This window comes from Rhinopithecus roxellana, chromosome 4, assembly GCF_007565055.1.
Source record: "Rhinopithecus roxellana isolate Shanxi Qingling chromosome 4, ASM756505v1, whole genome shotgun sequence".
NCBI classification, from domain to species: domain Eukaryota; kingdom Metazoa; phylum Chordata; class Mammalia; order Primates; family Cercopithecidae; genus Rhinopithecus; species Rhinopithecus roxellana.
In genome coordinates, this window is record NC_044552.1 from 51363992 (window position 1) to 51436080 (window position 72089).

Consider the following 72089-nt stretch of genomic DNA (forward strand, 5'->3'; position numbering starts at 1 on the left):
GGTCTTGCTCCATGGCCCAGGCTGGAGGGCAGTGGCACAATCACGGCTCGCTGCAATCACAACCTCCTGGGCTCAATCCGTCCTCCCAGCTCAGTCTACTGGGTAGCTGGGACCACAGGTGCGCGCCATTACACCTGACTAATTTGTTATTTTTGTAGAGACATGGTCTCTCTATGTTGCTCATGCTGCACTCAAGCTCCTGGCTCAAGTGATCCTCCCACCGCTGTCTCCCAAAGTGCTGGGATTACAGGTGTGAGGGACTATACCCAGCCTTTATAACTAGTTTTTAAAATGCACCTAAAAGAATCCAGCTAATGTGTATGGTGCCATTAGAATATAAGTCAACAATGTCCTGGAATAAATGTTTAATATTGGGGAAAAATATAAAAGAAAGATTAGGAGCTTCAGTGATATCCTCCTTTTGGATCTGGATGTGAGACCTGTCCAGGCTATAAAATAAGACACAGGAAAAAAAATATGACACTTGATATAGTTTGGCTCTGTGTCCCCACCCAAATCTCATGTTGAATTGTCATCCCCAGTGTTGGAGGTGGGACCTGGTGGGAGGTGATTTGACCATGCGGTATTATCTAAGGATTTAGTAGCATCCCCTTCGTCTTATCTCCTGATAGAGTACTCATGAGATCTGGTTGTTTGAAAGTGAATCTTGCCGTTCACTCTCTCTCTCCTGCCAGCCATGTGCTTGCTTCTTCTTCACTTTCCACCATGATTGTAAGTTTCCTAAGGCCTCCCCAGAAGCAGAAGCCTGTACAGCCTGCACAACTGTGAGCTGATTAAACCTCTTTGCTTTATCAATTACACAATTTCAGGTATGTCTTTATAGCAGTGTGAGAATGGACTGATACAAGAAATTGCTACCAGAAAATTGGGACATTGCTATGAAGATACCTGAAAATGTGGAAGCAGCTTTAAAATTGGGTAAGGGGCAGAGGCTGGAACACTTTGGAGGGCTCAGAAGAAGGCAGGAAAATGAGGGTAAGTTTGGAACTTCCTAGAAACTTGTTGAATGGTTGTGACCAAAATGCTGATAGTGAGATCGACAGTGAAGTCCAGGCTGAGGGCTCAGATGGAGATGAGAAACTTTTTGGGAATGGGAGTGAAAGTCTCTCTTGCGATGCTTTAGCAAAGAAACTGGTGGCTTTGTGCCTCTGCTCTAGAGATCTGTGAGACTTTGAACTTGAGAGATGATTTAGGGTATCTGGTAGAAGACATTTCTAAGCTGCAAAGCATTCAACATTTAGCCTGGCTGTTTCTAACAACATATGTTCATATGTGTTCACAAAAACATGATCTGAAATCTGTCATTGAATCTGAATGAATCAATCTGAAATTGAAACATATTTAAAAAGGAAGCAGAGCGTAAAAGTTTGGAAAATTTGCCTCCTGATCATGTGGTAGAAAAGAAAATTCCATTTTCAGGGGATGAAATCAAGCCAGCAGCAGAAATTTGCAAAACTCTTAGTTATTAACATACTGCTCCTTTTGCAAAAGTTTGGAAATTTGCAAAAGTAGCCAAATGTTAACAGCAAAGACAATGGGGAAAATGTCTCCAGGGCATGTCCAGGGCTTTGTGACAGCCCCTCCCATCACAGCCTAGAGGCCTAGGAGAGGAAAATGGTTTTGTGAACCAAACCCAGTGCCCTGCTGCTCTGTGCAGCCTTGAGACATGGCATCCTGTGTCCCAGCTGCTCCAGTTCCAACCATGATTATAAAGGGCCCCAGATACATCTCAGGCCACTGCTTCAGAGGATGCAAGCTGTAAGAAGCCTTGGCAGCTTCCATGTGTGTTAAGCCTGCACGTGCACAGAGAGCAAGAGTTGAGGCTTGGGAGCCTTTGCCTAGATTTCAAGGATTTAAGAAAACACCTGGATGTCCAGGCAGATGCCTGCTGCAGGAGTGGAGCCCTCATGTAGAACTTCTACTAGGACAGTGGGGAAGGGAAAAGTTGGAGCCCCCACACAGAGCCTCCATTGCGGCACTGCCTAGTGGAACTATGAGAAGAAGGCCATTGTACCCCAGACCCCAGAATGGTAGATCCATCAACAGCCTGCGCAATGCATCTGGAAAAGCTGCAGGTGCTCAGCACCAGCCAGGGAAAGCAGCCTGGGAAATGTACCCTGCAGAGCCACTGGTGCAGAGTTGCCCAAGGCCTAGGGAGCCCACCCCTTACATCAGTATGGCCTAGATGTGAGACAGAGTCAAACAAGTTGAAGAGGATTATTGTGAAGCTTTAAGATGTAATGACTTCCCTGCTGGGTTTCGGACTTGTATGAGGCCGGCAGCCCTTTTGTTTTGACTGACTTCTCACTTTTGAAAGGAGAGAGTTTACCCAATGCCTGTATTCCTATAGTATCTTGCGAGTAATTAACTTGTTCTTGATTTTACAGGCTTATAGGCAGGAGGGACTTACCTAGTCTCAGATGAGACTTTGGACTCAGACTTTTGAGTTAATGCTGAAATGAGTTAAGACTTTGGGAGACTACTGGGCACGATTGTGTTTTGAAATGTTAGGGGCCAGGGGTGGAATGATATTGTTTAACTCTATGTCCCTACCCAAATCTCATGTTGATTTAGGATCCCCAGTGTTGGAGGTGAGGCCTGGTGGGAGCTGATTGTATAACGAGGGTGGTTTTCGATGGTTTAGCACCATTCCCCTAGTGTTGTCTTGTGATAGCATTCTCATGAGATCTGGTTGTTTGAAAGCAGGTAGCAGCCACCCCTCATTGTCTCTCTCCTGTCAGCCATGTGAAGATGCGCTTGTTTCCCCTTCACCTTCTGCCATGATAGTCACTTTCCTGAAGCCTCCCCAGAAGCAGAAGCCTGTACAGCCTGCAGAACCATGAGCTGATTAAACCTCTTCTCTTTATTGATTACCAGTCTCAGTTAGGTCCCTATAGCAGCATGAGAACGGACTAATACAACACCCATGTGAGAAGATACTGAAATTACAAGAAATGCATGTTGCAAGGCAATGTTTGTGCAAGAATGAGGATTGATACTAATTTGAAAGGTAGGAAGGCAGACATTTGGGAGGTACATAATCTACTGAACCTGCAGATTGAGATGCTACCCTGGAAAGATGGAGCCCAACTGGGCAGAAGGGCAAGAGTCCTCAGTTTTCTCAGCCTGGCAGCCTTCTCCCCTTTCTCTGATTTGCTTGGTTAACAGAATCATGATCTCTGGGTTGAAAATGCTAGGAATCCTTTAAAGTGAAATCACTGCTAAGCACATTCTGTTCTGTCAGTTGGCCAGAAGCCTGTTATTCTGACTAGATCTAAACCACTTTAGGGCAGAGACCAAATCCAACCCATTTTTTTTTTTTTTTTGCTATAAGGCATCATCATTGCTTGAGACACTGAAACAGCTCAGTGAATGTTAGGCAGTTTGAATGAAACTTTTTAAAAGAAGAAAATATGCTGAAAACAAGTAATAGAAGAAAGATTAGCAAAATGTCTGCATTTTCAGGTAAGGAACAGGATGCTGTAGAGGAGCAAACATTTTCATCTAGTATTGAGAGTGAGACCCTGCCCAAGAGCTATGAATAGCTGGAGAGAGAAGCAGTGGGGCTCGAGTTTATTCAAAGTAGGTCTGGGAGCAGGATAGGTTCACAGTGCTCAGAGCAGGGAGTGGGTGGGAGCTGGGCCTGGCCTGAGGAAAGAGGCCCACCAGGTGCAGGGTACGGGAGCCTTTTTCCGGGTTATAAAACATCTCTTTTTCCAGGTTATAAAAAAACCTGGGAACCAGGGGTCTGCTGCAGTGTAGGAGTTAAGCAAGGCTGTGTTAATGACGGGTCAGGCCTCCCTGAACCTTCACTGAAAACTTTGTTAACCCAGGTTGACTGGATCAGTGCCTATTATTAACCTCTGTACAGGAGCTTTAAAAAAACAGACCTATGATATGCCTTATTCAAAAAGAAATCTAGATATACATAAAATCTTATTTTTATCAGAGCTTGATGGGTTAAGAGATAAAGAGTTAAAAGAGAGAGAGGAGATTCATGCGCTACCCAGTGTGTTCAGAGAGACTCATCCACATCCCAAGAAGTGGGGCAGGAGGTCACTCTCATTATTCAGTTCCTATTATAAATTTTATATACAATATCTCATTTAACTTTCTCAACAGCCCTCAAAAATAGATATAATTCTCCCTATTTTGAAAGGAGAAACTTGAGCTCAGAATTTAAAGAGCCTACTGAGTCTATGAACCTCATAATGGCAGGAGTTGTGGTTTATCTCAGTCTCCCTTCTCTCTGACAAGAAACAGTAATTAGGACCACCCAGGACCACCCAGGGACCAAGAGTAAATTACTACTGGAATTTCACCATTTGTATTCCTTTCAAAACAAGCCCATTTCCTAGTTGAGGAAAATACAGTTATACTAGTCCTCAACTCACTCAAGTTTTTAGGTTGTCAAAGCAGAGAAAGAAACATGTTTATTATTATTATTTTCTCCAATCAGGCTCCTGAAAAGTTGCTAACAGAAAGGAAGTCGAGATTCAGATGTCCCCCTCTCACCCTTCCCTTCCAATCTTTAGTTGGTTAATGGAATCTGAATGGGAAAATATGAAACAATTTCTCAGACAGAAGCAGAGCCAGGTTACAGGGTGGAGTGGAAAAGCTCTGGACCTGCAATCAGAAGGAGTTCAGGCTGACCCAACAGGCACTGGACACTCATATTTGGCTCAGAATAAATCTTCAGATACTTTACAGAGTTTGACTCTTTTCACTAACATTTGTAGTTACTGATTCTATAATAGGAATACAAGGAAGGTAGTGATACTTTTGTGTTATTTTATACGTTAGAAGTTTATATAAGAAGGGGATAAAATGTATATCAGAAAGTCAACGTAAAGTTAAAATGCATACCACACATGAGAGGTGGAAGACAGTGGATTATAACAAATAACCCGTTACAGACTGAGTATATTAATTCAATGATTATTTTATTGTGCACCTACTAAGTGCCAGGTGCTGTGTGAAGTTCTGAGGGTAGACAGTGAACAAGACAGACTCAGTTCCTGCTCTCGAGTAGCCTACACATCTATAAGAATGGAGACAAGTAAACAGGTGATTAATATCAAGAGCTTCCAGGAGAACTACCAAGCATTCCCCAGTGTTACCAAGTCATCCTTCCAGGGTTTGAGCAGGAAATGCTGGGAGGTGTCTGTGGGACTCCACTAAGCGCTGCCCTCTAGATGTGTCACTGAGAAAAACACTTCCCAGTCCAGACCAGAGTCCCTCAGTAACTGCCTGAGGGTTTTCCTCGGAGGCAAGTCATGGACAAACTCAGGATATCTTGTCCCTCAGGTGGCAGCTGAAAAGGAGGGTTTCAGGCAAGGTAACATCCTGTGAAGGGAACTTCTAGCGCGTCGCTTCAGCCTTACAGCGCTGTGTGGACCTGAACCTCAGGGACGGCACTTTCTCCATTGCTTCACGAGGGCCTGGGATTTTAGCCTCACCCTTTCTCAATCCTATGAAGAAATAAGCACCAAGAAATCCAAACACTGCCATTCCAGGTTGTTTTCTTTGTACAAATGAATACCCTGTTTCACTGTCACCCAGACATCAGCTCTGCAGCTCTGGGATGTGTTCAGGAGCCCGGGTAGGAAGAGTTCAGCAGGAGGGAGGGAGGGGCAAGGCTCAGAGGAAGCCAGGCTCCCTGGTCTCCAACCAGCTTGACTGAAGCTGGGGGCAGGGCTGACTGCAGCCCTTGCTCGGGCTTCTGGGGTCTCAGTGCCCTAAGGCTGATGATCACAGCCCAGTCCTCAGCCTCACAAGCACATCCCACTTGCCAATCCCACCCCACCTCGGCCACCCTCCTGGCAGGACCACCCACCGTTCCTTAGATTTTTCCTGAACTGGACGCTTTATTAATTGCTGGCACACACCCCCCATGATCTCTAGATCCTGGTCCTGTGTGATCATAGATCCACAACAAACTCTGTTCCATGGAGCAAGCTAGAAACCCCCACATTCCTGACCTTTCACCATAAAGAACTCCATTAAACTGTAAGTAACCACTGCAAACACCACTACCATTTATTTCTTGATGTATGTGGGTCAGGCCCTGTATCTTGCATTTTGAAAACATTACAATATTCTGTTTAAGGCTTAAAGATGTTAAGTGATGATTCCCAGATCACACAGCTATTTTGAGGCAGAGTCAAGATTGGTACCAGATCATATCAACAGTGAAATACAGGAAATCTTGATAAGTGTCTACTTTGACTTTTATTTTTATAGATTCTGCCCATTAAGTCAACTGTATTGTTATGCAATAACTGGTTTTCATATTTGTATTAAATACCTGCATCCACTCAGAGCTTCTGATCAGATTGAGACAGCCTTATTGCTGGCTGCCATTCCAACCAACGTGACTGCTCTCAGGACAAGGTGTGATTTATTTCAAAGTTTAAATCACTGGATCTAGATCAATAGTACAGTCTATTTTCATCAATATTAGATTGATTTAATTTTTTTAAGGATGATATGAAAGAGCAGCCATCTCTCAGAATCCTAATAGTGTATGTTTAATGAGCACTTATTATACACTTGCTACTCTTCTGAGTGCTTTGCATGACTTTGTAATTTAATCTTCATACCAACCTATAACACAGGTACCATAAGTATACCCACTTCATAGGTTAGGATACTAAGATACAGACAGACTCAACAATGTGTCCAAAGTCAAGAAGCCAGGACATGACAACAGTGATATTAAACCCACACAGCCATGTCACAGGCCAGAGATTTTCATTAAAAATAATGTTACTGCGGGGACTTTAATTCCTTCCTAAAATTAAGAATTCTATTCTTTTGTGTCCCATATACTCCAGGAGGGGAAATTGTAATAGCAAGAGTTATAACTATGCAACAGCTATGACCTATTTCACCCTTAGCAGGGCTCCTACAAACTGAGCTAATGTAAATTACAGCAGAGGGCCCTTGCTGGCAGAATCTGGGTGGCCATTGGCCCATGGCATACCCATGCTGGGGACACAAAGGCTGTGGTCTGATCTCACTCAGAGACACATGCTTTCCTAAGATATGACAACACCATAATTAGAAGAACTGCATGTTCCTTTAACTCCAGTGACATCCCCTCTCAAATCATGACCTAATCAGGGACATGGGAGTGATCAAGGTGGAAGTAAAGTGAACTAGAAGATTGAGCGACTATGTGCTGTGATCCATACCCTTTTCTTGATGATCTAGTGTGGATTTCAAAATGGCCACCACCAGCCTCCTCTGTGTGCTCTACCAAGCTCAGAAATCTTATATTTTCCCAATTATGTACCAGACAGAAGCCATTCAAGGTTAAAAGTCTACAGTGCTATGGAATGAATTGACAAGAGCCCATTTACTGTTTCTGCTTACAGTTTGAAGAGAAATTTCTGGAATCTGCATAAGATTTGGAAAAGTTAAGAAATAGTAAGATCAAGTCTCTAAGTGCCTCTGAGGAGGGTATCTAGTAGAAGGTACACAGGGAGATTTGAAGAGCTGGGAATGCTTACGTGTGTAGGGGTGTAGCTTGGTGATGGTGGAGAGGGAGAAAATCGTAAAATGGAAAGGATGGGCTCCTAGAGCAGGTCTGGCAATGCTTTCCAGGCTAAAAAGGGCCAGACTTCTATTTGTATTTGCTGCAGAGCCATCTCCAGCACCCTGAGGATCCCTTTTCTTGCTTTCCTGCTTTTGGCACCATGAGTGAACTGTGGTCATCATCTCAGGATCACATACAGCCCATCTCATCCAAGGACATGCAAGGACATGTTTTAGACAAAAGGAGTTGAAATAGGTCCACTCTGAATGTGTTTCCCTTATAAGTTTGACAAAGTGATATCTTTGCAATGTTGTATGCTTAGATAACGAAACAGTGTTGAATTGGTTGGAAGTCTGGGTCAGAGGGTGAGGAGGGACATGAGCCAGGGTAGCAGCCATGTGGTAAGAAACACAGAGCCTGCCCTGCACACACTGTCTAATGGGAGTATTGAAGAGCACACAAAGGGCCTACAGTAGAAACTTCTCTCAGAATTGTATTTAATGTCTTCAACAGCATCAGACTTACTCTGAGAAATTTCCGTGTTAAGTGGCATCTGACTGGTGGCCCTGTTTCAGTCTCTCGCAACTTCTTCCTAAGATATCATGAAGATAAATCAACACAGACAATACAAGGGACCTATTCTGTAGCTGAATTGGGAATAAAAACATAAATGAAATAACAGGTTAAAAAGTGAAAGAAAGCTTGATAAGAAAAAGCACTTCCAGAAGCTAAAAACAAATTCCTATTTCATTTAAACAGTTACCAGGCAATAATTATTTTTCATTTTATACATTAGTCATTTCCACAACCACTCTTTCATCCTGAAAGGGTGGGATTCATAGAAATTTCACTCTGCCTTTTTTTTTTCCTATTTAGTAAAGATGGGAATATATTTTTCCAACAAGTGCCAATGGTTGAGATTGACGGGATGAAGCTGGTGCAGACCAGAGCCATTCTCAACTACATTGCCAGCAATACAGCATCTATCAGAAAAACACAAAGGAGAGAGCCCCACATAGTATATTTTCTGTTCTTCCATCAACAGAGAACACAGGAGCGATTTAAGTCCTTCCATGAGTGGGTGGGACCGTGGAAGGAGCATCATGACTACCAGCAGGCTGGGCCTTGGGTGTGTATGCTGGGTCCAGTATTGCAGAGTTCCATGGAGGTGAGGAAACAGTGAACATGGGGAGGGTTCAGGTGAGGGTGATTCTAGAAGAGGACGCAGTTCACGGATCCAGCACCCTTATAGAGGTTTCCACACACTGATGAACCGTGAACTCAGGGAGGATGGGGAATCATGATTTCAGGTGCTCAGGCCTTCAGAGGCTGGACTCCAAAGAACAGCTTAGGACAAGGCATAGAATGTTTGAGAGTCTGTAGATGAAGGACTGGGGAGAGAAGGCTGCAAAAGAGCTGAATCTCAGGTTCCAGTAATTCCAAGAATAATGACCAGGAACCTAAGTTTCCAGTCAGTTATATGAACTGGTCAACTTGACTAAGGTTAGAGAGGCTGGTGCCCAAGATACTAGACTTACCTAAACTGAAGCATTTGATACAGACCTAAGCAGCCAGACTGATTTTGCATCAGCAAAGCTGGGAGGAGGGGTCTCCGCCGTTGTTGGCAGTTCCTTGAAAAGTCCGATGTAGAGTTACCAATGAGCTAGCATTCTACTACCAGGTCTACATCCAGGAGAAAGGAAAACACATCCTCACTAATCCATGCACGGAAATGTTCATAGGAGAATTATTCATCATATGCAAAAGGTGCAAACAACCCAAATGTCCACCCATGGAAGAATGGAGGAACAAGATGTGCTATAGGAGATAATGGAATATTCTTGGGCTATGAAAAGAGATGAAGTACTGATGCATGCTCCAACGTTGGTAAGCCTTGAAAACATGTGCTGTAAAAGAAACCAGACACCAAAGGCCACATGTGACATGAATTCTTCTGTATGAACCATCCCGACCATTTGAGTCCAGAAAGGAAATCAGTTGTTGACAGGGGCTGGAGAAAGGGGACAATGGGGAATGGCTGCCAAAACATGTGCTACTGCCTTCCCAGGTGATAAAAATGTTCTGGAATTAGACAGTGATAGTATTTGCAGAATTCTGTAAATGTACTAAAAATTACTGAATAATAGTCTATAAAGGGGTAGCAATTATGGTATGTGAATACATGTCAATAAAGCTGTTATTTAAAAGTATTCGCCAGGTACAGGGGCACACGTTGTAATCCTAGCACTTTGGGAGGCCGAGGTAGGCAGATCACCTGAGGTCGGGAGTTCAAGACCAGCCTGGTCAACATGGGGAAACAGCATCTCTACTCAAAATACAAAAATTAGCCAGGCGTAGTGGCAGGTGTCTGTAATGCCAGCTACTTGGGAGGCTGAGGCAGGAGAACCGCTTGAATCTGGGAGGCAGAGGTTGCAGTGAGCCAAGATCGTACCACTGCACTCCAGCTTGGGTGACAGAGCAAGACTCTGTCTCAAAGAAAAATAAAATACAAGGCCAGGCACAGTGGCTCATGCCTGTAATCCCAGCACTTTGGGAGGTCGAGGCACATGAATCACGAGGTCAAGAGATCAAGACCATCCTGGCCATCATGGTGAAACCCAGTCTCTACTAAAAATACAAAAATTAGCTGGGCGTGGTGGCGTGCACCTATGGTCCTCACTACTTGGGAGGCTGAGGCAGGAGAATCACTTGAACCCAGGAAGCAGAGGTTGCAGTGAACCGAGATCGTCCCACTGCACTCCGACCTAGTGACTCTGTCTCAAAAAAAAAAAAAAAAAAAAACCAACCAACTAATCAAACAAACAAACAAATAAAAGTTTTGTAGGAAACACAGTTTGAAATGAGAAGAAAGAAGATATCTTATAGTATGCACTGGCTTTATATAAATAATTTTACCATGTTTACCAATTTTACCATGTAAACAATTTTCTCATGTTACCATGGGAATATTAAGTGAGGTCTTGAAACACAGTCATGACTAGGATTGGCCAACATCATGTGGAGAAGGTAATGGAACAATATTTTGTGGAAAATAATTGAGAGAACTTTTTTTAAATTTCCTTGAAATAATATAGTTTTTAGACATATCTTATTTCCTAGTTTTTCATTTATTTATTTTAATTTTTTCTATTTTAAGAACTTCTAATATTGGGCACAAAAACGAGCCTGGGATGTGTAGTATGAGGAGAGGAAAACGGACACGTTTGACATGGCTGTGCTGGGGAGGCTGTCAAATTGCAGGTCTTCAGCCATATGAATCATGCTTAACTTATGTATAGAACAAACCACAGCAGACTGAGCAAACCTTATTTGTAGCATCAGTAGTTACTCGCAGTGATTCCACTAATTTCTCATGACCGTGACGCTGGACAGGTCACCGATGTTTCTTGTACCTGTATTTGGTCACGTGTATTACAAACATTTTAGATATAGATCTACCACAGTAGAGTGTTCTGAGAAATAAATGTAAATATATTTATAAAAATCATAGCCTAATGACTGGCATTTAAAAGGCACCCAGTGGAGCTGAATTACTTTGCTATCACCTAACGCTCCATTGTCTCAAGTGTTTAAACCATAAAATCTAAGGCAGAAGGCACTTAGCAGTTTGGTTATTTTCGTCTTACAGGGTCGATATGTATATAGAAGGTAGGGCAGGTTTCAGTGAAAAGCTTCTTCATTACTCATCGCATACACCTGAGGAAAAAGATACAAAGCTTGACCTGATTAAAGAGGGAACAACAAGCCATTATTTTCCTGTCTTTGAAACTGTACCTGGGAGCTTCTGGATAGCTGAACACATGGAACTTCTTGGAAGGTGGACTGTCCAGGGAAGGCATGGAAAGCTCCATGCAACTTCCCCTGATCTCGCCCTAGGCATTTCTTCAGCTTTTCAGTGGCTACATTATTTGAGCCTCAAAACTACAATAGAGAGTTATTCAGTGAGCAGTATGGATTGCCACCTAACAAGGATAAAGTAAACCTAAAGTCACAGTCACTACTCTGCCCCAAGTGGAAACTGTGATGTTTCTGTCTGGATCACTGCCAAGTTTGCAGAACAACAAGAACCAAAAATCAAGAGAGAAGAACTTCATTCGGTTTTAGGGGTGACCTACAGCAAAGTTTGTACGAATGGAAAGAGGTCCAGTGAGAACCTCAAACTTAATGTACTGTGAGGCTATCTTGAAAAACAGGCTTCTGGGCCTCTGCTCTTACGCAGCTTCTTTTGTGACAACACCTTTAGATTGCATGACAAAAAACAGTAATACGAAAAACTACAAAAGAAATCAAAAGAAAGTCCTGATTCTACAAAGGAGGCTAAGCAGATGAGAACCAATACCAAAACCAAGGGCCAACCTGAGAATAAAAAGTCGAAGAGCTGACTGCAAAGAGAAGAGAGTTCAGTCCAGGTGCTGACTTGCCGCCAGGCATGAGGAGCCTTTGTGGATACTGCACCTGGTTGACGGCTGAGGTCCTTGGCAATGGGCAACATAGACCATGCCTTGTTGGAACCTCCAGAAAAACTGTGGAAGCCAAGACAATCCAAATGAGAATAAGCAAAGGGTGTTTACACAGAGCTTGCTATAGAAAGGAAGTCAGCCACCATCAGTCACATTTGTCAGAGATTCAGAGGTAGGCAGGAAAATCTGAGAGATTTATGGTAGAAAAAGTTATGACCTGATTGCAGGTTGCTGGCCTAGGGATGCTGTAAGCTGGCTAACTAGAAGCATGAATTTCTATGTGATTGGTCGGAGATTCATATTTTGCTTTCTGTGGTTGGTCATAAATTGAAAATAGAGGCAAAAATTAGGGAAGTTGGCAGTTATTGACCAAATGCTGGTGTATTTGACTAACTGTTGTGAAGGTCATGATAGAAGCTGTTTAGTCTATAAGGGCACTAAGAGGTTAGAGGGTTTCTTAGCAATTTGGCTGCTATAACAAAATACCATAGACTGGGTAAAGAACAGATGTTTCTGTCTCACAGCTCTGCAGGCTGGGAAGTACAAGATCAATGTGCCAACTGGGGAGCACCTGTTCCTTGATTCATAGACAACCAATCTCTGGCTGTGTCCTCACATGGCAAACATGCCAAGGGAGTTCTCTAAGGTCCCTTTTATAAGGGGACTAATGTCATTCATGAGCACTCCACCCCCATGACTTGATCATCTCCTGAAAGCCCCACCTACTAATGGCTTGAAAGAATATATATTTTGGGGGATCTCTTCTAAAGACATGGGGGTCAGGATCTCAACGTATGAATTTATGGGAAACATAAACATTCAGTCCATAACATAAGGCAACAGAAAAATAGTGCCTGGGAATTTGTGAGGCACTGACCTTCACGTCCAAAAGCCTTCCCTGATGTTAATGGAGCTCCTGACTCTCAAGGCATGGTGTAAAAATAGACTGTCAATAAGAATTCTACCAGTTCAGCCAGGCGCGGTGGCTCAAGCCTGTAATCCCAGCACTTTGGGAGGCCGAGACGGGCGGATCACGAGGTCAGGAGATCGAGACCATCCTGGCTAACTTGGTGAAACCCCGTCTCTACTAAAAAATACAAAACACTAGCCGGGCGAGGTGGCGGGCGCCTGTAGTCCCAGCTACTTGGGAGGCTGAGGCAGGAGAATGGCGTAAACCCGGGAGGCGGAGCTTGCAGTGAACTGAGATCCGGCCACTGCACTCCAGCCCAAGCGACAGAGCGAGATTCTGTCTCAAAAAAAAAAAAAAAAAAAAAAAAAAAAAAAAAAAGAATTCTACCAGTCTACCAAAGAGCCCATGATATGTGCATTTGAACAATGTATATTACAATGTAGCATTGACGTTGTTTTCTTTGTGTACCAAGTAATTATCCATACTTTTGTATGTATACATAGTCTGAAAATATATTTGCCAAAATATTATCTTAAATCAATCATGCCATATGATTTCTCCTTTTATTATTTATGATGTTAATGTGCTGAGATATTTTAATAAATATCACATATCACTCAAAATTTTATTATTAAAAAATGTATACGTCAAGTGTAGTCCAAAGAAATGTTTTATGAGCTTATATACACCAAAGATCTAAATAGCAAAGTTAACCTTTTGTCTTTGCTTTATCACATGTCAGTCACTACACCCCGTTTGCCTCAATCAAACAAATTTTTTTTTCTTTCTTTGCATTTCAAAGTAAGTTGCAGATATCTTTGCAGTTCACTCCAGGACACGGTGGCATACAGATTATAGCATAGTGAAAGCAGTAAGAACTAACATTGCAAGAAAGAGGATGAATTAAAGTTCACCCAGGCTTATTTCAGATCCCAGAGCAGGAAATGAGGAGAGCAGATAAGGAGAAATGAGGATTCTGAAAGAGTCTACTCCTGGGAGAAGTGTGTTGTCATGAAGGTGGAGTCGCTGCCCAAGAGAGACTGGAGAGAGAGAGAGTGTAAAGCCACCGAACACTAGGGCTGCACGCTGTAGGGCCTGGGGCAGACAGAACATGCTGCAAGAGGGGAAAAGCCCCTGGCCCATGTGGAAGATGCAAGCTGGGTGGGTGCTGTGGATGCCACAGCTGATGTGGAATGAGAAGAGAAAATGGGAACCTGGGCTCCAACCAAGAAGTGAGCAGAGCCACGCTTCTTACTCTCTCACTGAGTCAGGGAACATGGAGAAAGGTCTGGATCTTCGCACCTGCCCAGTAAGGAAGCAGAGGTGGGAGAGGGAGAGTCAGGCTGGACAAACTCAGGGAGAAGCAGAGGCCCTAGCCTCACTGCACATGTGTTCCTGACCTGATTCCTCCAATTCTTCAGGTGTTGAAGAGCCATGGACAAGACTACCTCATTGGCAGCAAGCTGAGCTGGGTTGGTATTCACCTGGTGGCACTTCTCTACCATGTGGAAGAACTCACCTCCAGCTTCCCTCTGCTGAAGGTGACCCATTTCCCAGTTCTTAAGAGGCAGCTCCTCATCTCCCACCTTGGTATCTAGTATGTGGGCCCTTGGACTGGCCACATTTTGATCCCAGCCTTCTCCAGGTCTTCAGGGCCCCCCATGTCTCCAAAATGAGCTTCCAGGTCCTGATTCTGAGGCATGGAAATGCCTTCTTGTTATGCCAAGGAAATTTGATGTGCGTGCAACCCCAAGAAGAACATTTCACTTTATATAATGCCAATGACCCAGTGCCCAGCATCTCTCCTCATCCCTCTATTTCACTGTGGTTTTTGCTCCTGAGTTCTCTGTGATGCCCTTTATCCCAATATGCCCTTGTCTTCCCACACCAAGCGTGTCTGAGCAGGACCCTTCCCTTCTGGTTCCTTCTTTGGGCGCTGGCTCCTGCTGCCAGATCATTGTGTTCCTTGTGCACAGCTCTCCCAACACGCTGCCCGCCAATGCTATATCTCTCTAAGGGAAAAAGCGGCCCCATGGTTTGTCTTTCACATTTTCTATTTTCATTTCTAACTCAATTTTCCCATATCTTCACTTCTTCTGCTTAGAGACTGATCTGTGCTGATATCTCACAGGCACATTGTTCTTTCTCATCTTCTGCAAGAGCCATGAATATACAAGATTCAAGTGTAAGAAAGAGGGTGGGAAAACTGAACTGAATAAAGTCTTAAAGACATTGTTTGGGAAAATGCTAGTGAGCTGCATGTTCTTCCTCTTATCTTCATCTCTCACTTAGTGACTGTTCCTGCCTCCATACTGGTGCTGATGGAGGGAACTCACCTGGTCTTTGTGTAGGAGGGACTCAGATTCCCTGGGCTGTGTTAATGGTGGTGTCAGCCCTTGGCTTCACTCTGAGGCTGTGCTTTGTGCATTGCCGGCCCTGAAAATCAGAATCAGCAAACTCCCCACAGTGAAGAAGTTTTTGCAGCCTGGCAGCCTGAGGAAGTTTCCCATAGATGCAAAAGGCTTAGAAGCAGCAAAGAAGATTTTCAAGGTTTGATAAAGCAGGCATGGATGCCAAGAACATGCAATAAGAATATTCTAAAATTTTGCAACAATAAATTGCTTTATCTAAAGGTTGGTGGTGGCTATTGTGAAGTTAATAAACTTTTTAAAAATTATATGCTATTACATAGTAAAACATCCATGACCAGATATAGTTAAAATCGATTTCTTTTCATTAGTATCTGATATGAAATCAGATTTCCATTCTCCTCATAAATTTTCTTGGAATTAAAAATTTAGTAAAAAAGTAAAATGTAGACTATGTGACTTGTTTGACTTGTTCAAGAATTGTCTTGTAACATTTGTCAAATGACCTATAAAAAAGTCAGGTGCTTCTGACATTCTGCACAAGAAAACAATTACCATTCTGGGGAATGGCAAAATGAAATTTTCTTTTTTTCCTTGACATACATTTTATTTCTCATGAAAACACTTTTTCTTATGCATTTTCAAACAACAATTCTGCCTGCTGTGGATTCCTCAGTTTTCTAGGAGGTGAGGAAATATTGAACAGCAAACAGACCCACCCTCTGCTCTCAGGCCACCCTGTTGTCCCTTACAGGCATGTGTTCCTGGCTCATCCTCACTCTGCTCCTTAAGGCTCTGTGGGGCCCCAGGCATGAGCCTTCCCTCAGTTCCCTCAGTGCCACTCAGGCCTGGGCTGCCAAGATACAGATGGTATATGTGAATTACACATAAGTCAGTATATGCAACATCATTTTTCTTTGGTGTGTCATTGTGCTAACGGACTTGGATTAGAAGTGATTTCCAGGAATCCTTCCCTGCATCTTCTAGCTTCTGGGAGCTCTTGGCCTTTCTAGACTTTCATGGATTGTGACCACATCACTCTAATTTCTGCCTCCCTCTTCCAGCACCTCACCCTCTGTGTCTTGTGTCTTTTCTTCTCTCTGCGGAGAGGACAATTGTCAATGGATTCGGGGCCTTTCCAGATATACCAAGACGATCTCATCTCAAATTCTTTTACTTCATTACATCTGCAAAGAGCGTTTTTCCAAATTAGATCAAGTTCACAGGGTCTAGGGATTTCTATATGGACCTATCTTTCTTGGGGGCCAACAAAACGCCCTGCATGTTATAGATGAAGAAAGATTATTTGCAATTGATGAATCCAGGTGATGGATACTTTCAGATTTGTTATATTATGGGTGATTTGAGTGGCATAAAGAGGAAAGCACATGGAAATAGGGTTCCCGGATTTGGCAGATAAAATACGGGACACCCACCTAAATGTGAATTTCAGATAAACAATAAAGAATATTTCAGTATAATCAGGTTTCATACCACTTTTGGAAATAGCTATAACTAAAAAATTATTGATTGTTTGCCTGAAATTCACATTGACATGGATGTCCTATATTTTATTTGTCAGCCCAGTAAGAAAAGGGTGGCATCAGCTTGCCCTTCACAGACATCCCCCGCAGCTATGCTCACAATAGAGGTTTTTCAGTTGCCATAGTCTTTGCATCCAACTCATGAAAACAAGTGTCTTAAAAAGCCAGTTTCTGCTGACTTGCAAAAAGAGCAAAATCCAGGTGGAATGTATTGTTTAAACTTTAATTGCCAACCTTGAAAAGGAACATATTAACCAGTTTCTTCTGATAAGCAGATCACTTACTCATGTCTTAGAATCCAGTAGGTGGCCCCTTGGCCATGAAATGTGTGGGAGAGGCTTTTCCGTAACTTGACCCTTCTTTCAGTGGGACGGAACTATCGAAAGGAACAACAAGCTTATAAATACATTGGGACCTGGAATTCAGTTGTCGAACCACGACAGTGACAGCGTTTAACAAAGTAAGTACTGATCTTATAAATCTCTCTACATTGCCTCACACTCTCCTCTCTAGCCTCCTAGAAAAATATGCTAATGTGAGTCCTTAGCACAAAGAAAAGTCTATTTTTACTCGTATCGTACCATCTTGGTGTGTTTGGGTGACAGTTCAAGAATTGTTTATTTCTATTCTGTTGGATGCATCTTTAGAGAAATGTAAAAATGAAGAATTTAGAAAACCAGGGCCTCAGCATTGAATGGTATGGGAAACAATGACATGAGGAGAAAAAAGAAATGATAGTAATTTAAACAATCTGAGACTAATCAGTGCTGGAAGAAGTGGCAATGTATGCAAAAATTTCTTTCTCTATATAAGTAATCAACACACAATTGTAAACTGTGACACTATAATACTATATTGGCTGTGAAAATTTAAAACTAAGGTTTATTGTAATTGGAGTAAATTAGTTTGAATGTCAGGGGATCTAGATTCTAGTTGAGCCTTTGCCACTAATTAGCTCCATGACAAGTCATATTCTGTCCCTGGAGTTCTACCGACTCCTGGCCAATCTAGAGGATAGCTAAGAAAGAGACTGACTGTTGCTGTGCTTTGAACTGTGTAATTCTTTGTATGGAGATCTGACCTGCCCACTCTAGGATGTTTCCAGGAATCCCTGCCCTCTACCTATCTGATTTGTAGCCCCCTCTCCCTCCCTGCAGATGTGAGAACCCAAAATATCTCTAGACCTTGCTCAATGTCCTCTGGAGCAGAGGAGCAAAATCCCCCTGGTTGAGAACCACGGGACTACATGACCTCATGGGACTAAGCAAGGCCGTGTTACTGATGCGCCCCACTGCTTGGACGTTCACTGAAAACTTCCTGTTAATCCACGTGGACTGATTAGTGAATATCATTAACCTCTGTACAGGAGCTAAAAAGGAAAGAGAGAGAGAGAAACAGAGAGCCATTATATGACAGATTTCATGTAAGTCTGAATTCATATGAAATCTTATTCCTACTAGAGTTCTATGGACAAAATACAGAGAACTAGAGAAATGGATACAAGATAGATAATAGATGATGAAGAGACAGATTACAGAGAGATAGATACATAGAACAAAACAATACATACATGGATGGGTAGGCAGAGATTATAAATAGATACATACACATAGATTGTTGATAGGTAAAATAACTGATGGATAGATAGATCAAAGAAAGAGGATCCATGGGCTACTCAATGTGTCCAGAGACTCACCCATCTTCCAAGCACTGGGACCAGAGCAAACACCCATTGCTGAGTTCCTACTATGAATTTTTGTACATTATCTCATTTAACTTTCTCAACAACCTACAAAAGTAGAAATAACTAACTCGATTCTAAGGAGAGAAAATTGAGGCTCAGAGATTAAACAACCTACTGAGTTTATGAATCTCATAATGGGAGGAGTCGTGATTTATCTCATTCTCCCTTCTCTCTGATAAGAAACAGTGTCATTGGGACCAACTCAGAGATGGAACTCCTTGAATTTACTCCTGGAATTATGAGAGCTTATATTCCTTTCAAAACAAGCCCATTTTTAATTGATGTAAATCCAGTTATACTAGTCCTCAACTCACTCTGGTTTTTAGGTTGTCAAATCAGAGAAAGGCACACTTTTATTAATTTTTTCTTCCAAGCAAGCCCCTGAAAAGTTGCTCACAGGAGGAACTCAAGAATTAGATGTTCTCCTCTTGCCCTCTCCTTCCAACATTTAGTTGGCTAATATACATTGAATAAGAAAATATAAAACAACTTCTCAGAGAGGAGCTGAGAGCCAGGTTACGGGGTGGAGTGGAAAAGCTCTGGACCTGCAATCAGAAGTTCAGGCTGACCCAACACTCACCAAATGTGCAGCATGGGACAGGTGCTTTAGCTCTCTGAGACTCAGTGTGCCCATCTTTAATTCGGATAATAGGAGCCATTTCCCAGGGTTGTTGCAGAAGGTAGACACACTCCCTAGATATTGACCATGAATGAGCAGCATGTGTGTGTGACCCATGGCAAATGCTTGAACTCTCTGGTTCTCATTTTCTGTTGACCCAACAAAGCTCAATGGTAACCTATGGTCTCAGTCTTAGCCTGACCCTTGGAAACCTCGCATTGAGAAAGTGGTATGTTAGTTATCAGCAGGAGTGTTGTGATAAAATATTATGTAAGATAAAATTTCATTTCCTTTTGAAACATGATCCTCAATCAATGGCTAAGAGAGTTTAGTTTGGGGATTGGAATTACGACACTGTGAACTCTAGTCCATAACAGTTAAACAAGCACACCCCATGCTTTCCTGTGAACTTCACTCTCCCTTTCATTCTGCTGAATTATGCTATTTCCATTTCCCAAGTTACCTGAATTTACTCCTGGAGTTATCATAGAAAGTACAATGTCAAAATATCTAATTACAAAACAGGTGAGTTGATTCAGTATGATTTCAAAGAATTCACACAGGCGTGAGCCACTGCACCCAGCCTCAACTACTGTATTTCTAAAAAAGTAGGTATGACTAAAATTAGGCATCAAAATATTTTAAATGTCTACATTTTAAAATATGGGAGTCAATAGTTTAACCTTTGGAAAGTAAGGAATTTGATGGATCCATCAAATATCAATTGGATATTTGATGACATGGAAGAATTATTGTTAATATTTCATGTGTGATAATGTACTCTGGCAAGTCACTTTAAAAACCTCAGTATCCTCAAATGTAAAATGAGAATAACAACAGCATTCACCTTAGGTGATTTTTGTAGGATAAAATGAAGGGAAGTTTAGAAGAATGACCAGTGTGTGACTGACATTGAACAAATGCTAGCTCCTTCCATATCCTACAAAGTTAATGCAGCAACGTCTCTTCTTCCAGGTTATAAAACAAAATGCCCCCCACAGAATTAGAATACAGAATTCCAAAAGAAACAAGGGATTAGCATTCTTTGTCTGTTTAAATAATTTGGATCTTCTAGTTACAGTCAAACAAGTCTGAGGCCTAATTTCTGGTTTTGATCAAATGTAGTCTCACAGCCAAAGAATTGAACAGTGACTTAGCTCCCTGTCGGTCCTCCCTATCAGTGACATCCTCTGGTTTCACAGCCAGTTCATGGATTCCCAGGGCCTTCACCCAGCTGGCTTCCAGGTGTGCCTTCATTTTAGTCCTTGGTGTAGATATCCATGTCTATCACCAACTGGGGCGTGACTGTGAACATTGTATTTCTCTGATGTTCCATTTCATTAACTAAAAAGTGGAGATAACAACCATTTCATGGGACTATAAGGAGGGTTAAAGATTTAAAATATTGAAAGGGGCCAGGCGTGGTAGCTCAAGTCTGTAATCCCAGCACTTTGGGAGGCTGAGGCAGGTGGATCACAAGGTCAGGAGTTCAAGACCAGCCTGGCCAAGATGGTGAAACCCCATCTCTACCAAAAATACAAAAACAAAAAAAATCAGCTGGGCGTGGTGGCAGCCACCTGTAATCCCAGTTACTCGGGAGGCTGAGGCAGAGAATTGCTTGAACCTGGGAGGCAGAGGTTGCAGTGAGCTGAGATCATGCCACTGCACTCCAGGCTGGGCGACAGAGAGAAACTGTCTCAAAAAAAAAAAATATTGAAAAGTACTAGCATTGAGGAAGGATCATTAGGAAGTTTTCAATGAATATTAGTCCTTTAATTCTTCCTCTTCCCATTAACTCCTATACATGTGTTATTACCACATACTCTCACCTCTTAGGCTGCCAAGAAAAGTCACAGTTAGCCAATGAAGACTTGAGACGGGTTTGCTGGAATCTGAGGGTGGCCACTGATGGGTAGCAATCTGAACCAAGAAAACATTCCAGGAACTCCTCCAACCCAGCCTTGAAGAAGGCAGGTTCTACCTCAGTATTTTAGGTAGTTTTCAACCATATATGCTAAAGTACATTTTTTTATTCTATGGCTTCAATTATTCATTCATTCATTCAGGCTTAGAGAAACCTCCAGAAGACTGCTATCATGGCAGAGAAACCCAAGCTCCACTACTACAATGCACGGGGCAGAATGGAGTCCATCCGGTGGCTCCTGGCTGCAGCTGGAGTAGAGGTAGGTTCTGAGTTAGGTCATCGTAAGTTGGATTTAAAATTGCGTTATCACATACTTTTCCCACAGAAACTATGAGATGATTACTTACCGAAGCATTGTGCCTTAAATACAAATGGGCTGTAATTAAGAAAAAGACGAACAGATTTGACCAAGTAATTCTTAAAATTTCTTCTCATCTAAAAGCATACATATTAAAATACTTTTAAGAAACTAATCACAAAGTGTAGAACTTAAGTGGATTAGAATTTAAACAAAGTGTAAAAAATAATTTATGGCATTTATACAACAATTAGAAACATGAATATTGATTGAATATTTGATGACATGGAAGAATTATTGTTAATATTTCATGTGTGATGATGTACTATGGCTATCTTTAGAATACTTAATGTGTTTTAGGAAAACACATTGAAGTATTTAAGGATTAATCATACGGATCTGGGATTTCTTTGGAATTATTACAAGAGGAGAAGTAGGTGGGCATACAGATGAAGCCATATTGGTTTTGATTGATAATTATTGATTCCAGGTGAGAAGATAAGAAGAATCATTATGTTTTTCTGTTTATACTTATTCATGTTCATAATTTCAACAATAAAAAATAAAAAATGCGTAATATTTTTAAATGGTTGTAATTAGAGGTAAAACGCAAACTACAAATGAAGACGGAAGGGAATGGATTGTAACAGACTACCTATTGAAGATTGACTACATTCACAGCAATTATTTGGTTGAGCACTTACTAATTCCAGGTCCTGTACTAGGTCATGGAGACAGTAAAGAAGACAGACACAGTCCCTGCCCTGGGGCGGCCTACATGTCTATGAGGATGCAGAGAAATAAACACGTGGTTAAAATCGGGGGACAGGCTTCTAGAACACACGAGCATTCCCCAGTGGCACAAAACCACATCAGAAACTAGAAGTTTTCATTAAAAATAATATTAGTGTGGGACTCTCATTCCTTTATTAAATTGAGAATTTTACCCTATTGTGTCGCACATACTTCAGAAGAGAAAATTATAGTTGCAAGTGTTAAAGCTGTGTAACAGCGGTGACCTATTTCACCCTTAGCAGGGTTCCTGAGAAGTGGGGCGATACAAATTACAGCAGAGGCTCCTTGGTGGCAGAATATTTGATGGCCATTAGCCCATGGCACGCCCCATGCTAGCGACACACAAGGTTGTGGTCTGATCTCACTTGGAGACGCAGGCTTTCTTAAGATATGACAACACCATAACTAGGAGAACTGCTCAGTGCCTTTTCTCCAGTGATGTTCCCTCTCAAAACATGACCTAATCATAGACATTCATGAGATCAGGGTGAAGGTGAAGTGAACTAGAAGATTGAGCAGCTATGTGCTGTGACCCATGCACTTTTCTCAATGAATTAGGTCTAAATTTCCAAATGGCCATGACCAGCCCCCTTTGTGTACCCTGCCAAACTCAGAAATCTTATATTCTCCAAACTATGCACCAGATAGGGGCCATTCAAGGTCACAAGTCTATAATAGAATGAACTAACTAGAACCCATTTACTGTGTCTGCTTCCAGTTTGAAGAGAAATTTCTAAAATCTGCAGAAGATTTGGACAAGTTAAGAAATGGTAAGATCAATCTCTAAGTGCCTCTGATGAGTATATCTAGTAGAAAGTACAGAGGGAGGGTTGAGCAGCCAGTAATGCTATGTGTGTGAGGGGTGGTATTTGGACATGGTACAGAGGGAGAAAGTGGTTAAGATGGAAGAGATGTGGCTCCTTGATTAAGTCTGGCAACTCTCTCCAGGCTAAAAGGACCAGACCTCTCAGAGTATTTTTTAGAGGAATGATCTCCTGCACCCTGAGAAAGCCTTTTTTGTTTTCATGCTTGGGGAACCATGAATGAGCTGTGGTCATCAGTTCAGGATCCCATACAGCCTGCCCCATCCAAGCACATGCAAGAAGATGCATTAGACCAAAGGAAGAGAAATAGATGTGGCCAATGTCTTGAGTTTTTTCTCTCATCGTGGGGGATGACCAGGTAACACTGCAGCACTATTGCAGACTTTGAAGACCAGATAAAGGGACCGTTACATAAAAACCTCTCAGAACCTGCCTTAAATGTCACAAACACCATGAGACTTACTCTGGGAAGTTCCTGTTTTAAATGACATCTTGTTGCCAGTCGTATTGTAACTTGTCCCAACCTCTTCCTAAAATATCCATGAAGGTAAATCAACACAAAAAATACAAGAGTCCCACTATGTATCTGGAAGGGCAATAAAAATATACATGAAACAAATGGGTAAAAAGTAAAAGGAAGCTTCTTAAGAAAAAGAAGAACTACACGAAGCTTTTTAAAAATGTTGTTTGGGCTGGGTGCAGTGGCTCACGCCTGTAATCCCCCATTTTGGGAGGCTGAGGCAGGTGGATCATTTCAGTTCCAGAATTCGAGACCAGTTTGGCCAACATGGTGAGACCCCATCTCTTCTGAAAATACAAAAATTAGCCATGTGCAGTGGTGCATGCCTGTAATCCCAGCTATCAGGAGGCTGAGGTAGGAAAATCACTTGAACCTGGGAGGCAGAGGTTACAGTGAGCCAAGATCACGCCACTCCATTCCAGCCTGGGTGACAGAATGATACTCTGCCAAAAAATAAAAATAAAAATAAAAATAAGTTGTTTCAAGTGAAATCTTACCAGGCAATAATTTCTTCTTCATTTTACAAATTTAGTCATTTCCACAGCCGTTATTTTTCATCCGGAAAGGGTGGGTTTCATAGACATTTCACTTTCCTTTTTTTTCTTCCTTCTAAAGATGGATGTTTGATGTTCCAGCAAGTGCCAATGGTTGAGATTGACGGGATGAAGCTGGTGCAGACCAGAGCCATTCTCAACTACCTTGCCAGCAAATACAACCTCTACGGGAAAGACATAAAGGAGAGAGCCCTGTACGGTATATTTTCTGTTCCTCCATCTACAGAGAATACAGAGTGATTTAGGTCCTTCCTTGAGTGGGTGGGACCATGGGACGGCATCGAGACCAGCAGCAGGCTGGGCCTTGGATGTGTACACTGAGGTGCAGTATTGCAGAGTCCCATGGAGATGCGGGAACAGTGAACATGGGGAGGGTTCAGACAAGTGTGATTGTAAAAGACAATGCAGCCTATGGATCCAGCACTGTGACAGAGGTTTCCAAACACTGATGAACCGTGAACTCAGGAGGATGAGGAATCATGATTCTAGGTGCTCAGGCCTTCAGAGGCTGGACTCCGGCCAATAGCTTTGGACAGGCGTAGAATATTTGAGAGTCTGTAGATGAAGGACTAGGGAGGGAAAACTGCAAAGAAGCCAAATCTAAGGTCCCAGTAATTTTAAGAATGATGACCAGGAACCTAAATTAGCAAGCAATTATATCAACTGGAATACTTGAGCAGGGCTAGTAGAGGCTGGCACCAAAGATGCTGTGGTTACCTTGACATATGGATAGAAGGCCAAAACAGCCAGACTGATTCAATACCAGCAAAGCCAAGGGGTCTCCTTGCTGTTGTGATCACACTGCATGATTCCAAATAAATCCTGAATGAAACTGCTGGAAGCTCCTCAAAAACGCCGATGACCCTCTAACAGGTATACCCCCAAACAATCAAAAATACATCCACACTATATCTTTCACATAAATGAATAATGCAAATAACAATGTTCATAGTATTCAAAAAGTAGAAACAACCCAAATATCAACAATCAATAAATGAAGGAGAAAAAATGCGCCTTAGCCATGTAATGGAAAGATATTTGGAAATGAAAAGGAATGAAGTACCAATGCATGCTACAAGACACAGAAGGCCACGAATTATAGGATTCTTTTCGTACGAAATGTCCAGATACTCAAATCCAAAGAGGTAGAAAGTAGATTAGTGGTTGCCCGGGGCTAAAAGAGTGGGACTTGGGGAAAAATGAAGAATACTGCTAATGGTACAGATGTCCTTATCAGGGTGATAAAAATACTTCTGGAATTAGACTGTGATTATTTTTACAGAATTCTATGAATGCACTAGAACCCACTCAATAGTATAATGTAACATGTGACAATTATAGTATGTGAATATGCATTAATAAAGCTCTTGTTTTAAAAAGTATAGAGAATTTCACCAAGGAAGGGGATTCTTAGGTGGGGTCTCAGGAAAGGCACACATGGCTAAAGTTGGGCAACAGCACATGGAGAGGGCTGTGGAAATGTGTTTCATGAATGTAATTGGAAGAACTGCAAATATGGGACATAGAATTAGCCCTTGGAGGTGTAAAATGATGAGAGAGGATGAGGAAATATGGATGAGAGGGCTGTGCCAGGGACTTTCTTAGGATTACTTAGGAAGCAGATCTTTGACCACTCGACACACACTAAGTCCATGCACAGAACAAACCACAATTCAGATGACCGATCCTAGCACAGCACCAGTGGGTACTGGCAGTGATTCCACCAATTTCTCTCATGACTGTGACCACCAATGTTTTTTTTTCCTGTATTAGGTCATGCATGTAACAAAATTTAGAGATCTATCTACCTCGATAGGTTGTTTTAATAAAGAAATGTTAATATACCTGTAAAAATCAGAGCATAATGACTAGACTATAAAAGGCACTCACTGGAGGTGAATTATTTTGCCATCACCTGTTGCTCTACTCTCTTGGGTTTTTATAAACCTATAAAATCTAAGGCAAAAGGTATTTGACCATTTGGTTGTTTTTGTCTTTCAGGATTGATATGTATACAGAAGGTATAGCAGATTTGGGTGAAATGATCCTTCTTCTGCCCTTTTGTCAACCTGAGGGAAAAGATGCCAAAGTTGCCTTGGTCAAAGAGAAAATTAAAAACCGCTATTTCCCTGCCTTTGAAAAAGTAAGCGAAACTGTTCAGTGTCTTGGGGAATTGAGTTTAGAGGCCAGTAGAAAAACAGTGCCTGGGCATTCCTGGGGCACTGACCTTCACTTTCAGTGAGACTTCCTGAACACCAATGCAGCGCTCTGACTCTCAAGGCATTTTATGAAAATAGGCTTGTAGAAACAATTGTATCACTTATACCCAAGCTATAATTTTCCAGCAAAATTTTAATTTACTGAACCTCAACATGGAATTATCTGTTCAACAAAATTTCGTGTTTGTAAGTAGAACGTGGGCTGTGGAAAGCTCTGGACCACACTAGAGGTTGCTGTTGAGTCTATGGAACCCCATGGACTTTGATTGAAGACGAGCATGATGAAAGTGATCCATCAGAAAACATTCTGGTACCATGTGCAGGAAGACAGGAGACCAATTGCCCAACCAGAGAATACTGTAGTGTTTCAGAGATGGGTATTTTTAAAAAGGAGAGTGATTGTGGGATGCAGAGGAAGATTTTGCAAAATGCATTTTATAGTAAGTTGTAGACATCAGTGCAGTTCACCTGTAAATGCTTCAGCTTGCAGATTATAACATAGTGCCAGTCAGGAATGAGAGTCAATGCTGTGAGAAAGATGATGAACTCAGGTTCACCCAGGTTTACTACAAATCCCAGGGAGATAGAGCGGGGAATGAGAAGAGCAGACAAGGAGAAATGAGGACTCTGAAATAGTCTCCTTCTAGGGGAAGAGTGTTGTCATGAAGGTGGAGTCACTGTCCAAGGGAGATTGGAGAGGGAGGGAGCAGAATGTAGAGCCACGTCCTAAATGTGAGGGCTCCACACTGTAGGGCCTGGGGCAGACAGAACATGTGGCGGCGGGTGCTATGCCCCTGGCCCATGTGGAAGAAGCAAGCTGGGTGGGTGGTGTAGATGCCACAGTGATGTAGATGAGAAGAGAAAATGGGAGCCTGAGCTCCAACTGAGGAGTGAGTAGAGTCACACTTCTTACTCTCTCATTCATTCAGATAATGTGGGGAAAGCTCTGGATTTCTGCACCCATGCAGTAAGGCAACAGAGGTGGGGAAAGTCAGGGTGGAGAGGCTCTGAAAGAAGCAGGGGTCCCAGCCTGGGTGGGCATGTGTTCCTGATCTGATTCCTCCAATTCTCCAGGTCTTAAAGAGCCATGGACAAGATTACCTTGTTGGCAACAAGCTGAGCCGGGCTGACATTCACCTGGTGGAACTTCTCTACTACGTGGAAGAGCTTGACTCCAGCCTTATCTCCAGCTTCCCTCTGCTGAAGGTGACTCATTTCACAGCCCAGAGGGGCAGCCCCATATCTTCCATCTTGGGATCTTGTATCTGGGCCCTGGGACTGTCCAAGTTTTGACCCCAGCCTTCTCTAGGCCTTCAGTGCCCCAGGGTCTCCAAAATCAGCTTCCAAGCTCCAATGTTGAGAAATGAAAACACTTTTCTTATGGAAAGGAAATTTGTGGTGCATGCTACCCCACAAAGAGTATTTTGCCTTTTATCCTGTGAAGGACCCAGGGCCCAGCATCTCTCCCCATCCCTCTATTTCAATGTGGTTTCTGTTCCTGAATTCTCTGTGACATCCTTTATCCCATATGTGCCCTTGTCTTCCCTCATTAAGTCAGTCTGAGCAGGGCCCTTTCCATCTGGTTTTCTCCCTGGGCTCCGGCTCCTGCTGTCAGACATTGTGTTCCTCTCTGCACAGCTCTCCAGCACTCTGCTCTCCACACTGTATCTCTCACTGAGAAAAGGTGGTCCCATGGTTTGTCTTTAATATTTTCTATAACTATTCCCTTCCCCAACTAATTTCCCCATATTTTTACTTCTGCTTAGAGACTGATCTGTGTTGATATCCCACAGGCACATTATTTTTTCTTGTCTTATATGAGAGTCACTAATCTACAGGATTAATATGTAAGGAGAAAGGGATGACTGAATTGATTAAAACTTAAAGCCATCTTTGGGGAAAATAAAGTGAGCTACATGTTCTTGTTCTGATCTTCATTTCTCACTGGGTGTCTGTTTCTGCCTCCATGCTAGTGCTGATGCAGGGGACTCGCTTGGTCTTTGGCAGGAGGGGCTCAGATTCCCTGGGTCGTGTTAATGGTGGTGTCAGTCCTTGGCTTCACTCTCAGGCTGTGCTTTATGAATTACAGGCCCTGAAAACCAGAATCAGCAACTTGCCCACGGTGAAGAAGTTTCTACAGCCTGGCAGCCCAAGGAAACCTCCCCCAGATGCAAAATCTTTAGAAGAAGCAAGGAAGATTTTCAGGTTTTAGTAAAGCAGCCATGGAGGCCAAGAACATACAAAACCAATATTCTAAAGTTTTGCAACAATAAAGTGCTTTACCTAAGTGTTGACTGTGCCTGTTGTGAAACTAATGAACTCGTTCCAATTGTATGTTAATTAAATAATACAACTCCTATTCGCCGACTTAGTTAAAATTGATTTCTTTTCATTAGGATCTGATGTGAATTCAGATTTCCAAGCTCCTCATAGCCAACCATTTTCTTGGAATTAAAAATTCAGTAAAAAAGGAAACTATAAATTATGTGGTTTGACTTTTCCAAGAATTGTCCTGTAACAAACAATTTCTCATACAATCTATTAAAATGTCAATGTAGAAATGCACTTCTGACATTTTCAGGTGTGCACAGGAGAAGAATTACCATTCTCGGTAATGGCATAAAGCCATTTTCTTCTTTTCCTGGACAGTCATTTTATTTCTGATAAAAGCATTCTTTCTTATGCATTTGCAAAATAACGATTCTGTCTGCCGTGGATTCCTCAGTTTTCTAGAAGGTGAGGAAATATTGAAGAGCAAACAGACCCACCCTCTGCTCTCAGGCCACCCTGTTGTCCCTTACAGTGTATGTGCTCCTGGCTCATCCTCACTCTGCTCCTTAAGGCTCCGTGGGGCCCCAGGCCTTCCCTCAGTTCCTTCAGTGCCACTCAGGCCTGGGCTGCCAAGATACAGATGGTATATGTGAATTACATACACATAAGTATATGCAAAATCATTTTTCCCTGGTGTGGCACTGTACCAGAATGCTTCGATTAGGAGTGCTTTGTAGCTCCACCACATACTGGTCCTATAATGTGAATCTCTCTCAGGACACCTGGACTTCTGCAATTTGAGCTACCCTCCTGCTAGAGTGAGCCTCCCCACAGTTGGCAGATGTGGCTGAGGGAGCAGACAGACACACAGGCTTCCTACCTGCAACTTCACTTTGCTCTAGTCTCTTCACTTACAATCAGAGTAGTTGTTCTAAAATGCAAATTAGAAAAAAAAATCACTGAATTCTTCAGTGAGTCCTGACTGCATGCAGAATGCATCCTCACACCCGTCTTCACTCATTGATCTCCAGCCCAATCAACTCTCTGAGCATAGCGGGGCCTCTTGCCTTCCTGCCTGGGTGCAGCTGCTAGCCCTGCCTGGCAAGCTTCTTCCCAGTGGACACACTTAACACTACCTCATTGCTTCCCAGGAGTGCTGGGCTGTTCTCTGCCTTCCACAGAGCCCTAGTGAGCCTCTAGTAACACCTGAGGGCCCCTGTGTCTGCTCCCCTGTACTGTGAGCTCATGGTGTGGCTCTTGGCCTGCTGTGTCCCCAGTGCTTCTTCACCAACGGACAGTGACACCTGCACAGACCCATACACAGCTCTATGCACCTCCAGAACCCAGGTATATGAGACTGGGCTCTGAGAACTCACAAACCCCCACATACTCTACCTGTCTCTATTCATTCATCAATTTCTAAAAAAAAAAAGACTAATATCCCTCAAACTCTTCTTAAGGACCTTGCTTGGATGCTAACCAAATTAAACAAACTGCTAAGAAATTTTTATGGCACACTTACATGAACTAGAATACTGAAGCTTTGGAGAAATTAGGGAATTATAGAATTTTAATATGATAAGAAATTATCATATTAAACATCATAGTGTGGTTATGTTTAAAAGAGAAGTTATTCCTTTCTAGAGATGAATCCTAGTATTTACAGATGAAATGATATGCTGTTTGGGATTTGCTTGAAAAGAATCCCATGGTAGTGGAAGGAGTACATGGGAGTTTGTATCATTTTCTTGTGGCTCCTGTCACAGATTCCTACAAACTGGGTGGCTTGAAACAACAGAAACGCATTTTCTTACAATACTAAAGGTCAGAAGTCTGAAGTCAGGGTGTGAGTAGGGTTACATTCCCCTGGAAGCTCTAGGCAACAATCCTTCCCTGCCTCCTACAGCTTCTGGGGGCACTTGGCATTTCTGGACTTTCATGGATCGTGGCCACATCACTCTACTTTCTGCCTGGGGCTTCCAGCACCTCACCCTCTGCGTGTCTGTGTCTTCTGTTCGCTATGTTGCAGGGACACTTGTCATTGGATTTAGGGTCTACCTGGATATTCCAGGATGAGCTCATCTCAAGTTCCTTAACTTCATCTGCAAAGAGTCTTTTCCCAAATAAGGTCACATTTATAGGACCCAAGGATTTGGACATGGACCTCTCTTTCTTGGGAGTCAACATAACTTAATCCACTACCTGGTATAGATGAAAATTGATGAATCCAGGTCATGGGTACCTTCAAGCTTGTTATATTATTCCCTCTACTTTTGTATTTGCTAGAATTTTTCCAAGTAAATTTTAAAACTATCTTATTTTAGAAGCTCCTACAATGTCCAGGTTTTGTCCCCGACAATGAGGACTGGACTCAAATAAGAAGGCTCTGCTCTCAGGAGCTCAAGGTCTAAGGGGAAATCTGATGTTGAATACACCTTGTCAAATTAATGTAGGGAAAGACACAATAGAGAAAATGCAGTAGGAGCTGAAAGTAGAGTATTCCAGTCAGAACAAATACCATGTGCAAAGGCCCAGAGGCCAGGAAGGGTGATCTGAGCAATGCAGAGAGGAAACACTATAAAAATAGGGTGGCCAGATTTGGCGGATAAGATACAGGACACCCAAATAAATGTGAATTTTTAGATAAACAATCAATACTTTTTTAGTATAAACATGTTTCCTACAGTGTTTGGGACACATTTATACTAAAAAAATGACTGATCCTTTGCCTGGAACTCACATTTTCCTGGGTGCCCTGTACTTTATGTGGCAACCCAGTAAGAGAAGCCTTCCAGAGGGCCATCAGCCTGCCCTTCACAGATGTACCCTCCCAGCTATGCTCCCAGCAGAGATTTCTCATTTACCTTAGTCCTTACATCCAAGTCACGAAAAGTGAGTGTCTTCAAAAAGCCAGTTTCCACTGACTTGTAAAGAAAGCAAAATCTGCTGAAATTTTTGGTTAAACTTTTATTGCCAAACTTAAAAAAGAACATATTAACTAGTTACCTTGTGATAAGAGGATGACTTACCATTTTTCTTAGAATCTAGTAGGCAGTACTGCGGTCCTGAGATGTATGGGAGTGGCTGTTTTTAACTTGACTCTATTCCTTTCAATGGGAGGGAGCTACTGAAATGACCATGTAGTATATAAGCCACATTAGGACCTCAGATTAAGCTGTTGAGTCACGAGGGTGACAACCTTTAACAAAGTAAGTACTGATCTTATAAATCTTTCTACACTGCCTCACACCATCTCATCTAGGTCACTAGAAAAAATACTTTTAAATGTGTCCTTAGTATAATAAAAAAATCAGTTTCATACTCACATCAATGCCCTCTTTGTGTGGTTGGATGACAGTTTGAGTCATGCATTCAGCTGCTTTTGGATATATTGTGTCAACTCAATAATCAGAAAGAGACTCTTTATATGGGAACAAAGTTTTGTAATGGGTACATTAGAACATTCTCCCCTGTGGAGATGTCACACTAACTGCAGTTAGGGGGTTTTGGGCAATGACTCTTTCTGGCTACTTCCTGCTGAAAAGGGGCATCAAATAAGGAACGGCAGCTAAGGCTCCTCCTGGGGTCTATCTAAGGGTCCTCAGAAGAACGTCATGTTCATGTGTGGTTCAGTTTGCAGCATCATTTGGAATTTGGTTGCTTCTAGGTGAGAAGAAACAAATCGAGTTATAGTATTGACTATACAGGGTCCAAATATCAATACGAGACATATAAGCAAGAGAGAGAGGCCTTAATAAAGGGGTTAACCAATTCCATAAAGAAGACTGGAATTCATTAAAGAGGGATGACAGCCACCCAGGGCTGAAGCCTGCATTTTCCCTGAGCCTGTCAATGATTTTGATTTGATCTTTAGGTGCCTGTAGATTGTTCTCTACTTTACTAGAGGTGTTAGTCCAAGGTATAGAACTTCCCTTTGGGGGTCTATGAAGTTCCTTGGTTTTATTTTCCCAAAGAAAGAAACCTCTGGGTTATGGGCACCCTCCTCTTTCATTACCTGGCAGAATTTGCAGGAGAATTGTCCAGAACTAGCATATTGATCCAGATTGTTTACATGACCCATCCCTTTTTCTTTCTTTCAAGCTGCAGGAGATCACCACTTGATTGACAGGAATAAGCAGGGTTAGTCTAAAATGCATGTAAAAAGCTTAAAAACAATTAATGAGACTAGGATTTAATGACAAATATATGATAAGCTTTGGAGCACAATTTTTCTCTCTAGTCCTCATTTTTGGTAAAAGCAAATTATGATAAGACTGTATATGTTGTTCGTAGAATAAACTTTAGTATTATACTCGGCCTAATGATTTGCATAAAGTGCAGCAAGAATGGTTATTTCTACATAGGCCTTTTGGATTGGCTTTGATGAAATTCTGTTCAACAAGGAATTTCAGATAAGACTTTTTTTTTTTTTTTTTGAGATGGAGTCTTGCTCTGTTACCCAGGCTGAAGTGCAGTGGCGCAATCTCTGCTCACTGCAACCTCCACCTCCCAGGTTTACGCCATTCTCCTGCCTCAGCCTCCTGAGTAGCTGGGACTACAGGCGCCCGCCACTACGCCGGGCTAATTTCTTGTATTTTTAGTAGAGATAGGGTTTTACCGTGTCAGCCAGGATGGTCTCGATCTCCTGACCTCATGATCCACCCACCTTTGCCTCCCAATAAATAAGACTTTTAAAGCCAAACCCAGCCATGGGTTTGTATCCTCAAATACCTGTGAGTTGGGTGATCCTCTCCACGTGAGGTTCCAAGATAAACTCAGAGCTTCCAGATCTGTTAGAACATGACATTCTTTACTGACCACAGAACCTGTGCCTTTTAAAAACTGAATTTTGTATATGCATCCTAAAGAAGCTGAAGTTAATAAATTCCTCTCTCATTTACAAAAGCAATTACAGCTAATTGGTCACTATGGGGATGATTCCTAGTGGTCTATAATAATATCATGGCTTGGGGGATGCGGTCCTCGGTGGAAAGCTCTCTTAGTAAGCCTTTTGGGAATTCTGATTTTAAGTCTTGTCATGTGCATCTGTATTTACTGTTGGTGTAGGTTTTGTTGGCAGTGTTTCATAAATTTAGGGGAAAAGGACCTTTCAGGAGATCCCACCCTTTTCTGCCTGCTTAGGAAACATCACGAAAAAGGTGGGCCTGTGAAATTGTAAGAGCCAGTCAGAGAGATGGATTGTAGGGTTCTCCAGTTCCCTTGCTTTCTTTCTGTGTCCTGACTGCAAATCAGAGTGCCTTGGCCACTCCACGACCCAACCAGCTGCAGGTTTTTCTCAGCAGGCTTAAAGCTAAACTAGGGCCTTGAACATTTCCAGACGCTGATAAAGATATCTAGGTTGTTGCTCCAAATACCAAAAGAAACTGGTCCTGGTTCTGAGCCAAACTCCTTAAACTTTCACACGGATTACATACCCTGATCCCCTCACTGCGGACATATCTAGGTAGAACATGACTTTTCTCTCATCTGTCATGAGGACTGCTGTAGTACTGTAAGTTCTCCTAATAAATGCTCTGGACTGATGACCTTAGCATTTAGTGCTTCTTTCTTTGGAATCCCAACCGGCCCACTTCAAAATGAAATTGTGGGAATTCTCCTCTGCCACTTTTGAGGTAGTCCAGCCTTCACTTTGGTGGGATGAAACAATAAGTAGTCATAAGAAATGATCTCCTTATAAGGACACCAGGAATTGGATTAGGAGCCACCTTTACCCAGTGTGACTTCATCTTAACTAGATTACACCACCAGAGACCTTTTTTGTATCTGGGGTTAGGACTTGAACATACTCAACATACTCTTCTTGGGGAAAAAAATTTAACCTACAACTCCGTGCTAAGGGATGAGATAATGCTGGGGGTGCACCTGGTCAGGCCACCTCTGCTGGAATCCATGGGTCAGAGGTGGATTCTCAGGGAGGGCAGTCATAGCTGACTTGAGATTTGCAGGCAAGACAAGTTGCAGTTATGAGGTAGAGCTATAGATGGGCAGCAGGGGTGGAATCCTGATGGAGGCTCAGCACGGTTAATGGTGTAAAAGAAAGAGACTGAGCACGGTGTGTTCAAAGAAAGAGAAGACGCTCAGTCTGAGTGAAGCATTAAAACGCAAGGTAGCAGGAGTGATGATGAGGTAGGATCCGGGAACAAGGCCTGCAGGCCTAAGGACTTTGAAAGCCATGACAAGAAGTTTGGATTTTGTCCTGAGAAAAGAGGGAGCTGTGGAAGTATATACCTTGCTTTGCCAAACTGGCATCCATAAAATAAAATCACAGATTTTAAATATTCATTTTCAGTCACTTAAGCATCCATCTTAGAATAGCAAGAACATTCTTTCCCTCTGGGAGTCTCTTTCCTATGTTAAAAGATAAATTTAGGCACATTAAAATTTTAAAGAGTTTATTTTGAGCAGACAGATATTCGTGAATCAGGCAGTGCCAAACCACAAGAAATTTGGGCTTCACTGAGGGGGTGTGAGGGGAAAACTTTGAAAAGGTGTTTATGGAAGCAAAACAAAGAGAATACTTGCTTGGTTAAGGTGAAAAGTCACTAGTTAGAATTTAGTTGGCAGTTTCTGATAGGTTAATTTTAAGTTTCTTGTTTTCCTAGGATATGACCTTCATGCTGAGTTGAACTTTAGCTTGCTTGCGTAAGTCTCAAAGCACTGGGGAAATCTCAACCTACTGGCCTCCTAATTAATTAATACCCACATCAAATCCAACAACCTAGGGGCTTATTCCACTCAAGGAGTCAAGTAGCCCTGAGACCAGTAGAAAATTCTATCAGTCTCTGCTGCTATCTGCCACATGGAGTTCGGTTGTCCCATAGACTTCATGATCTGAAGTGGTTTGGTTGAAACACTGGCCACAATTTGTCTATGTGAGTCCCAGTATCTTCATTCTCTATCCCTTCACAGGAAGAAAGAGGAGGTCTCCCTCCCTGCTATCCCTCAGGCCTGGGATCTCAAAATGTAGGTGGATATATAGAGTCATTTTTCTCTGGTATGCCACTGTCCAGGAGAGATGAGGATGGAACAATTTCTAGCTTCAGCCATGTACTAAGCCCATAACATATGCTTCCCCAGAAAATCTAAGATCTAGGGGGTTAGACCCAGGGCACTGGTCCCGATTGCACATTTCCATAATGTGACCTTTGCCACAACTGGGTGTGTTAGGGCAGACAGAGACATGGGACTCATGGCTCATGTCTTTTACGTCTACTAAGGGTTAGGTCAATTCAGCCCAACCAAGATATTCCAAAATATCTTCTTAAGAGGTTCCCAGTTGCCTTTGCACATTTACCTGCTCCCTCTTCAGCAGGTAAACATCCCAGCGGTAGACTCTTTTTTTTTTTTTTTTTTTTTTGAGACAGAGTCTTGCTCTGTCGCCCAGGCTGGAGTGCAGTGGCCGGATCTCAGCTCACTGCAAGCTCCGCCCCCCGGGTTTAAGCCATTCTCCTGCCTCAGCCTCCCGAGTAGCTGGGACTACAGGCGCCCGCCACGCCCGGCTAGTTTTTTGTATGTTTTTAGTAGAGACGGGGTTTCACCGTATTAGCCAGGATGGTCTCGATCTCCTGACCTCATGATCCGCCCGTCTCGGCCTCCCAAAGTGCTGGGACCAGCGGTAGACTCTTAAACTCTCACTCTGCAATAGAGTTTTCAACCTGATCATACCCAGCCTTCCCCAGTTTACAACAGATATTTTATAATTTATTATTATTATTATCCTGAAGTGAACTTTATAAGATTTACCTCATAATGGTTGCTGCTGGGAATACAAGATGAATAAGGTATAATAATCCTAGCCTTTGAGGGGTGCATAATTAACCCCAAGGAAAAAGATTTCCATATAAAGAATTACGAGTCAATATATAAATTTGTATTAAAGAACGTTCCTGCAGGTGGCAAAATGACCTCTCAAAAAGAGTGACTGAAGAGGCCGGGTGCAGTAGCTCATGCCTGTAATCCCAGCACTTTGGGAGGCCGAGGCGGTTGGATAAGTTGAGGTTAGGAGTTTGAGATCAGCCTGGCCAACATGGCAAAACTCTGTCTTTACTAAAAATACAAAAATTACCCAGCATGGTGCCACACATCTCTAGTCCCAGTTATTCTGGAGGCTGAGGCAAGAGAATCGCTTGAGCCCAGGAGACAGAGGTTGCAATGAACCTAGATTGTGCCATTGCACTTCAGCGTGGGTGACAGAGCCAGACTCCATCTCAAAAAAAAAAAAAAAAAAAAAAAAAAAAAAAAAAAAACAAAAAGAGTGGCTGAAGAGAGTTTAATGAAATAACTATTGTATTAGTCTGTCCTCATGCTGCTATGGAGTAATACCCAAGACTGGGTAATTTATAAAGGAAAGAGGTTTAATTGATTCATGGTTTCACACGGCTGGAGATACCTCAGGAAACTTACAATCATGGTGGAAGGCACCTCTTTACAGGGCGGCAGGGGAGAGAATGAATGCCCAGAGAATGGGAAAGCCCCTTATAAAACCATCAGGTCTTGTGAGAACTAACTCACTATCATGAGAACAGAATGGGGGAAACTGCCCCCATGATTCAATTATCTCCACATGGTCCCTCCCATGACACATGGGGATTATGAGAACTACAATTCAAGCTGAGATTTGGGTGGGGACACAGCCGAACCATATCACCTATTTACAAACTGGGGAAGGGTTAAGCCATCACAAGGGATGATGAAGCACTCTGGGGCTCTACTTCCCCTGGGAGACAAGAGCAGAAAGCAGTACAGGGATCTAGGAAAACACTGAGAGTCACAGCTGCAGGAAAAGTCTGCACCAACAGGAGCTGATGGCTTTCACAGAGAAAGACCCACTGTCAACCTAAGTAGCCCTGAAGACACGGACAGTTTATAAATGACTGGAAATTATGACGATAATTTATTACTGATTTGCTCTAAAGTGTTATCCATTTTATGCTATATATAGTTTAGTGTAGTTAGAAAATAAAGGGAAATTTATTTTTAATTCTGGGTATATATAGAGATTTATATATTTACCATGCCAGATGTTAAATATTATGAATATCATTCCTGGGTAGTCTGTGACATAAAAGTATGAAGATTTTTGTTAAGAAGTATTTAACATTTGGTATTTAATATTTACACCATTCACCATTTTCATAGTGAGTTTATATAAATGTGTGTGTGTGTATGTAATTGAAGTGGATATTAATTTCTCCACACTGGGGAATTGGGTCAATATTTGAGCCATTAGGTATATCAACTTGCCAGTTTTCTGGGATATTCTTGAAAAACAAACATGTTTTAGCAACATTCTGCCAATTAGAGCTGCTTAAATGAGGCAGCTGTGAGTCAGCACAAATTTAGTCTGTGTTGACTTTGCTCTGCCTTGCCTCCTATCTTTCTCCAATCCTGACTTACCGTCCCTCTGCACTCAGCAGCTTTGTTTCAATATATTTGTCCTTTGAACCTTTGAATACAGTTGCAACATTCTAAGTCAACAGAGCAGCTAAGCATACCTAGCAGAAAAAAAATTTAGACTTTAACCTCAGAAAGTGACGAAATCTTCTCAAGAATTATGGTTCCAATAAATACTGTTTAAAGTATTTTATTCATAGTTCTATTCAGTAAAAGTTTATAGAGCACCTACTTTGTTCCCTGAATTGTTTTAGGGACAGACAATGCCAGGAAAGACTAAGTGCTGAATGACAGGAACCAGAAGATCCAGTGTGAGAGGGTCTTAGTCAGAGGGAACAATGAGACAGGGTGTTGGTCAGGAACAAGTTGGGTGTGTTTTAGGTACACTGGTGTTTGGGAGCATGGTGAGGAAGTATTGAAAGATGAGACCAGCATAGGTGTATTAGTTATCAATTGTTGTATACCAACTCACCCCGAAGTTTAGGGACTTAAAGCAACAAATATTTATGATCTCACACAATTTCTGACGGTCAGGAATCTGGGAGCAGCTTAGCTGGGTGGTGAATCAACATTTCTCAGGACGTTGCAATCAAGTCACTAACAAAGGCTGCATCAGCAGAGGGCTTGACTGGGGCTAGAGGATCTCTTTCCAAGATGGCTCACTCACATGGCTGTTGGCAGAGGCCTCAGTTCTTCTCTGAAAGTTGGCAATACATCTCACTTCTTTGGCATGTCTGCTTCTCTGTAGGACTGCTTGAATGTCCTCAGGACATGGCAGCTAACTTCCTCTGGAGTATGTAAGCAAGAGGGAAACTACAATGTCTTTTATGACCTAGTATTGGAAGTCACACCTCTGAAGATAGAGAAGGGCTGAGGAGATCACCTCGGGGGAGAGAGCAGGTGGAGAAGAAAAGGCTGGGTGGAGCCAGCCAAGGCATCTGAGGAGGAGGGGTCAGTGAAGTAGAAGGAAGTCCAAGAAAGTGTGGCATCATGAGGCCAACAGATAGGCAAGAGGACGGAAGAGTGGCATTGAATTTAGTACCACGGAGGCTACTGCTGACATGAGGAGAAAAGATGGGGATACAAGACTGACTGGAGTGGGTTGAGGAGAAAATGGGACGTGAGGCAGTGGAAACACCAGCTACCTACAGCCTTTTTGAGAAGTTTTGCTCCGAAAAAGGGCATATGGTTGGGACAGTAGACTTCCTCAGTGATCTAGAAGAGGAAGGGAAGGTTGGGTAGGCTGGGCTCAGTTTCATTTGCAATTGTGGAAAGTCACCTAAGAGTGGCTGAGGCTGTGCACTGAACTCTTTACAGCCGCCAGGGAGATCCCTTGGCTCTGGGCAGTGCGCCATCTGGTGCTCAGTCATGGAGTCAGAGGTAGACTAACACAGTAGGTTGGGCAATCCCTTTGCTGGAACAGAGATATTTTTTTTCTCTCGTACATTTTAAATCCAAGTTGGAGTAAACTGCCAAAAGAACAACTTAAAAAATGCTGACTGAAAGGCTGAGGTGGAAAGTTCACCTCACTTCCTTTTAACCCCTTCCAATTTATTCCATTTCGTCTTTCTTTCTTACTCCCTCATCCTCTTCACCTTAATCCGTGAGTCTCTCTGTGTTTCCTTTTCTACTGTCCATTTCTATGATGCAGAATCTAATGATGAAGCTACAAGCCAAGAAACACCAAAAATTGCTGGCAGCCACCAGAAACCAGGAGAGAGGCCAGGAACAAATTCTCCCTTAGAGTTTCCAGAAGGAACCAGCTTTGCTGACATCTGGATTCTGGACTTTTAGCCACTAGACTTGTGCAAGAATAATTTCTGCTGTCTAAGCCACCCAGTTTGTGGTAATTTGTTACAGTGGCCACAGGAAAAGAATTCAACTACTTTGCAATTAAAAAAAGGAATGAGTACATACAAAAGCATAGATGAATTTCAAAATAATTGTGCTGCGTGAAAGACACCAAACAAACAAAATACCTGCTGTATGCTTCTATTTATATAAACTTCTAGAAAATGCAAACTAATTCATTGTGACAAAAAGCAGATGAGTGGTACGGGACCAGGCAGGAGAAAGGGATTTCCAAAGGGCATGAGGATGTGAATAAGTTCATTATCATGATTATGATAATAGTTTCATAGGTGTATGTGTATGTTAAAACTTAGCCAATTGAGGCTGGGCATGGTGGCTCACTCCTGTAATCCTAGCTCTTTGGGAAGCCGAAGCAGACATATCACCTGAGATCAGGAGTTCAAGATCAGCCTGGCCAACATGGCAAAACCCCGTTTCTACTAAAAATACAAAAATTAGCTGGGTGTGGTGGCACACTCCTGTAGTCCCAGCTACTTGGGAGGCTGAGGCATGAGAATCACTTGAAATCAGGAAATGGAGGTTGTAGTGAGCTGAGGTCACGCCAGTGCATTCCAGCCTGGGGGTGACAGAGGGAGACTCATCTCAAAAACAAAAATGAAAACAAAACCGAAAAACGTATCCAGTTGTACACTTAACTCTGTACACTTTTTTTTTTTTTTTGAGACAGTGTCTCGCTCTTGTCACCCAGGCTGGAGTGCAATGGCGCAATCTCAGCTCACTGCAACCTCCCTCTCCCAGGTTCAAGTGATTCTCCTGCCTCAGCCTCCCAAGTAGCTGGGATTACAGGTGCCCACCACCACACCCAGTTAATTTTTTGCATTTTTAGTAGAGATGGAGTTTTGCCACGTTGGCCAGGCTGGTCTCAATATTTCATATATATATATATAATATATTGTATATAATACATTACATATATTTTAAAGTATCAATTATATCCCCTAATACAGTAATAAAACTAATAGATGGAAATAAACAATCACAAATATATCATGTAGATAAGCATGCTGTACAATCCCTCTGCTCTCCAGTTGGTGTCCTCAGCTGCCTCTGTCCTTTCGAAGGCTTCCTTCTACCTAGAAACAGGCCCAGGTCTCCACTGTCCTAACCTTAGCCATGCACCCACACTCCTCAGAAGAAACCAACAAACACTCCACAACAACTTTTTAAAATTCTTTATCCTTGGCTAGTTTTCCCTTTCGCTATTTCCTTCTTTCTTTTCATGTCCAAAACTTCAGTAGTCTACACTCTAGCTCTCCTTCCTCTCTCAAAGTCTTGAATTTTAATTTCTTAATTAATGAACTAATCATCTTAGTTCTATGAGTTTCAAGGTCTTTTCTCAGTCTATCTTTAACTTCTATACTGCAAATACCAGCCCAACCTCCCTTTCCATCAGCAACTTTATGCTGCAGTCTCCCACTCTTCGCCAAGCACTAGTGTTCAGATTTTCCTGTGGCTCATTTTTTCTTAGTTTCATGATTTATATCTCTTCTTTGCCAACATGTTGTCACGTGGATCCCACCCAGTCCTGCTTCATGTCAAAAGGCCAGGATTTTCTTGAAATAAATAACACGTAATTAAGGACAGCCCTCCTGCCTCCATAGCACAGCCCTGTGAAGAAAGCTATGAAAAGATTCCCGAGGCTGACGTTGGGCAGTGAACACAGCATTTAGCAGGGCAACTTGGATACACCTCTGAAATGGCGTGGCCACTAGTCCACTTACTGCACTCCACTCCTTATCTTGAAATGTTCTCCCCACTGCTCTCTGCCAGTCCGTATCAACATCTTCTGCATCATGACACCTTCACAAATACTGGACATTCCAACAAGGGGTCTTTCTAGATCTGTGTTTCTTTCCATGCTGCCCCCACATCCTCAAGTGATAGTTTTGTCATTCTAATACTGGGGAAGATATGGAAGAGGATGGCAGTAGAGGTGAAGAAGCAGCTCTCACACAGTAGGAAGTTGGCTATTAGGTATTGTAGGTGAAAGCCAGGACTCATGCATCTGAGATGAGGATGCACTGAAGCTGATTAAAATTCTGTTATTATACATACTCATCCTATTGTTCTACCTCAAGACCCATGCATGCTTTCTTCTAAGGCTGCCCTCAATACTGGTTGTTCTGGTATTGTAAGGAAACAAAGAAGGAAGAATCAAGCATCAAAACTCAACACATCTAGTGCTCCCCTTTAGTTTACAGATGAAAGCACTGGGGTTCAGAGAGGTTGTAATTTATCTAAGGCCACAAAGCTGATCAATGGTAGAATCAGCCTAGAACCCAGGCTTTCAGAATCACTGGCAAGAGCCTTTTCCATTTATCCACTGATTCAGCAAATAATTTTTTTAGTTCTAATCTATAAAATGCTGCACTAGGACAGAGATACAGTGCTGAACAAGATGGGACAAAGGCCTTTGACCTCAAGGAATTCACATGCAGTGGGAGGAGACAGACTACAAACAAAAAAGAAAAAGTGATAAATATCTCAATAATTATAGCCTATGATTGGGATGTGAAGGAAATTAAGCAGGGACTATGTATTAGATTGTTCTCAGGTTGCTAATTAAAAGACATACCCAAGCCTGGATAATTTATAGAGGAAAAAGGTTTAATAGACTCACAGTTCCACATGGCTGGGGAGTCCTCATAATCAGGGAGGAAGGCTAAAGGTACATCTTACCCTACGGCAGGCAAGAGAGAATGAGAACCAAGTGAAAGGGATTTCCCTTTATAAAACCATCAGATCTTGTGAGATGTATTCACTACCATGAGAGCAGTATGAGAAAAAAACGCTCCCGTGATTCAGTTCTCTCCCACCAGGTCCTTCCCGCGACACAAGGGAATTATGGGAGCTACAATTTGAGATTTGGGTGGGGACACAGCTATTATCAGACTATAATAGAGAGTAGCTGGGGAGAGCTTTACTTTAGATGGATGGTGAGGGAAACATAAAAATTGAGAGAAAACTAGGCATGCAAAGAGATGGAAGGGAGGTTCTGGGGCAAAGGAACCAGCATTTTCATGGGTTTGAAGAGAGAAAGTGCTCAGCGTCTTTGTGTACCCCAAGCCGAAGGAGGCCCCTGGGGCTTGGCTGAAAAGTAGAGGGCAGGGACATGGCTTGAGGAAGGGGGTGGCAGGTGGCAGATGATTCACTCCCGTTAAGTCCTGTTAAGGAGTTTGGATTTTATTCTAGGTGAAATGGGAATCCAAAGGCTGGCCCTCTTCCATACAGATTTTGCCCAGAAGACACAGTATTTTGGGAGGTATGGTTCCACACTACAGCTATTTGAAAGCATAACTGGAACTTATGAAGAAAAATCCATCTGCTTCTGTACCAAAAAAAGACTGAAGAAAAAAACTGAAAATCAGTCGTAGTGTGTGGATTTGCCAAACTAAATTAAATTACTTTTCTGGAGTCCAGTAGATAAGTGTCTTAGTCCATTCAGTGGCTGGAACAAAATGCCATAAACTGAGGTGTTTATAAGCAACAGAAATTTATTTCTCACTGTTCTGGTTGCTGAGAAGTCTGAGGTCAAGACTCAGGTAGATTTGGTGTCTGGTGAGGGCCTGTTTCTTCATAGACGGTGTATTAGTCCGTTCTTACAGTGCTATAAAAACACTGCCCAAGCCTGGGTAATTTATAAAGGAAAGAGGTTTAATTGATTCACAGTCTCACATGGCTGGGGAGGCCTCAGGAAACTTACAATCACGGCAGAAGGCAAAAGGGAAGCAAGGACCTTCTTTGCATGGTGGCAGGAGAGAGAAGTGCAAGCAGAGGAAATGCCAAACATTTGTAAAACCATCAGATATCGTGAGAACTCACTCACTATCACGAGAATAGCATGGGGGAAACTGTTCCCATGATCAGATCACTTCCCTCCCTTGACACATGGGGATTACAATTCAAGACGAGATTTGGGTGGGAACATAGAGCCAAACCATATCAGTCTGTGCCTTCTTGCTCAGTCCTCACATGGTAGAAGGGGCAAGCAAACTCCCTTGGGCCTCATTTATAATGGTCCTAAGGGCACTAATTCCATTCATGAGGTCTCTGTCCTCCTAACCTAGGCACCTCCCAAAGGCCCCACTTCTTAATGGCATCACCTTGGAGATTAGGTTTCAACATATGAATTTTAGGAGGACACAAACATTCAGACCATAGCAATAAGTATGTTGGTAAAATTTCTAAAATAAATGAATTATGCTGACATAAACAGGGCAGCTACTAACTCATAACTATAACTGAGGTTGCTATTTGCCAGGTACAGCTCACAGAGAAAGTAAATGTCAATCAAAACATTTTAACAGAACAATTTAAATATACTCAAAGAGCATCCCCCTTAAACTCATCAAATCATTTCAAAACTAAAAGCAGACCTGTGAATGTGGATAATTGCCTCTAACATCATGTTTTATAAGTTAGTATTTTTATGTTAAGTTTTCTTAAAATTAAGCTTCCAGTATAAGGATGCATGTTTGCACTTAAACGTATGGTCCACACACATACACACACGTGAAGAAAACACGTACCAAATGCTTAAGGGCTGAATTGCACTGAATTATGAAGTTCCATGTTTTAAGATTCACAATTTTTAAATGCTGGATTAATATGTAACATGTCATTGGGATTTCTTTTTTTTTTTTTTTTTTTTTTTTTTTTTTTTTTTTTTGAGGCGCAGTCTCGCTCTGTCGCCCGGACTGGAGTGCAGTGGCCGGATCTCAGCTCACTGCAAGCTCCGCCTCCCAGGTTTACGCCATTCTCCTGCCTCAGCCTCCCGAGTAGCTGGGACTACAGGCGCCCGCCACCTCGCCCGGCTAGTTTTTGTATTTTTTCTTTTTAGTAGAGATGGGGTTTCACCATGTTAGCCAGGATGGTCTCGATCTCCTGACCTCGTGATCCGCCCGTCTCGGCCTCCCAAAGTGCTGGGATTACAGGCTTGAGCCACCGCGCCCGGCCGGGATTTCTTACAGAAAGAATTGATTTTGCTTAATTTTTTTCAATACAGTTTAAATAAGCTAATTTTTTTGCTTATCTAGCTATCTCTGATTATTTTACAAAGCTTTATTTTCCACTGTTGGTAACAATTTAGTTACTAGTGCCAAGCAATGTCCTGCAAGGAGAGTGAAGTGCAGACCTTTCTAAGTGAGACCAGTATGTGCCAAGGCAACATCTTCGTGGAAGCAAAGAAATCCCACTTTATATCACAAGCAGGACATAAAGATTTTCTATAAACCAGAAAATATGTATTCAATATTCAAGGAACCATGAGCTTGTACTGTGTGCTAGCTTACTGAATTGACTTTTTCATAGAAAGGAAAATCTTTATTCTTCCTCTGAAATTGCCCAAGAATCCACATGACTAAAACCCAGTTTGAATAGACCAAGCAGAATGCAGGCATAATGCCAAGATGGCTGAAGATACATTTCCAGAATCCTAGGTTGAAGATAAACATAATTTTAAAAGGCATATAGTTACTGGTCTATTTAATTCCTTTTATTCTTACATACTTTAAAGATGGAATTATTGCCTTTGATTTTTTACTTTAGAGGCACACTTGAAAGCTGTGAAATTACCTACTTAGCAGCTTTGCCTGCCTGCTAACGTTCTTCTGGCTAGAACAAGATAAATGCACACTAATTGCTTCTTATCTCTCCTTTTCTGCAAATAGGTAGAGGGAAATGATTGATGTTCATGGTCTATTGAGTCTTTTTTTAAATAATTTCCCTTAAATAAAAGATAGATTTGGAAGTAGTTACAAAAGGAAAGAAAGAGCTAGAGAAAGCCGGTGCAAGATGATATTCTATTAATACCCATTGCTTGGAGTTCTGTTTGGTGCCATTTGACTGAGGAAGTCACCACTTTATCTCAAGCAAATAAGTTCAGTTGTTAAAAATGCAGGGAATTTTCTAGAATGTGCTTACTATATGCTTAAAACTTAAGTCACAGATCCTGAGAATTATTTCCAATTTATCCTAAGTTTAAAATAAAGCGAGAGTTTAAATGAAAGCCAAATCACAACTAAAATGATTTAAAATGAATTAACCTTATTTATTCAGTTATAACTAAATACTCTCACTATTCTCTCACCTCAAATCAATAATAGATATTAATTTGAATGAATAGACTAGAGATTTACCATTATATTCTAGATGTATAAATTATTTTCAGAATAATAGACATATGAACACAGACTGAAAAATATATTTCTAAATAAATCAGCAATCTGTTTCTCATGAATTTTCATTTTGAGTTTATTTGTTTTTTTTTTTTTTTTTTTTTTTTTTTTTTTGAGATAGGGTCTCACTCTGACACTCAGGCTAGAGTACAGTGGTGTGATCATGGCTTACTGCAGCTTCTGCCGTAAGAGATCCTCCTGTGCTCAAGTGATCCTCCCCCCTCAGCCTCCCTAGTAGTTGGGACTACTGGCACTCACCACCACACCTGGCTAATTTTTGCATTGTTTTGTAGAGACAGGGTTTCACCATGTTGGCCAGACTGGTGTCGAAGTCCTGGGCTCAAGTGATTGGCTAGCGTTGGCCTCCCAAAGTGCTGGGATTACAGGCCTGAGCTACTGCACTTGGCTTATTTGAATTCTTTATAGGTCTTTTTTGGTTACATGGTTAATTGAAGTCATTTCATATAAATTACTTAGTTTTGATATGTACTTTTATATAATTGTATGTTCTTCAAATTATCAGAATGATAATACATCTTTTTGAAGATGACCCACTCGTAACCTAGCTTCATTTTATTTTAGGATATAAACACTCAATAAAAGCACCCAAAAGTCAGGACATTTTGACTTGAAATACTTAATCCAGGCAATAAAGCTAGACACTTGGATTTAGAAGTTAAGATTTAGAAAAGTTTAAAACACTGCCAGTCTTGCTTTTTCAGAATAAATCTTATTCAGACCATCTTTCTGGGATTCTAAAACTCAGATCTATCAGAGCCTCAGAAATTGTTGTGAAGAACAGACTTTTGAAGACAAAACAAGATAATATTCCCTCTGCTCCCTGTAATATAAATGCATTTGTTGTGTGGCATATTTTCTGTTATAATTGATATTGTACAGATTGTTAAAATTGATTATAAGCGATGTCCACTCTGGCAAGGAAACATTGTGTTATATATGGAGAGAGAGATGAATCAGTTTGCAAATTCAAGTGTGAAAGACTGTATATTTCTAAAGCTGAATTTTGTTGTGAAGAACAGACTTTTGAATGCAAAACAAGATTATATTCCCTCTGCTCCCTGTGATATAAATGCATTTGTTGTGTGGTTTATTTTCTTTTGATAATTGATATTTTACAGATTATTAAAATTGATTCTAAGCAATGTCCACTCTGAAAACGAAATGTTGTACTATATATGGAGAGAGAGTTGAATCAGTTCACAAATATATTTCTAAAACTGAGTTTAATTTCTATTTTGAGTCCCATTTCATTAGGGAACATAAACCAAATGTAACCCAACTAAATCTGTTGGGTCTCTTCCCCAACACACACCCTCAATTTTTTCTAAAGTTCCATCTAAGTTCCTATCCTGTCCTCAACAGACATCTGTCCACACAGGAGCCTGCCAAGACATTCTCATTCCCATCTGGTCTCTAGGTGATAGTCTTTGCAGATGACTGCAATACCCACTTCATTAACACCACCAGGTCTGTTTCATTTGGAACTGTGCGTTGCTGGAACAAGGAGAGCTCTGAGGCTGTCTGAAGCCTATCAGCCTAGGCGCAGCATCCAGGCATTTCTACTTAATGCTAGTGAGTCATCTGGGTTTTCGAGAAGTAATGCAAGGTTTCCCATGGTCTCAGATACCCTAAACTATACTGGGAGTTTGGCATGTCTTATCTGCCTCCTCTAAAATTTGACGAGGCTGATGTGAGAAAAGAGAAGGGTTTCCTATCGACTTGAGTGTCTAAAGTCTCTTCCTTCCCTGTGTAATTCTCTTCCTCTACCTCGTTTCCAGAAGGTAGCTACACTGTTCACCAATTCTTCTAAATCATTTGTTTTTGGCACTTGCAGGATTGGAAATAGCAGTAAATTTTTTGGCCTTTTTCCTAAAGAGAGGTGGGGTCCCTCCCCTTGGGTCTGGGCTGGCCTTGGTAACTTACTTAAAACCAACAGCATATGATGACAATACCGCCATGTGACTTTTGAAGCTAGATCAGAAGAAGCCTTGCAGCTTCTGCTTTGGTCTCCAAACACTCACTCTCCATGCGATTCCTCCAGGAACCAGCCACCATGCTGTGAGAAGACCAAGCAATGTCCAGAGGCCATAGATGAGTACTTTAGTCAAGAGCTCCAGCTGAGCTCTTAGCCAAAAGGCAGCATCCATTGCCAGCCTATGAAGAAGCCTCTTGGATGCTCAGCCCACACGAGCCTTTGGCTGGTTCCTGTTCCAGTCAACATCTGAGTGACACTTCATGAAAGACTTGAGGCAAGAATCACTCAGTCAAGCCCTTCCTAATTTCCAAACCACGAAATTGTGTGCAAATTTAAATGACTGTTTTAAGCTACTGAATTTTGGTGTAATGTTTCATGCCGCAATAGATAATCAGAACATAGAATATGTTTTGCACATTTTGAAGCTCAAAATCCAGGATTTTGCAACTCCAAAGTCTCAGCATTTTCATTTCTCTGATATTCGATGAGTTGCGAATTTGCGAAGTGATTCATCTCTTTCTCCATATATAACACATTTCCTTTCCAGAGTGGACATTGCTTAGAATCAATTTTAACAATCTGTACAATGTCAATCATTAACTGGAAGAATTAACTTGGAGAGACAATGGGTAGATGGAAATGTGATGAGTAGCGTGGGGCCACAGTGGATGGAATCCTTGGTTGTCTCTAGACATTATCCCACTGCAAGGGTATGACATGTTTTATGTGAGTGACGTGTTTTTTGTGTTTCTTACAAAAAGGGATAGGTTTTTATCCTTTAAATAGAAAATGGCCAGGTGTGGTGGCTCACACCTGTAATCCCAGCACTTCGGTAGGTCAACCTGGGCAGATCACTTGAGGTCAGGAGTTCAAGACCAGCCTGGCCAAAATGTCGAAACCCCATCTCTACCAAAAAGACAAAAATATAGCTAGGCATGGTGCTGGGCACCTGTAATCCCAGCTACTCGGGAGGCTGACACATGAGAATCGCTGGAACTTGGGAGACGGAGGTTGCAGTGAGCCGAGATCGGAGCCTGGGTGACAGAGCAAAACTTCATCTCAAAATAAAAAAGGAAAAGAAAAAAAGGAAAAGAAAAAGATTATTAGAAGGCTGATATGAAAATCAATATAACTATCATACTATAGCTCTTCTCAGAGTTTGGAGCGTGCTTGGACTATAAGAACTCTGCAGTGGCAGGTGGCGGGGAGGAAGTCAATTCAGATGGTGTGCACACCCACTTTTGTCTAACACTGTTTAGGGAGTAAGTACTAGGCTTGTAGAGAAACCCTGGAGAAAGTAGCACAGCAATTCAACTGATGAATGAGCAGGTTCTACTCATTTCTCATATATAGATGCTGGCAGATAATGAACAACATACTTTCCAGATCCAAGGAAGAGTTGATTCATAAGGCTCTTCCCAGTTTCATGCAATGATGTACTGAAATTACATTTCTTGGTGCCCTCTTTCAATCTCCTCACCTTTCTTTATCCACTGGTTTTGTTTCACTCTGTTTATCAATTGTTCCTCTCTTCATGTGACACAATATGTCTGTCCCACAGTCCCTGAGTTATTGTGCTTCAGTTCCAGTCACACATGCAGCTGCTCGAAGTCTCAGTGCCAACTTCCTAGGATGAAGATGGACTTAGTTTCAACTGGTGACTCAATGGACCTGGAAAGCCCACCTGGGCTAGGGTATGGTTGATATATCACAATCATGACTGACAGGAGCCCACCACCCCTATGCAGGAGGTGGGGGGAGGCCGAGCAGTTCTCAGAGGAGGGGCATCACTGTGGACAGGGTGGGGGTTCCAAAGTTGTCTACTTGATCCAGTGTCTTCTACATAACAAATGCTCAGTAAACCATAGCTGTTGTGAGAAAAACATTAGATAACATGTACTATGGAACTTAGTTAATTTCCTGAAAAGTCTCCATTTGGCTGGGGGCACCTCAAAGACATTCATGTGAGCAAAAATGTAAGAACTTATTTCCTCAATGCCCAGACTAACTGACCACATGATCTTTCCAACCTAGGGTTTTTATCAAGAACATCATCATCAAGGTTGATCCACCTTCTAGAATGTTCATAAATGCAATAATCTGGGCCAGCATAATTATCAACAAGGAGAGGTAATCATTTTGGGATATAAACAGACCTGTAGAGATGACTTTGTCCCAAATCAGAACAACAGCTGTCATATATTGGGTGCTTACTCTTTGCCTGTCACTTGATCAGTCCTTTGAGAATATTCTTCCTTTGAATGCTCACATTAATCCTGTGGGGGTAAGTATGACCATTCCTATTTCCCAGATGGAGAAAGTGAAGTTCAAAGGTGAAGCAACTTCTTAGCAAATAAAGAGCCAGGTAGGATTCAAACCCAGATCTGTCTGTTGAACTTCTCAACACACTTGCCTGGAAGCACAAGGCCCTGCCTGCCCATGGCCCTCGGGAAGCCTCAGGGCACAGTGCCTCTCAGCCTTTCTTCCCCAGCTGACACAGTGTGCCACTGTAGCCTACCCCACCACATCTCTGCAGAGGGCACTTGTTATTTTGTCTGTCCAAGATTCTCCTTGTGTCCATACCTCCCTGAAAAAGAAATAACTGGTAACTGTGCCTCTTCCCTTGCCATCCTAGAAGTTCCCACAGGAATTGCAATGTTCCACTGTAACACTATTCCTCCCTCTCTTCATAGGCAATGGGTATCTAAGGAGTAGGCTGTAGATCCCAGCTGAGGTGATCAGCTGCTAGTCCTGCATTTTTGGAATTGGGGTCAAGAGATGTAACCAGATCTCTCTCCAGTTACTGTAGCTCTAACATGTAAAACTTAGGAGCTTCCAATGTCCATTTGCCACGTGCAAGGAAAAGAACAGAGAGGAGCAGAGACAAGGAACAGAGATAGGTAGAGTTCTGTGGGGGGCCAGCCCCTGGTCCTGGTTATTATGCAATTATGTGACTTCAGACTGACACACAGTAGGCTACCAGGCTGTCAACTTCATGAGAGCAAGGATCACTCTGGATTTGATTATCATTATTCCTCTAGCGCCTAGCATTGGTTCTTAGTGGCACAGAACAAATTGTTGTTGAATAAGTGAATGACACATTCTATTCATGTCTCCTTTTTTTCTCCCTTCTTTCCTTACACAGGGAGACCCTTGGCTCAGGAGGTTTGGTGAACTCTATTATCCAAACAGTCCTAGTTATTAACAACATTGTTCATTATTCACCCATCCACTCATCCAACTGAAAACACACCATTCAACCATAGAGAACCTCCAATGAGTCAGGCATTTTTAGACACTGAAAAAAGCCCAAAGAACATGATCATTGAGATGCTTCTATTTTAGGCAGCAGGGGCGGGGGAAGGGGTGGCAGGAGGTGGGAGGGATAGGCCTCTAACATGTAATCAGTATTTTCCAGGCCATTCAGCATGGGCTACAATAGGTTGACACAAACCCAATATTATTTCTCTGGCTGTAGCACCACCTCACAGAGGTTCCATGCATTTGCCCCTCTTCCTGAGAGCCACACCAAAAGCTCCCATTCTTGTCCTGCTGTAGCTACCCACAGCACCATGAACTCCTCCCACAGAGGGGAAGAACAGTTCCCAGCTCTGTATACCATCCAATGGCTCGTGCATTAGTCAGGGTTCTCCAGAGAAACAGAACAAATAGGATACATATACACATATAACAGGAGATCTATTATAGGAATTGGCTCACGCAGTTATGGAGGCTGAGAAGTTCCAAGATCCACCATCTGCAGACTAGAGAACCAGGGAAGCTGGTGGTGTAATTCAGTCCAAGTACTAAGGCCCGATAATCAGGAGACTAAATGGTGTAAGTCCCAAAGCCTGAGAAACAGGAGCACTGATGTCTGAAGTCAGAAGAAGATGGATGTTTCAGCTCAGGCAAAAAGAACGAATTCATCCTTCCTCCATCCTTTTGTTCTATCTGGGCCCTTGATTGATTGGATGATGCTGGCCCAAATTGGTGGGGGTGATTTTCCTCACTCAGTCTTCTGATTCAAATGCTAATATCTTCCAGAGACATCCTTATAGAAACACCCAGAAATATTATCTTACCAACTATCTGAGAATCTCTTAGCCCAGTTGAGTGGACATGTACAATTAGCCATCATAGCTTCGCTGCTCTGCCTCACCCCATCTGATTGAGATAGGCCACAATCTCAGATGTCTAGACTTTCTCTGTCAGAGGCATATCTTCCTTGCTGCTCTGAGCCTGGCAGCCTCTCACCTACCTATTCCTTAGATCTCAGGAGACCTCTGAGAATGCTCACCTCTTTGTTCACCCTGTATGGTCTAAAAAGGGGAGGCATGAATAATCTACCCCTTGTTTAGCATATAATCAAGAAATAACCATAGAAGGGGCAACCAGCAGCCCTTAGGGTTGTTCTGTCTATGGAGTAGCCATTCTTTTATTCCTTTACTTTTTTAATAACTTGCTTTCACTTTACTCTGTGGACTTGCCCTGAATGCTTTCTTGTGCAAGATCCAAGAACCCTCTCTTGGGGTCTGGATCCAGACCCCTTTCCAGTAACATAACCTTATTGTAAGTCGACGAGAATTTGTCTGTATATTTTCATAGTCATCGTGTTGGAATCAGAATATTAAAAATGTCTGCATGTTGCATTCGTTTGAAATATCTCTTAAATCTCTTTAATCTACAGGCTCCTCCTCCTTCTTTGTTTTCCATTCAACTTTTAAAAACTTATTATGGAAATATAAAAGTAGAAAGTCCTTTGAAACATATTCGTCACTAGGCCCAGAGAACAGTGCTGCTCAAACATGCATATAAAGTCCTTAAATACAGACTCAGATTCTGCAGGTCTGGGGTGGCAGCTAAGGTGCTGCATTTCTAACAGTCTCTCAGGTGATCCTTAGCTTGCTTACCTGGGGACCATTGCGAATAGTAAGCCAGCTGAGCTCCACCTACAAATTTTGCTGATTTTACTATGCATCCCTGAAGTGTGCCTTTGTTTCCTGTATTTTCTATAAACTGGTATCTAGAAGTTTGACTGAATTCCAAGTTAACTATGTTGACAAGAGTTCTTTTCAGGCAGTACTGCATACTTTCCATTGTGTCACATCAGAGGGACCCTCATGTCTAGTTGTCCCCCCTTTTAATGATGCTCAGTGTTTAGTGTTGTCAGTCTGATCTTTCCACTGTCAAGCTCCCTATTAGTAGTTTTAGCAGCTATTGTTCATTATTGTCCAGATCCGTGGTTCTCAATCATGGCTGCATGTTAAAATCACCCAGGAAGATTTTAGAAGATACTGATATCAGGGTCCTCTTCTAGATCAATCTCTGGAACATGGAGCCAAGGGGTTAATTTGTGGAATAGGGCTGAAATTGTGTGTATGGGAGGCCAAAGTTCTGTGTGTGCATGTGTGTATGTATATGTTTTAAGCCCCTCGAATGATTCTAATAGGCAGCAGATAGGCCTAGGTCAAATTGTTTTCATTCTGTCTTCCAAAATAGTAATATTTTCTATCTTACTTTTTTTCTTCATTAATTTTGCTGAGCTCTTAATGTGTAGAAGTACTTGTTTTAAAAATCAGCCAGTTGCGTTGCTATGCAAAATAATTCAGCTCTCATTCATACGATAAAGACGCTCCCCTTTTTTTTTGAGACAGGATCTCACTCTGTAACCCAGGCTAGAGTGCAGTGGCATTGTTACAGGAAAGCAGTCCCAAGAGGGTTTTTGGATCTCAAGCAAGAAAGAACTCAGGGCGAGTCCACAGAGTAAAGTGAAAGCAAGTTTATTAAGAAAGTAAAGGAATAAAGAATGACTACTCTGTAGACAGAGCAGCCCTGAGGGCTGCTGGTTGCCCATTTTTATGGTTATTTTTTGATCATATGCTAAACAAGAGGTGGATTATTCATGCCTCCCCTTTTTAGACCATATAGGGTATCTTCCTTACATTGCCATGGCATTTACAAACTATCATGGTGCCGGTGGGAGTGTAGCAGTGAGGATGACCAGAGGTCACTCTCGTTGCCATTTTGGTTTTGGTGCATTTTAGCTGGCTTCTTTACTGCAACCTGTTTTATCAACAAGGGCTTTACAACCTGTACCTTGTATCAACCTCCTATCTCATCCTGTGACTTAGAATGCCTTAACCATCTGGGAATGCAGCGCAGTAGGTCTTAGCCTTATTTTAGCTAGCCCGAATTCAAGATGGAGTTGCTCTGGTTCAAACGCCTCTGACCTTTCCCCACTTCCTTAATCCTAAGGGTGGCAGAGGGACGAAGATCCATCTTCTGTAACTTCTTCAGGCTGAATAGGGGCAATGATGTTCCTGCCTAATTATTAAGGTCTCTTGTATTCAGGCTAGAGAGGAGCTCAGTCAGAAAGCATTGGTATAGTGAGGGTCATTCATGATTCTTGAGTTCTGACAAAAGGTGATACCTGGAAGATTAATAAGTGTTCAATTTAAGAAAACACTCAGTAAGCTTGTCCTGCATTCCCACACAAAGAGTACAACAGCAATGTATTTCACAAGAGTAAAGCAAAATAAGTAAAATTACCCCATGTGAACTAAATTAGAGGGCTTTCCATGAGCTGGGCAACTGTTGGAACCAAGCTGATATGGGTTCATTAGCTGATTCCAATGTACCCAGATTTAGAATAGTGATCCAGATTTTTACGTTGCCCATCCCTTTTGTTTTTTCTGATCAGCAGTTAGAAATCACTGGTTGGTTCACAAGAATAAGCAGGGATAGCCTAAATTGAAGAAACAAACGTAAAAACAACTGATGAGACTAGAATTTAATAACACGTGTACCATAGCTCTTGAAACATAATATTTCTCTCTCTAGTTTTCCATTTTTAATGAAGACACACTATGGTAAGACCAATTTGCTTTATATATACTTGGCCTGATTATTTGTATAAAGTGCAGCAAGAATAATTATTTTTCACATAAGCTCTTTTTAAATTGGCTTTGATGGAACTCTGTTCGATAGAAAGAATCTTAGGCCAAGCGTGGTGGCTTACACCTGTAATCCCAGCACTTTGGTAGGCCAAGGCAGGTAGATCCCTTGAGGTCAGGAGTTCAAGACAGCCTGGCCAACATGGTGAAACCCTGCCTGTACTAAAAATACAAAAATTAGCTGGACGTGGTGGTGGGCACCTGTAATCCCAGCTATGGGGAGGCTGAGGCAGGAGAATCACTTAAACCCAGGAGGCAGAGGTTGCGGTGAGCTCAGATCATGCCACTGCACTCCAGTTTGGGAGACAAAGCAAGACTCCATCTCAAAAAAAAAAAAAAAAAAAAAAAAAAAAAAATTTAGATAAGACTGTTTTTAGAGCTGAGCCCTGCCATGGGTTTGTACCATCAAATACCTACAAGTTGAGTAAATTCCTCTAATTTGAGTTTCCAAGATAGCTTGGAAAATCAAAAAAGGGCTTCTGGGCCTGTTAGAAAGTGGCATTCTTTACTTACCACAGGTCAGAAACCCTATGTAGACAAGGTATAAGGCCATTTCTGCCAAGGGACTTTTATTGGCTCCATAAGTCAAGTTTAACTCTTTAAAGGAAAACACACAATTCTAGTTAAAGCCTTGGTAAAATAACCAGTATCTCCTGTTGCAAAAGAAAACAGATTTTTATTGCAGTTATGCAAATAACTATATTGCCATAAATTAAGAATACTCACAAATAGTTTCCAAATTCTGGAGAAATTAGGTAGAGAGAAATAAAATGCTTCAAGTTTTGTTCATAGGTATATACTTTCCTTAATTGCTAAAAGGTATAAATAACTGAAAAGAAAAGTTTCCTTGATTCTGAAAAACAAAACAAAGGATTAGCAACATTTTAAGCAAAAGTTTAAAAGATTACTTTAGACTTCCATTAGTTTAGTCCATGCAGTTATCTCCTGTTTTGCTTGATATTTGTGAACATTTCAGCTCCCCATGAGAGTTCTGAAAGTTGCTTCCTCTATTTTAATGTCACAATTTCCAAAGTTATCAGAAACTTGCATTTAAGAACACCTGGTAGAGTTCTACAGTTGATTATAAACCACCTTCTAAAGAGGACCAAAACAAGACAATAATTGTTTGTGGATGACAAAACGTCTTAGGATAGCCACATTCAGAAACACGATTGACAAAGAAATTTGGTTATCTCTGTGGCACAATTGATTTTATGTGACAATTATAATTATTAATAACATACACTAAGTCATATAAGAATTATAGGAGTTTTCCATAATTTTGATACATATACCAATTACACATTTATACAAATACAGCCCAAAGAAAACCAAACACCATTTCATATTTGACAATGGTTCCTGTATGACTTTTACACCAAATAAGTCAAATGTCACTGTTGCATTAGTGCATTATTGATGTCAATCTCAATTCTTAATAAAATCTTATAGACAAATGTATTTAATCTTAATCAGTTTGACCATAAGGTAAAATTTTCATAAAGCTTTTATAACTCTTTACAAATTTTTGTTAAGGAGCAGATCATAAGCAGGTTTTTGCTTTAAGAAAAACCTGTTTTGCTTTTATTCCAATGTTCAGTTTACAGAAAAACTGAATAATACCCCTTTAACTTTAGCCAATGTGTTCACACATGGAATTTCTTTTAAGAGATTAATTTTTCACGAACTTCCACAACTTGCTTAAACCTTCAGCTTTATTCTATCTAACTTAAAACAATCCTTTAACCTTCTAATCTGGGCAAAAAAAAAAATCCACATTCTCATGGCTTGTTATAATTTTTTTTACCAAAAACACATTTCACTATTCTATATGCCTTGTGTATAGAACTGTTTCTTCAGTAGTGTTAATCACAAATTCAATGTTAACTTTTAGCAACATTTACTTTTGGTGAAAAACCTGGTTAGTAAGCTATTTTAATTATGCAATAGGTGTGGAGCCTAGCCTAGAACACACCAGGCAGAAGTGCAGATAAGGGCTGACTCTTTCTAGCACAGCTAGGTGGCATGGCTTTCCACATGTCTCCAGGCCTTATCTAGAATCTAATGCTCCAAAGTGGGTAAACTGAACAATTTTCAAAAGTCAAAGAAGCAGTTTATGACTTTAAAGCATTTAGGTCATAAATGCTTATTTAATATCTGACCTGCATAATTTAGATCAAATGTTTATATTTTTGAAGACATTTTTATTTTACCAATAATCTTTAAAACTCCCTTTATTTCCCAAAGATTACTTAAGTTACATGAACTAAATAAAGGCATTACACTTTTTACTTTTCTGACAAAAAATTTGATTTAAAGCACTTATTTTTAAGCCAAATGATTAAATCTCTTTTATATCACATGAATAAGATAAAGGACTTATTCTCTAAGCTGGGAATTGAACTCTGAACCCAGGCCACCATTGTGAAAAGAAAAAGCATGGCCACATGGTTATAAGGTCAAGCTCCCAAGGAAATAACTTGGTCATAAGGACCAGTTTGCTGGGGTGTCCTGAACAGCAGACTCATAGAGGTCCTAGGCCCACATTCTAGCCTAAAGTACTCCTCTCCGTTACAGAATGCAGAAAGACACACAAAGCACACTAGATTTTCCAAAGCTTAAGATTAACCTTGCAAATCCTTTTCCCCATTAATCAAAACTTTACAAAGGAAAAAAACATTAATTTTTACCATTCATTTATCCAGTTGAGAGCGAGAGCACTGCCTGAGGTAGGATGGGGAAGGCGAAGAGCGAAATGCTCAGGGAGGCCAGAGAAAGACCCACCCATTGCAGCTGACACTGAAAAGTTCAGGCAGCTGCTTGTCAGCAGTGAAAGGATTTTTTTCCAGCAGTTTCATCAGCTCTCAAGTTTCCCTTTTTAGGGAAGAAAAAGCTCCCCATGTCCCACAATCCTGTACATGCCTAATCCTGTCACCCACAGCCATCAGCAAAGAGTGCAAGACAGACTAATCCAAAGAGAACAGCAGTTAACGTACCATAGTGCCAAACCCATTCTTAGCCAAAAGGGACTTTACCAAGAGGGGCCTCTTACTGCCTAAATCTTAGAAAGCACTCTAACTCTCCTAAGTTGGACCTCTAACCCAAGGTCGGTCAAGTATCCTCGTCTTTTATTAAGAGGGACCTCTAACCCACTCTGTCTTAGGAGCAGTTCTAACTCCCCTAAGTTGGGCCTCTAACCCAATGCCATTATTTACCCAGGTACCCCACCACTTACTCAAAGTCAGCCAATCAGTGCTGCAGTTTATTTCCTTTGGGTCGGAGGTCTCCTCAGTATTGTCCCTTCCGTGGGTAACCAGAAAGATGTCACCAGACCTCACCACTTACCCAAAGTTAGCCTTTGGGTTGGGGTTTCCACACTATACTCCCATCTGCGTTCCCAGAAAGATGTTACAGGAACAGAGTCCCGATCCAGACCCCAAGAGAGGGTTCTTGTATCTCGTGCAAAAAAGAATTCAGGGCGAGTCCACAGAGTAAAGTGAAAGCAAGTTTATTAAGAAAGTAAAGAAATAAAAGAATGACTATTATATAGAGCAGCCCCAAAGGCTGCTGATTGCCCATATTTATGGTTATTTCTTGATGATATGCTAAACAAAGGGTGGATTATTCTTGCCTTCCTCTTTTAGACCATATAGGGTAACTTCCTGACATTGCCATGGCATTTGTAAACTGTGATGGTGCTGGTGGGAGTGTAGCAGTGAGGATGACCAGAGGTCACTCTCATTGCCATCTTGGTTTTGGTGGGTTTTAGCTGGCTTCTTTACTGTAAACTGTTTATCAGCAAGGTCTTTATAACCTGTATCTTGTGCTGACCTCCTATCTTATCCTATGACTTAGAATGTCTTAACTGTCTGGGAATGCAGCCCAACAGGTATTAGCCTTATTTTATCCAGCCCCTATTCAAGATGGAGTTGCTCTAGTTCAAACACCTCTGACAGCATGATCTTGGCTCACTGATGATTCAGTCTCCTGGGTTCAAGTGATCCTCCTGCCTCAGCTTCCCAAGTAACTTGGAATGCGGGCATATGTCATCACGCTCAGCTAATTTTTTTTTTTTTTTCAATTTTTTTGTAGAGATGGTTCACACTATGTTACCCAGGCTGGTCTCAAATTCCTAGCCCCAAGGCATCCTCCCACTTCAGACTCCCAAAGTGCTGGGATTACAGGGATGAGCCACCATGCCTGGCCCACTTCTACCTTTAAAGTCACTCTACCCCTTTTCACAGTCCCCTGTGCTTCCCAGGACTCTCGCTCCAGGTACCTCAAGCTGCCTTCGAATGTCCGGAGCCTGGCACCCAACCAAGGCTACCCCTCATTCCCCACAAGCCTCATAGACTCTTCTGGGGTGGGGATGGGGGGATTTTAATTTCCATATTTCTGTACTGTTTTAACTTCTTCAAAATGACCATGGGTTATGTTTCTAAAAAACATAATACCTTTCCAAAGAAAAAAAAAGGTAGGAAAAGGCACACTTTGTCTAACTCTGCGCTTTTGTTTGAAGTCCCAGCGACTCCATGAAAATCCTCTTGAATACTGATTCTAGGTTTCAGAAGATGCAATAATTCAAATACTAAGATTAATCTGGGAAGTGAAACTTCAACCTCCCCTAACTCCACCCAGTTTCTCCAGGCTGGGCTTGTCTTGATTGGAAAGGGAGGAAGATCCGTATACAAACAGAGAGAAAAGATTGGTATGCTAAAACCTTACCCCTTCATACAGGAAGAAAAGCTGGTCAGCCTTACTCTTGAATTCCTTCCATCTGTCTGGCTTCCTCACTCTCTTTCTATTTAAAAGTAATATACCAGTTGTTCATTTAGTTTTTTTTTTTTTTTTCCAAGAAATTTAGAGCACCAATTTGTGAGGATAAATTCCATTTGTGAGAAAGAACACAGAATGCAAGTAGCCTTGTAGCTGAGAAGCAGCTTTAATTTGGGGCATGAGTTGCAAGTCCGCAGCTTTGTGATCAACCTTGTGCTGCTCTGTAAACTTGTATTTATGCTTCTCTGTGCAAGAGAGTCTCAATCAGCCGGGCGCGGTGGCTCAAGCCTGTAATCCCAGCACTTTGGGAGGCCGAGACGGGCGGATCACGAGGTCAGGAGATCGAGACCATCCTGTAACCCGGTGAAACCCCGTCTCTACTAAAAAATACAAAAAAACTAGCCGGGCGAGGTGGTGGGCGCCTGTAGTCCCAGCTACTGGGGAGGCTGAGGCAGGAGAATGGCGTAAACCCGGGAGGCGGAGCTTGCAGTGAGCCAAGATCCGGTCACTGCACTCCAGCCTGGGCGACAGAGCGAGACTCCGTCTCGAAAAAAAAAAAAAAAAAAACAGTCTCAATCAGTCTCTCTATGCTGATTTTCAGAAATCCTTAAGCATGGAGGGAAAGCCCCGGCTTCACTACTTCAATGGAAGAGGCAGGATGGAATCCATCCCATGGCTCTTGGCTGCAGCTAGAGTAGAGGTAAGATGTGGATTTATTCAAATTATTTTTGTCTTGGGGTCATTAAGCACTTACTTAGGGAAAAGTTGTAGAAAACTCTTTATATGATTCCCAGAAAAAAAGCAATTTTCACCACATGATCTTTAAACATTGGGCTGTGAATTACATAGTTCTTTCAAATAAATGCCCAAATACTTGATAACTGGTTGCTGATACTAAGCCCATCCAAGATGATACAAATAAAGTTCTATATGGTTAGCAAAGAAAAGAAGGAAAAATGTGAAAAGGGAGGAGGGACGGGAGGCAGGGAAGGAAGGAGGAAGGGAAAGAGGAAGGAAGGAAGGAAGGAAGGAAGGAAGGAAGGAAGGAAGGAAGGAAGGAAGGAAGGAAGGAAGGAAGGAAGGAAGGAAGGAAAGAAGGAAGGAAGGAAGGAAGGAAGGAAGGAAGGAAGGAAGGAAGGAAGGAAGTAAGTCTGCTTCTTCTCACTTCATTCTTACCAGCCAGGCGTTGCATTCATTTAACTACATTTGTCTCAAGAATAATAAGAAACAGATCATTTTCTTTACAAGTAAAGAAAAAACTTGTAGGTACTGACACAAGAGCATATCATTCACTGCCAAAAATATGTCTCCTGTTTTTTAATGGACTTTTTAAAACTCTGTTCTCAACATACTTAAAAGCTAAGCTATTGAAGTTCATAAACACCTTTCAAAAATAAATCTTTGTTTATGTGCATATTAATTGTAAACATATGGAATTAGCCTCTTCTGTAACCCACTCAAAAAAAATTTCTGTAGTCATTCCAAAATGGTCTCTTAGATTCAAAGATGAAGGAGCAGGAAATTTTCTTCAAGCCTATGTCCAGCTCCACTGTGGTTTAACATGGGGACAGCAAGTAACCCTGGTGACTTGATATTCACTAAAATGTTCTATATACTGTTTAACCCCTGACAGAAGGCACTAAGTTCATTTGTTCTCTAGAAACGGAGATACTTTATATGAATGCAGCCCAAAACATGGTTTATATTTAAATACTTTGTGAAATGTACAATTTTACGTAATCTGATCATGCTACAATAATGAAAAAAAAAACTTTGTAAAAGATTCATCACCATTTTTTTTCTAAAAATCTTTTGGTTTGAATTTTTAAATTTTAAGTGAAATTTTTGAAAGTCCACAAAGAAAAGTACAAAGAATATTGCAATAAACAAACATGATCTCACTACGTGGTATGAGTACTTATTAATATTTTGTCATATTTACCTTCAATATAAAAAATAAAAAACACAGACAGAACTGTGTGTGGTGGTACACACCTGTAATCCCAGCACTTTGGGAGGCCAAGGAAGGAGGATTCCTTGAGGCCAAGAGTTGGAGAGCAGCATGGGAAACAAAGCAAGACCCCGTCCCACAAAAAAGTTTTAAAAATCAGCTGGACAGGGTGGCACATGCCTGTAGTCCTGGCTAATCAGGAGGCTGAGGCATGTGGATTGCTTGAGCCCAGAAGTTTGAGGTTGCAGTGGGCTATGATCATGCCACTGCACTCAAGCCTGAGCAACAGAGCGAGACTCTGTCTCTAAAAAGAAAGAAGAGAAACTCCACAGTTAATATATTAATATAATCTTGTTTAAAACATACAATATTAACAAATAAGTCTAAAATTTAATTGAACCATCACCTCTATCTCCACTTAAGCAACCTCTATCCAGTCAGTCCAGTCTTTATATTTTTGCACTTACTATGTGTGTTCACCAACCTCTGATTTGTGGGCCTCTGGAAATAATTTACATAAACGGCTCCTTTTGTGTACGATTCTGTATTTTCCTCTTTACAATCAATATTACATTTTTGCAATTTGTCCTTTTTGAGATGGATAGATGAGGGATGGACAAATGATGAGAAAGAGGGAGAAAGAGAGGGGGTGGAGGAAGACTGGTTCACTCCTTTATAATTGTTTTCAAAATTTCAATGTTTAGGTATTGTGGCATTAGCATTAGATCAGAATAAAATATGATAAAACATGCACAGAAGACAATGTGAATCCAAAGCCTACTATCAAGGACACTCTGGTATCTTTGGAAGTCATTAAATAGTTTTTAGTATAGATTTTTAAAAAGCTGAATTTGTCATTGCTTCGTCTGATGACTGAATTTTTACAAAATGATAAAAGGCCAATTCTCTTTTCTGAGCTGTATGAAGCTTTTTCTTGGGTCTTCTGATTCCTCACCATTTTTTAGACTTAGGGTTGGTATTACTATGGTTTGTCAGAGTTAGATGGAAATTCTAGACAGTCATGCATTACTTAACAATGGGATACATTCTGAGAAATATATCATTAGGTAATTTTGTCATGTGAGCAACACAGAGTTTATTCTCCCAAACTCAGATGTAAAGACTGCTACACACCTAGGCTTTATGGTATAGCCTATTTTCTTAGGCTACAAACCTGTACAGCATGTTACTATACTGAATACTGTAGGCAACTGTAATGCAATAATAAGTATTTGTGAGGCCGGACGTGGTGGCTCACACCTGTAATTCCAGCACTTTGGGAGGCTGAGGTGGGCGGACACCTGAGGTCAGGAGTTCAAGACCAGCCTGACCAACATAGAGAAACCCCATCTCTACTAACAATACAAAATTAGCTGGGCATGGTGGTGCATGCCTGTAATCCCAGCTACTCGGGAGGGTGAGGCAGGAGAATTGTTTGAACCCAGGAGGCAGAGGTTGCAGTGAGCTGAGATCATGCCATTGCACTCCAGCCTGGGCAACAAGAGTGAAACTCTGTCTCAGAAAAAAAAAAAAAAGTATTTGTGTATCTAAACAGAGAAAAATTACACTAAAAATACAGTATTATAATCTCATTGTATAAGCAGTCCGTGGTTGACTGAAATATTATGTAGCACATGACTGACTGTATCCAATAGCCACATCCTGAGCCTGAAATTTCCTTGTGTTGTCAGAGTAAATTTTCAAAAGTTTAATAATTATGCTCTAGGAGATACAATTTTGCTGAAATGGCTGTGCTCTGCTTCTCTTTGGATAAAAAGTTCAGGAGGGAAACCTCTTTGGTGTGATCTGGCGAAACTCAATCAAAATGTAGCAGAAAATTCCTCAGGTAGTATCTAGTCTGAGAAATCTGGATGTACCCCATACAGTTTCATGTCTAGATCTAGAATTGTGAATGCCAACAGGCTGGCCTGCCTCCTATTCCCCACAAACCCACCACTCCCTCCAACCTGCCACCATCCCGTGGTCCGCCCACCTCCTCTCAGAGCTTACCCTGGTAAAGCCCTTGCTGGAACTGGAGATTGAGCTCTGCCTCTCTGAGTTCTTGGGGCCTGGCCAGATCAGATAGCCTAAGTTACCTCGGAGTTCCTGACATGAAAAATTGTAGGAGAAACTGAAATCACAAACATATGCATTTTTCATCACACTTCATAAATATTGTAAGTTGTAAGCAAATTGTGCTTAGGAAAAAATAAGTAAAGTAAAGCATGTTTAGGAAAACAATGCTTTTTGGAAAGCTTTGTTTTATACCTTGGTTATCCCTGTCCATATTCTCATATTTGTTATAAACTTTGGAATATGACGACTTCCTTTTATAATAATTATTTACATAAAATTACACGTTCGCCAAGATGATAATATTGAAGATGTAGTAGGCTTGGTGAGAGGGCAGCCTAGCTCTGGTTCTTCTATAATTTAGCTGAAAGACTTTAGGCAAGTCACTTAACCTCTCTGGTCTTCCTAAGCATCAAGGGAAGCTTTGGTTAAGAAGAGCTCCAATATTATAATGTCAGCCGCTGCCTTTCCTTTTTCTCTGGTGAAAATATGAGAGAGAGAAAGATACTCACCAACTCGCTCTCTGAACCATGGAACTTTTTGGAGCATCAAAGGTAGTGAAGAGAAAACATCTAGTATTGGGGATTGTTAAGCAGACCCAGAGAGAACTTATTTTGCAAAAACAAAACAAACAGCAGAGGGAATAAAGAAGAGCTCCCTCCCCATATTCACACTCACACTCTATCCTTGCATACAAATTATTTTTAAATTTAGCAAGCATCCAATTTCTTTCTTTTTTTTTTTTTTGAGACGGAGTCTTGCTCTGTCGCCTAGGCTGGAGTGCAGCGGCGCGATCTCGGCTCACTGCAAGCACCACCTCCCAGATTCACACCATTCTTCTGCCTCAGCCCTCCCGAGTAGCTGGGACTACAGGCACCTGCCACCATGCCTGGCTAATTTATAATTTATATATATATATATATATTTTTAGTAGCGATGGGGTTTTACTGTGTTAGCCAGGATAGTCTCGATCTCCTGACCTCATGATCCGCCCGCCTCAGCCTCCCAAAGTGCTGGGATTACAGGCATGAGGCACCGCACCCAGCCGTAAGCATCCAATTTCTATTTCTGAATGCCGCATTTCTGTTCATTAAGACATAGTCATAAGGAAAAGAACATGTCTACTAAACATCTGCTCATTTTTAGAGAAAGGCCAGTATGGGTGGCTGAAAATTTTCATCCATATTTTCTAATTTTTCTACAATGAGTTTTAGCATTTGTGTAATAATATTGAAAATATTTTTAAATAAATAAGGGAAGAGAGTTTTACATCTATCTTCTTTGTCTTATAAAAATGGCAGAATTCCCTGAGACTGAAATGTCTCTTGCTCGTGTATTTGAGAGTTGAAGTTAATGCTGGTCTTCAGGTATAGGAATGAAAGTGACATCAAGGACATCAAGGTTTAACACTATTTAACATTAAGTATTTAGGAATTATGACCGGGAAGCTATGTATTGGCATCTTCTCTGAATATTTTTTATTACTCTAAATTGTAAAATTTAACATTTCAAATATTTTTTATTGTAAAATGGATAGAATACAATCTGGGAAAAATAATATTTTCCAGTTTTTGTTGGGTTTTTACATGTCTATGCTAGAAAATACTAATAATACAGGAAAACTAATTGCATTTCAATTTTATGTGAAAATTATACTCTACAAAATATACACATTTAATTGGTAAATGTATTTTAAAGTGAAAGTATCCAGAAGTTAATTGGTGACAATCTAACAATAACGCTGGTAAAAACTCTTGTGAGCAGTAAGAAAAGATAGCTTGATTTATGTTTCCTTAAATATGCAACAAAGGATCTTTTAAGTTAATTTTGTTTTATTGTTAGATTGTTACCAAATAACTTCCAAGATTAGCCGCAACTTAATTCCTATGTCTAAGCCTCTTTGTCTTTTTTTTTTTTTTTTTTTTTTTTTGAGGCAGAGTCTTGCTCTGTCGCCCAGGCTGGAGTGCAGTGGCCGGATCTCAGCTCACTGCAAGCTCCGCCTCCTGGGTTCCCGCCATTCTCCTGCCTCAGCCTCCCAAGTAGCTGGGACTACAGGCGCCCGCCACCTCGCCCGGCTAGTTTTTTGTATTTTTAGTAGAGACGGGGTTTCACTGTGTTTGCCAGGATGGTCTCGATCTCCTGACCTTGTGATCCGCCCGTCTCAGCCTCCCAAAGTGCTGGGGTTACAGGCTTGAGCCACCGCGGCCGGCCTAAGCCTCTTTGTCTTAAAGAGAAGGTATGTAATGAGACAATCAAACATTTGCCTGTTCCTTAGCACTGGGAATAAGAGGCAACAAACACCACCCAAGGGAAAGTGATGAGAAAAAAAGTAACAATGGTCAAATACTGAGCCAAGATGGGAGTTAGTCTTTGTTATACATTGTGTCATTTAACCATCATGACAGCACCACCAGTAGGTATTAGCTTCATTTTCACATGTTACGAAACTGAAATTAGAAGAGAGTAACTTATCTGAGCCAATTAAGGGGAGTAGCCTGCATTCAATTTGTGGCTGAAAAGTTTACCAGGCAAGTTATATCTGCACAATAGTAGACTATAGGTATTTCTCAGTCAACTGAGTTCAGTCAACCCTTTGCTTTGGTTTCATTTAAAAACTTCCTTGCTTTCATAAGATCCAGAAAACAACAGCATGGGTTCAATAACTTACTTGAAATATTGGTTTAATTGGTGGTTAGGCCTTTTACTTTCTATTCTTTTCTGTGATATCAACAGTAATAACAATAAAAATGTTAATAGCAACATATTCTTATATTCTTCCATTTTTCAATTTGAAGAAAACCTTCTTGAAACACATGAAGAATTTGAGAAATTAATCCAAGGTGAGATAAACGCCTTGTTATTTGTGATGTTGCATTAGACCAAAGAGATGAGATGGTCTCTCCATTAATATGAAAGGCGCGCTCTCTCTCTCTCTCCCTCATATTCTAAATAAGAGCAGTAAAAATTATGTAAACAGTATCTATCCATATCCTATCTCCATATAAGGAAGATAGTGCTTGGATCTTGCAACTAGGAGGAGCCCTGCCTCCAAGTTTCTAAGCTGTAATAATTCCAACCCCCTTCCTTTGTTTTTGTTGCCCTAGGGATAATGTCTTCTTTAGCAGTTGCCAACTTCATGATACTGCACTGTTCCTTTGTTGCTTTTGGTTCCCCAAGATACAGTTCATTCCTTTATATTTAATGCTCTGTGATAAAGTACCTGATATGGTACTGTCTCGCAGCTAGACCGTGAAACCAATGGAAAGGAGAACTGCCTCAACTTCAGGTGTCAAATGGGAAAAGTGCAGAGCCAGCCTTACTGTTGCCATTCTGAGGCAGAGAGAGAGAAAGAGAGAAAGTACCTCCAGTCTTTTAAATTTAACGATTGTTCTCTCTAGTTACAGTTGGTTGGTTGGTTAGTTGATTGGTCTGTTGGTTGGTTGGTTTTAATGCAAAGATTCCTTGGGAAGCCTGAAAAAGTAAGCCCGAAGCAGAGAGAGCTGTCAGCCAGAAGGGAGATCACTGGGATTCCAAGAAGGGAGGGGTAGGACATGGAAGGCTGATGTGGGAGAACATTGGGAAACCATGTGTAGAAGAAGGTGCAGGGAGGCAAATGTCAAGACATGCTTTGAATTCCAGGCAGTTTAAATATTTATGCTTATTTTCCTATAAGAAAATGGGGAATGACAGAAAGGTTTTAGGCAGAGGCTTATGGCTTCAGGAAAACAACCAGAAAGAGCATGTTGGGTAGATAAAGGTTGTGGTAGTTCAGAGGTAAAAAGAGGGTGACCATAGGAAAGGAGAATAAGGAATGAGAAAGGACAATTCTTGGCCAGAGAGAAAACTTGGTACCTACCAGAGTACTCAACATCATTTTCTTGCACTCTACACATTTTTGTATGAGTGAATGGGTAAATATTTCTCCTTTTACTTGGCCTCTAAAAATATTTGATTACATAGTTCCATTTTGTAGCACCTTTAAAGAAAACAGTTACTACTATTACAGACAATAAATAACCCAACTTTCCTTTGTGTATTTTAAGGTGGAACCCTGATGTATGGACAACACTTGCCCATGGTCGAAACTCATGGAATGAATTTGGTAGAAACCAGAGCCATTCTAAGATAGATAGCTGCAAAGTATGACTTGTATGGAGGGAACCTGAAGGAGCAAGCCTGGTACAACAATCGCTTCTTTCTTAGAATAAAACTTAAAAAAAAAAAAAAAAAGTTTTAAGCTTATTAGCAGTCATGTGTAGCGTAGTTCTGATAGATTAATGGAAAGTTCTTTTCTGGTTTTTTAACTTTGTATTATAGAAAAATCTAACATATCAAAGGAAAGAGACTAGTATAATAAACTCTACACACAAAATTTACCTTTGACAATGACTAATTCATGGCCAATTACACAGTTTCTTTAATTTTCTGATTCTATATTTAGCTCTTTATTAGCTGTTTATTGTTTCTTTATTTACTAAAGCAAAGACGTTGGTAAAGTACATCTACCACTTTCTTGTGAATTTGTGTTTCCCTCCACAAGGTGGAAGTGGCACACAGAGTAAATCACCAGAACACAGATTCAAAATTTTCGAGGGAGGAGCATTCTAACCCCACGCAATTGATTCTGGAAGTGGTTGTTGGAAACTACCTCATTAATCTCTGGTCACACCAACATCTGCCCCCATGGCCTCCCAGACATTAGTAAATTCCTTGGTGCAGGCACCAGTCCTTTTACAATAGGCAGACCCATTGACAAACTGACAAAATAGTCTTATTTTACCTGGGGTTTATAACAGCAACCTTAAATTGCAAATTATTGCACAGAATTAGAAAACCATTAATTGGTAAACAACAAATAATCCATCTTTACTAAATGAGATGTGTTTTAAATAAATTTCTGAAGCCATTGTTTTATTTCAAAAATGCATGTTTTCAGAAACTTAGCTTTAAACATTTCAATGTAGTAAAAATTTTAAAATTGATCTTGTATTTTTAAATCTCAACAAAAGCTTTCTCTTGCTTTCTAATAGTTTCTCACTGACTTAGAAACCAAATTTCTCCTGAAGTCTCCCTGCAGTGTAGTTTAACATGTTCCCCTGTCTCTGTATTTTTATAAATTGGTAGTTGGGTTTAGAGGCTTTATCAAATTCAGGTTCTAGTGGTTTTTGCAAGGCTACTTTTGGTGTTGTTGTGTTCCTCTGTTAGGAAACATAAAATATCTGCTTGTCTATTCTTTATGATATCAGTAGCCACTGGTGTTCTGTGCTAACATTCCTTCTGCATCTATTATCCGAAATATTTCTTTTTCTTTTGTTTTCTTTTTTTGAGATGGAGTCACTGTGTAACCCAGGCTGTAGTGCAGTGGCACAATCTTGGCTCACTGCAACTTCTGCCTCCCAGGTCCTGGTTCAAGCAATTCTCCTGCCTCAGCCTCCCGAGTAGCTGGGATTACAGGCACATGTCACTGCGCCCAGCTAATTTTTGTATTTTTAGTAGAGACGGGGTTTTACCATGATGGCCAGGCTGGTCTTGAACTCCTGACCTCGTGATCCACCTGCCTCAGCCTCCCAACATGCTGGGATTACAAGGCCACTGTGCTCGGCCTGAAATATTTCTATAAAGTTTCTGCTAACACAAGAAAGGCGCTAACAAGCAAAATGAAACATCAAAAAAGAAAAACAAGGGCCAGGAACGGTGGTTCATGCCTGTTATCCCAGTACTTTGGGAGGCAGAGGCAGGTGGATCACATGAGGCCAGGAGTTTGAGACTAGTCTGGCCAATATGGCAAAACCCTGTCTCTACTAAAAATACAAAAATTAGCTGGGTGTGGTGGTGCTCGCCTGTAATACCAGCTAATTGGGAGGCTGAGTCACTTGAACCCAGGAGGCAGAAGTTGCAGTGAGCTGAGACTATGCCACTGCACTCCAGCCTGGTCAACAGAGTGAGACTCTGTCGCAAATAAAAAAAAAAAGAAAAAGAAAAAGAAAAAACGTCCTTTCTTCTACTCTGTGGTTAGTTGGACATACAGTTTCCAAGACTGATGCTTGATTCTTTCCCTTGGTTTACTATTTCCAAATAATGAGTTGAGTCATTTGCAGTGACCTGTTAATTAGTGTTGTTTTCATATCATTATGAACTCATCAATTCAAAACATCTTTGATGTGTTTCAATTAACTTCAGGTATCATTCTTATTTATGCTCAAATTGTCCCACCTTTGGCCAATGGGAGCCAATGGGAATTTTTAGTCTGACCCTAGTGGTCTCTGATAACTTCCTTATTATCTGGTATAAGATGATAATCCCAATTAATTCTGAACATCTCCTGCTCCAGACCTGGGCTTAGTCATTTCTCTAAGAAGCTCTGGTTCCTTTTAATGAAAAACAGTTTTTAAATAGATCTTTCATATAAACTGAAAATGAATTACTTACTATTAGTGCTTTCATTGGTATATTATTATGATAAAACCTTGTACATGTTACAAACTTTGTATTTCAAAACTCTTTCAACCATATAAACCCACAACAATCCTAATGCTCAGAACAGTACTCTCCTGGTTATCTGTTGCTATAGAATGTGATCTCTCATGGTGCTGAGTTGACAGGGCTCAGCCGGGTGGTTCTCTCCAAGTCTCTCATGGAGTGCCTTACTCAAGTGTCTGGCACTTGGATTGGGAGAGCCGGTGTCATGCCAGATCCCTATTGACTTCAATAGGGATGGCACCATGTATGAGAGTCTAAAGAAGAGACCTAGAGCCAGCAAACAAGACTTGGGATTTATTGAGGGGACTTACATACAACACGGTCCAGTGGTGGCAGGCTGGACAGGAGAACAACTACCATTGTAAAAAGCATGCTGGTTATATGGCACTTTCACTTAGCACCCTCTCCCTTGCAACCTCCACCTGGCAACCTTTATGTAACCCAGAACAAAGGGCCTCAATCCCTTGCATGGCCTGCATTCCACGGGATGGGCCAGGGATTCAGATGCTCCTCATAGAGAAGGAATGAATCTCTAGGTGGGCCACTCCTGGATTCCTTAGCTTGGAACTCCAAACACAAATTCTTCTTAGATCATAGGACCATTTTCAGGGTATTGCTATCAAGTACATCTGCCATACAGCTGGACCATATGGGCCTAATGGGGCATCTGACTCTCTCCACATGCCTTCTTCACAGGACTAGCTTGGGCTTCCATACGGCATGAGGTTCTCAGTGTAGTTGGACTTTGTACATAGTAGCTGGTTGGCCTCTGAGCAAATGTTCCAAGAGGACCCAGTGGAAGCTGTGAGACTTATGTCCTAGATATACAAGTCTAAGGACATTACTTCCTCACATTCTGTTGACCAAACAAGTCTCTGAGGCCCACTCAGATTCAAGGGGAGAATGAAACTTACTCTAAATCGGAGAAGTAGCAAAGAATCTGAGGCCATTTTAAGACATGCACTGCTATTGTAGGTTAAAGGAACTGTGGTTCAAAAAGATTAAGAGACTCATCTTGGACCCAGACCAAAGTTTCCCAAGGCCCACACCAGTAGTCTCACTATGTCATGGTATCTTGTCAAATATAACATCCATGTTTCCATACATTCTGGCACAGAGATGTGGGTGGCGGCAAGTGGGAACTTGTGTAAGTTTTGTGTTCTATGAAACTGCTCTACGTTGTTTGAGAACCTTCAATCCAGATGGAGATGTGTTTGGCAGTGCGGAGGTCCTTATTACCTCTTCTTCCACATGCATCACCGGTAGCAGCATGGGTGATCTCACTATTATTACAACAACTAAATAGCCATAAATGGTATTTGCCCAATTTGCTGCTTTGGGATTATTTTAATACTTTGTGTGTATGTATTTTATTAACACTACTGTTACATAATTGACAGTCACATACATATAATTGCTCACACACTTTGATCCTACAACTTTTCTATCTCTCAGTTGGATCTAAAGGAACAGTATGCTGCTGAAAACGCTTGGCTTTAGCTCCTGGAACAATGCTCCATGAGAACACTTGATAACTAAGCAGGTGAAACTGAGGCACTACTTAAAATGTTTCTTTGGCCTGTGAAATGAGAGTTCCCTTTATCTGTAACTCTTTTTTGAATTACCATCCTTTTTCTAGGATTGATATGTATGTAGAAGGCCTGAAGGACCTGAGTGACATGATTATGTTCTCGCCACTCTCTCTGCCTGAAGAGGAGATGAATCTTGCACACATCCTTGAAAAAGCCACTACAAGATTCTTCCC

The 72089-nt window shown here is 41.4% G+C and overlaps 1 protein-coding gene and 1 pseudogene across 3 annotated transcripts; both read left to right on the forward strand.

Moving 5' to 3' along the window:
• The first annotated feature begins 7150 nt into the window (after positions 1 to 7150).
• LOC115897022 lies at positions 7151 to 17321 on the forward strand (annotated as a pseudogene).
• LOC104662965 (glutathione S-transferase A1-like) lies at positions 17149 to 28919 on the forward strand. Of its 3 annotated transcripts, XM_010364105.2 has the most exons (8): positions 17180 to 17325; positions 18023 to 18288; positions 21295 to 21411; positions 22964 to 23015; positions 24205 to 24337; positions 26145 to 26286; positions 27437 to 27568; positions 28452 to 28844. In XM_010364105.2, exons 3-8 carry the CDS (start codon positions 21325 to 21327, stop codon positions 28572 to 28574), a joined length of 669 nt encoding a protein of 222 aa, XP_010362407.1. In that variant the 5' UTR covers positions 17180 to 17325; positions 18023 to 18288; positions 21295 to 21324; the 3' UTR covers positions 28575 to 28844. The 3 variants fall into 3 exon arrangements, with proteins under 3 accessions (XP_010362401.1, XP_010362407.1, XP_010362412.1); XM_010364099.2 differs by lacking the exon at positions 18023 to 18288 and having other exon boundaries at positions 17149 to 17325; positions 28452 to 28919; XM_010364110.2 differs by lacking the exons at positions 17180 to 17325; positions 18023 to 18288 and adding an exon at positions 21103 to 21198.
• The last annotated feature ends 43170 nt before the right edge of the window (positions 28920 to 72089 follow it).

Coding starts and splice junctions, on each gene's coding strand:
- LOC104662965 (XM_010364099.2), top strand. CDS start 21,325: ATGGCAGAGAAACCCAAGCTCCACTACTACAATGCACGGGGCAGAATG. Junction 21,412..22,963: donor TGGCTGCAGCTGGAGTAGAG/GTAGGTTCTGAG, acceptor GTCTGCTTCCAG/TTTGAAGAGAAATTTCTAAA. Junction 27,569..28,451: donor CCAGCTTCCCTCTGCTGAAG/GTGACTCATTTC, acceptor TATGAATTACAG/GCCCTGAAAACCAGAATCAG.